The 72089-nt window shown below is 37.2% G+C and overlaps 4 protein-coding genes across 4 annotated transcripts; 1 reads left to right on the forward strand and 3 right to left on the reverse strand.

Annotated features, from left to right (window-relative positions):
• Window positions 1-7959: 7959 nt before the first annotated feature.
• Window positions 7960-9602, reverse strand: LOC136229739 (cytochrome P450 CYP82J17-like). The gene is made up of 2 exons (XM_066018638.1): window positions 8685-9602; window positions 7960-8589 (listed from the first exon to the last, which is right to left on the reverse strand). Exons 1-2 carry the CDS (start codon window positions 9600-9602, stop codon window positions 7960-7962), a joined length of 1548 nt encoding a protein of 515 aa, XP_065874710.1.
• A 17589-nt stretch (window positions 9603-27191) lies between these two features.
• On the forward strand, window positions 27192-28232 carry LOC136229740 (mitogen-activated protein kinase kinase kinase 20-like). The gene has a single exon (XM_066018639.1). The coding sequence runs from the start codon at window positions 27192-27194 to the stop codon at window positions 28230-28232; it is 1041 nt and encodes a 346-aa protein (XP_065874711.1).
• A 20644-nt stretch (window positions 28233-48876) lies between these two features.
• Window positions 48877-51433, reverse strand: LOC136229741 (uncharacterized). The gene is made up of 5 exons (XM_066018640.1): window positions 51430-51433; window positions 51058-51224; window positions 50883-50933; window positions 49345-49377; window positions 48877-49213 (listed from the first exon to the last, which is right to left on the reverse strand). Exons 1-5 carry the CDS (start codon window positions 51431-51433, stop codon window positions 49124-49126), a joined length of 345 nt encoding a protein of 114 aa, XP_065874712.1. The 3' UTR covers window positions 48877-49123.
• Window positions 51434-52037: 604 nt separating this feature from the next.
• Window positions 52038-53850, reverse strand: LOC136230588 (cytochrome P450 CYP82J17-like). The gene is made up of 2 exons (XM_066019712.1): window positions 52928-53850; window positions 52038-52844 (listed from the first exon to the last, which is right to left on the reverse strand). The coding sequence occupies exons 1-2, from the start codon at window positions 53843-53845 to the stop codon at window positions 52215-52217; spliced, it is 1548 nt and encodes a 515-aa protein (XP_065875784.1). The 5' UTR covers window positions 53846-53850; the 3' UTR covers window positions 52038-52214.
• Between the last annotated feature and the right edge of the window lie 18239 nt (window positions 53851-72089).

The raw sequence follows: 72089 nt of genomic DNA on the forward strand, positions 1-72089 counted from the left end.
GGTACTCCTCTTAGATTGGAAGAGCTTTCAGGAATCTCCAATTGTCGGCGAGATCCCTACCCAGAATGCGGAAGAAGGGGCACCGCAGGACATCTCTCAGCCTGAGCAAGAGGTACCGCCCTCTGAAGCAGTTATTGATTCGAGGGTTGAGGATTCGCTTGAAGTAGACCCGCCCACTGGAGGAGATGAGGGAGTCGCTGGAGGCAAGGAAAGCAATAGGGGTGAAGGAGAGGAAGCCGTAGCATAGTTTAATTTATATTTGGACTTTTTGTATGTAACAAACTGCCCGTATATATTAATTTTCTTTCACTTGCCGCTTTGCCTTGCCTATACGTGCGATTATTGTCACTTTATTTTCATGTATGATCCTTGCCTTTTGCCGACTTCATACTTGTAATTCTTCATAGTAATTTTTGCTTTCGCTAGGGTGGCCAAACCCTTTTTGCAATTTTTGAGTACTCGTTTATTCACTTAATTTTATGCCTTACTCTATTATTTTTCTTTCGAAAATAATATAATCATAAGGTTAATCATAAGGTTTTGCGAGTGATGCGTAATCATGCATCCGCCTTTCTTTAATAGGCAACACATTTATGTGTTTTTTGAGTTTAACCCTAAGGGTTTTGCGAGTGATGCGTAATCATGCATCCGCCTTTCTTTAATAGGCAACACATTTATGTGTTTTTTTTGAGTTTAACCCTAAGGGTTTTGCGAGTGATGCGTAATCATGCATCCGCCTTTCTTTAATAGGCAACACATTTATGTGTTTTTAAGAACAATCCGCATTCGGACGTAACATATAAATGTAATAATTGAATACCTTTATTGATAAAGAGAAAAGGTTTATTACATAGGTACACCAACTGTGTGGGATCAAAGCCTCATTAAAACCTTTTATCAGAAAACCCAATGGGAAAAACTCATAAAAGGAAAAAGAGTACTCGTCATTTCCTCGAACTACTCGGCCTTTTTATATAGGCGTAGATTCTCTAGATTCCAGGTGCGCGGGAGCTTCTTTCCGCTCATTTCTTCTATTTCAAAAGTGGCTGGTCCCAGCTTCTTGGATACTTTGTATGGTCCGATCCAGTTGACGCCCAGCTTGCCTTTGCCATCTCTGGATTGTATTTTATCCGCTTTTTTCAAGACCAAGTCGTTCTCGTTGATTATTACTTTTCGCATTCTTCTGTCATGATATTTCTTGATTCTATTGCGGTATACTGCCATTCGCATGTAAGCTTTTTCTCTTCGTTCCTCCACAGAATCCAAAGCATCTCTAATGTTGATAGGATTTTGTGTGTCGCAATAATAAATTATCCGATCTGTGGGCGACTTGATTTCAACAGGTAGGACTGCTTCGGCTCCATAAACTAGCGAGAAAGGTGTTTCGCCTGTTGCTGCCTTTACAGAGGTTCTGTATGCCCACAACATATGGGGTATCTCATCCGCCCAACCTGTTTTTTTGTCTCCTAGCCGCTTCTTGATGCCTTGAATCATGGCCCTGTTGGTAACCTCCGTCATACCATTCGATTGGGGATGGTTTACGGAAGAAAAATGATTTTTGATCCCCATGCTTTCGCAGTATGCTTTGAACTTGGCACAGTTGAACTGGGTGCCATTGTCGGTTATAAGCTTTTGTGGGATTCCAAATCGCATGATAATGTTTTCTCGTAAGAACTCGATCATTCGCTCAGGTGTTTGTGCGGTTATTGCCTCCGCTTCTACCCATTTGCTGAAGTGGTCAACTGCGACTATCAAGTACTTCCTTTTCTTTGTCGTTTCTGGGAATGGACCCACTATATTGATTCCCCATGTTGCGAATGGCCACGCCGTCATTATAGCGATTTGTTCGGCTCCGGGAACATGCTTTTCATTCGCATGTATTTGACAATTGTGACATTCCGCAACCATCTTCTGGGAATCTTCCACCACCTTGGGCCAGTAGTATCCCATCAGCTTGACCTTTCTTGCCAACGCCGCCGAAGCTTCGTGCGCTCCACAAATTCCTTCATGTAATTCTCGCAGCACGTAGTCTCCTTCGTTGCGACTAATGCATTTTAACCATGGACATGAGTACGATTTCCGATACAAAGTTCCATCCCGAATTGAGTATCGAGCTGACTGCCCAATTAGCTTTCTGGCTAAGCTCTTATCAACCGGTAAATCTCCCTGCTCCAGATATTGGCGAATAGGCATCCGCCAATCTTCCTCGTCTTCCAGTTCTTCGATGACCATAATCTGATCGACCTCGAATGCTGGTGCCGATTTTATTTCCAAATTGCATGCCTTTTGACTTCATGGTTCTCTACTTGCCGCTGCTTTTGCCAATTCGTCAGCCTTTGCATTTTGGCCTCGCGGAACATGCACCATCTCCCAAACGACTCCCTTGTGCGTTAACTCTTGTGTCAATCTGCCGACTACCTGATGGTATTTTACTAGCTCCTCCTGTTTCACCAGATAATTTTTTGTGATCTGGTTTATCATGAGTTTGGAATCGCTGTAGATTACCACTCTTTCTGGGGTGAGTTCATTGAGCAACTTCAATCCGCATATCATTGCTTCATATTCTGCGGCATTATTGGTAGTTTTGAAAGTTAATTTTGCTGCATAGCACAGGCGAATAACCTCCGGGCCCTTGATGACGACTCCCAGCCCAGCTCCATCTGTAGATAATGCCCCATCTGTGTACATGCTCCACTATTCTTTTTGTGCTTTCGGACATTCATCGTCATCCCAGGTGAATTCGTTCACGAAATCGGCGAGTACTTGGCTCTTTAGCGCTGGTCTCCCTTCATAGCGAATATCGAATTCTCCCAGGCGAATTGACCATTCCATCAACCGGCCGGATGCGTCAGGTTTCTGTAATACCTTTTGCATTGGGATGCCAGTTCTCACAATGATAGTATGCGCCTGAAAGTACGGTTTCAATCTAGCCGCCGTGGTTATCACTGCGAGGGCCATTTTGTCCAACTTCGAATACCGGAGTTCTGCATCCTTCAGGACTTTGCTCACGTAGTACACTGGATATTGTTGCCCTTCTTCTTCTCGCACCATCACAGTGCATATCGCCATATTGGTGACGGATACGTAGAGAAATAAATCTTCTCCATCCTCCGGCCTATTCATTAAGGGCGGATAACACAGTAATCGCTTTATCCCCTCGAATGCTTCTTGACAATCCGGCGTCCATTCAAAGGACTTGGATTTTTTGATGGCATTGTAGAAAGGTAGACATCTCCTAGCTGAGCATGATATGAATCGCCCTAACGCCACCAACCGCCCATTTAGTCTCTGTACTTCTCTTATGCTCCTCGGCGTTTTCATCTCCATTACTGCTTTAACCTTCTCGGGATTCGCCTCAACTCCCTTGCCGCTAACAATGAAACCCAGGAACTTTCCCGCTCTTGCTCCGAATGTGCATTTCTCTGGGTTCAATTTGAGGCCATATTTGATTAGCACTTCCAGGATTTCTTTGATATCCCACGGGTGGTCTTGCATTTTCTTGCTTTTGATGATCATGTCATCAACGTAGATCGAGAAGTTCTCGCCGGATTTGTCTGAAAATATCTTGTTCATCATCCTCTGGTATGTTGCTCCCGCGTTTTTCAATCCGAAGGGCATCACCTTGAAGCAATAAGTCGCCTGGTGAGTTATGAACGATGTTTTGATTTCATCTGCCTTCTCCATGGGTATCTGATGGTAACTGGATTTCACGTCGGTGAATGATAAAGCTTCATATCCTGCAGTTCCATCTACCAATATATCAATGTTAGGAAGCGGATACATATCCTTCGGACATGCCTTGTTCAGATCTTTGAAGTCGACGCACATTCTGTACGTTCCATTTGGCTTTTTGACTAGCACCACATTGGCTAACCACTCCGGATAGGTGACTTCTCGAATTGCATCTGACTTTAGCAAATCCGCCACCGCTTTTTCAATCGCCTTTTGCCGCTCAGGAGCATGTCCTCTCTTTTTCTGTCGCACTGGGGTTGCACCTTTGTCTACATTCAAACGATGGGTTGCTACGTCTGGACTTATTCCTTTCAGTATTTCATTTGGGGCGGCAAATGCCGACTCACATTGGACCAGCACCTCGGCAATGGCTTTCTTCGTTTCTTCGGGGAGGCTCGTCGCTATTCGCACATTTTTGTCGCTTGAGATGGTGAATAGTTCCGTTTCTCCCAATGCTTCCGCTGGCAACTTCTCCTCTGCCCTATCTTCCTTGTCCGGCTTTGGTTCAAGTGACAATGTATAGGCCTGTTGAGATACAAGTTGATCACCTTCAACTATGACTCGCCCTTGGTGTGTTGGTAAATGTAGTGTTAAATGCTTCATTGAGATGAGCGACTCCGTTTCTGACAGGAATGGGCGTCCCAGAATTATGTTGTAGGCCAATGGGAGATCAACAATTGCGAATTCTAAATCTCCTCGCCATTTTAGCTTTTTATCGCCCATTTCTGCCTCCAACACCACCTGTCCACTTGTTTGAGAGGATAGACCCCCAAAACCTGTTACATCCATGAATGTATGTTCCACTCGCTCGTCATTAATTCCCAACTTGTTGAATGCAGTCCGAGTAATAACATTACAAGAACTGCCAGTATCAATAAGGACCCGCTTGACGTCCCATCCTTCTACAGCCATTGTAATCACCAAAGCATCCGTATGCGGCTCCGTGATTCGCGTGAATGAGCAATTGAGGGCATCCCCCCTATGAGTGTTGCTTTTTCGCTGTTCACGGCGAGCTCTTTTTGTTGGAGGCTCATAGATCCCGCCGGCTATCACGTTTATCACTCCTTTTTTCTGCTTCTTTTCGGGCCTTGCCTCTTCTTCATGTGGTAACGTTGCTTTCTTGTCACTAGTCTCCTTTCGTACAAATTGATTCAGCTTGCCCCTTTCGATCAGCCTTTCAATCTCCTTCTTCAATTCATAGCAATCGTTCGTGTCGTGGCCGTTCAATCTGTGGAATCTGCAATATTTGTTAGGATGTCGCCCCAAACTGGTTCGACCTTTTACCTCGGGGAACCGCACATCCTTCTTCAGGGGGCTCTTTTCGATCCAAAGTAACACCTCCTGGCGAGTCGTGTTTAATGGTGTCTGAGATCCGCCACTTTGAAAGGGGCGATCGCCTCTTAGAACAAAATTACTTTTGGACTGGGTCTGGCGCCGATTGTCCGAAGTGGATCTAGCGGCATCTCTTTCTCGCTGGGTTTGAGCCCTATGTTCCCTGTTGACATCATCCACTTCCATGAATTCCTTTGCTATTTTCATGAGTTCGGCCACTGTGCGCGGCTTGTTGCGGATGATTTCCTCCCGCATACTCCAATCTGTGGTTCCATCTGCCATGATGTTGCGGATGCTCACGATATCCGGGTTTTGCAATTGCACCAGAATATCGTTGAATGCGACAACAAATTCCCTTAGGGAATTATAGTTCCTCTGTTTGATCTCCTTCAGCTACCTATCCGTCACATCCGCTGCTTTACAGCCCACAAATTTCGCACAGAAATCCCGACTATATTGATGCCAATTGTGAATAGATTCTGCGGGTAAAGATCGAAACCAATCAGATGCGGCTCCGCCCAAAGTTGTCGAGAATAACCTGTAAATGATGCTTTCACTCGCTCCTGCAACATCCATTAGTTCTCTGTAGTTCCTGACATGAGCCTCATGATCAGAATTTGGATCCCCATAGTATTTAGGTATCGCGGGCGCTTTGATTCTGTGATCTGGAATGAATTCCCGCAACGAAGGGGCAAAAGGTGAATCGCTCTGGACCTCTGCTCTCGGCCTAGGCGAGTACCCCATTCGCTCCATCATGCTTCGTAATTGATCTTCTAAGTCAATATCGGGTATTCGCCGGACTTCTTCCATCCGCTGCTGGTGAATTCTGGGTGGCATCCACCCGCCCATCGGTGTTGAGACGTGTGCCTGTTGGGGGACTAACCGCTGTCCCGTTATAGGATCAAAGTTCCATGTGTGCTCTCGCCCAGGAGTCATCAACTCCGAATGTCTGTGAGGAAAAGGTTCCACTTGCTGTAGCGGAAGAGTGCCTTGCACTTCTGGCAACGGTTGGGATGGCTGCCAGGTCGGATGTATCGTCGTAATGAGATCTGGGTGCGAGTAGTTGCTCGGGTGGCTGTGTGGGTTTGTGCGACTACTCTGGCCCACTTGATTTGGCGCCTGAGATGGCTGCGGGAGGGCCGATATGACAGGGATAGTCGGTGATTGTGTTGAGATAACCACAGGTTCTTGAGGAGCAGCCGCCACGGCGGTATTGTGTTCGGCGAGGGCAGTTAGTAAATTAATCATTCGATCTCCAGCCGCCTGGCTCATGTTCGAAGCCAAGACTTGTCCTGCTATCTGCACGAAATCACTATTGGACATTTCCATCTCAGTTTGCACTTGGACTTCCAATAAGGGACTCAATTGTCCCGAAGGACCCGATGAGCTAGGCACCACAGGCTGTGTACTTGCAGGTTGCGAATTCGCAATCCGTGGTCCCCTAGAGTTCATACTGGTTGATCTAGTGGTAACGCCGGTCGTTCGTGATGGTTCTGACATGTTCTTCGCGTACCTTTAACCAAATGTTGGTAAAAAGGTCCACGCTCACCGCACCAATGATAATTTGCCGGATCCGATTTGATATTCTCTGCCAGAGTTACCTACAAAACAGACCCGGAGACAGGATCTCCGGGAAAACTCTCCGACGATCAAGTCAGTTTTTGTAAGAAGGTTGGTAATTTGACAATAGTATTGCGGGGAAAAATGTGAGCGTACCTTTTTCCCTCGTTCTTAAGGCCTTTTATAGGTGTTTTTTAGGTAACCGCCGAGGGCGGTTACTCCTTAGTGGGCCACGTTCTGAGGGCGGTTCCCCCTTTTTAGGCCATGTCCCTTTCGTGGCTTTCATGGCAACGAACGTGGTTCTGAGTGGGAGTCTTGATGCTCCGTTTAGGAATTCGGGGCGGTTACTCGCTTCACCCGTTTCCGCTTATTCGGGTCCCATTCGGGGCGGTTACTCGCTGCGCCCGCTTCCTTTATTCGGGTCTCATCCGATCTTAGACCATAGGTCTAAGTATGGGCTGGGCCTGCGAAATGAGTGTGACCCGGTTTAGCCTCGCGGGTCATCAGATTCTGTATATCGACTGTTTTCACTTTGCATCTGAGTTGTTATCTTCTTTAATTGTTTTGGGTTTTGAACTTGTGTTGTTTGGTTAATCTTACCAATTCTTTGATGAAGATACCCTCTGCTTCTTTACAAAATACCACAAACTCAAAGTTTAAGTTTCTAATTGCTTCAATTTCTATCTTGATTTTGCAATATTTTTGAATTTTTTGCATTATAAGTTGTGTTATTCATAAAAAATTCTGTGTTTTGAGCTTGTGTTTGATTACTCTGTTGTAATTCTTCAGATTCTCATTTTAAATCATTTAATCATCCAATTCTGCTTACCAATTAGTCTGGTTATATACGTATTCAGGTATGAAATACTCAGGGAAAAGAAAATGATTTTTATAGTATATATAGTTCGTTGTTTAATTGGACATTACATATTTTAGTGTGTAGTGTAGTGTCACTTCTTTGAAGCCTAATTGTAAAACTAGGAATTCACTGCGCAGCAAAAAGGTCAATAGGAAATTGTGTGAACTTGTTTCAACTAAGAACTCTGTATCACATATACTGCTTGCTGGTGGAGAGATGGTGCTGCGGTTTGGATTAATACAATTATATAATATGTCAAATGAAATTTTAGTGAAGATTAAATTCTAGGAGGAAGTGTTGATTTCTTAGGATTGAGAAGATATTTAATTGAGTTTTGAGAGTGTTTGATGAAATGTGTCACTAGCAAATTCAAATATTGTTTGATGGTCTGTTAAATGCTCAGACTTATTGATGATAATCTTATTACAAATGGGAATACTAAACACCTGATTTTGTATTAGCTAGTTTATTGAAGTTTATTCTTGATCATAGAGTGGATGAGCAAGGCGTGGGGTGAGAACAACTTGAAGTGGAGTTTTCTTCGGCAGGATTATACCTTGGCCTTCAGTCATATCCACAGCTTCATTTCCTGGAGTCGTAATGTGAAATGCCTGAATCAACCTTGCTAGACTCAACTGTATAATCTGCATTGCCAAGTTGGCCCCTGGACAAGACCGTCTCCCTCCACTAAACGGTAAGTACTCAAAATTCTTCCCTGAAATATCCAAATGTGATTGCTTTGTCAGAAATCTTTCAGGTATAAACTCATCAGGATCTGACCAAATATTGGGGTCTCTGTGCAGTTTCCAAAAATTTGTAAAGAGACGAGTTCCTTTGGGAATAAAGTATTTGGATATGTAGCAATCTTCAGCTGCCTGGCGTGGAACTCCTAAGGGAGCACCAGGGTATAATCGCATTGTTTCCTTAATCACGGCCCTCAGGTACTCCAATTTCTCAATATCATCAACTTTTACGCATCGATTCTTTCCAATTTTCTGGTCTAATTCTTCTTGAGCTCTCTCCATTGCATTTCTGTTATTCAACAAGTTGCATAACACCCATATTGTAGTGATTGCTGTGGTATCTGAGGCTGCAATAACAACTGCCTGCAATATGATAATATGGAGTTTAAAAGATATATATATATATGTATAACTTTTTTTGCTTATTATCAATTTGAAGAAAAAAATGAATTTGTTACCGTAATGGTTGCTTTGATTATAGTCTCTTGTTTAAGCCCTAAGGAATTATCATCCTCGATCACAGATAACATGACATCGATGAAATCTTTTCTATCTTCGTTTTCATTTTTCTTCAACTTATGCTCTTCTATCCAACTCTGTACAATTAAATCCACTTCCAACGTTACTCGCTTCATTGTCTTCACAATTCCTTTGACATCCAACCATCCAATGAACGGAATTAAATCTCCAGGAACAAACACAAAGTCTCTCATAATTTGTTGAAGAGAACGCACCTTTTCATCTTCTACACCACACGTAATGAATCGCTTACCTGCTACCATTCTCGTAACCATATTAAGCACAGTATTTTCAATACGTTCACTCATATTAATCTTTTCAGTAGTACTATTGTTGCATTCCAGATACATATCTCTGACCAAATGGCTTACCTCTGATTCTTGAACATAATTCAATAGCTTGATCCTCTGATTAGAAAGGAGCTCTACAGTAGCTAGCTTTCTCATATTGCGCCAATAGGTACCGTAGGGGGAAAAACCGTATGATGCATAGTTGTAGCCGATGATCTGACCTTGAGTTGATGGGGGTCGATATGCGAGGATCTTATCATTGATTGTGAAACATTCCTTCATTGCGTTGTGATCTGAAATTACAACTGCACGGTGCATTCCGAACCTCAAGGAGAAAATGGTGCCGTATTGATCAGCCATTTCGGCTAAGGTTATTGCAAGTGTTTTCTTGCCACCAAGATGATGGAGATGACCGATGATTGGCAGCCCTCCTGCTGGTTCTGGCACTAACATGATGTTGCTCTTGTTATAAGTTGCTGCTCTCCATATATTAGTTAGTACAAGTAGTAGAACTGTAAGTATAACGGCTGAAAATGAAATGATATTCAGATTTGAAGAAGCATCCATGATTGATGATTGATGATTGTAGTTTGAGAATGAGAAATTCAAGGATATATATAATTGTAGAATGTGCAGTTCCTTCCTGTTAACTTTAATAACGCAAATCTGCACTCTTTAATTTATATTCCAGTCAATTTGAGGGCTCTGACTAAATTAAATTCATGTCAGTTGGATGCCAGTTGGGATTTACAATCCAACCGATCAAACTCTCAATAATTGACATATTTTAAAATTTAATCTTGTAATCCTATAAAAACAATAATTTAATTAAATACATTAATTTGATTACAATAATAAGATTGTGAATTTTGATATTAGTATATTTTTCTAGTAGATATAATAAGAAAATAGCTTTAAGCTCCAAATGCTGGAATGAGTTATTATAACGTAACAAGATGGAGAGATTGTTTTGACATAATTAGTGTAACAATTGTGTTGAGTGAGGATTTATTTCAATGATAACAATAACATGGCTATGAAAGTGAGAGAAGATAAAATTTTCATATATCGAGAATTACTTTGTAATTTAGTCTAAGAATTGAATAAAATTGTTATATCATATAGTATCTTGGAATATACAAAGTGACGAGGAATATGAGTCCATAGTATAAGCCCGCCAATTTCAATCCTTTTTTGCTCGTTTAGAGAGAAAGGCCAACGGAGGAAAGGCTCGCTTAGCCAAGTGTCTAAAGATACTTTAGTTACTATATTATCCAAACTTTGTAAATAAGGAGACATCATTTATGGTAGTGGATTCAAATATTTCTCTCTTAATCTCATTGGTCATTAATATTTACTATATCTTCTCTTTACTGACTTGACCGTTGAAGTATTCTCAGGGATCGATCATGGTGCAGGGGGAGAACGATAGAGGAATTATGACTAATATTTCCATTATTTGGTGAAGTGAGCGTAGAGTAGCACACGATTCCTTCTTTATTTTCGAAATTCAACCCTCCCGTAACTACTTTTCTAGACGTATTAATGGCTGACGGTCAGAGATTCATATAAGATCTATGATTGGGTCTTAACTATCAACTTGAGCTTTTAGTTAAAACGATTTCATGACATGGTATCAGAGCCGCTTGGACCAAACGGTCGAGGGTTTGAATCATGACAACCTCGTTAATTTGTGGAATTAAAAATACATATTGAGATGAGCTTGTGTTGTACACGTTGCGTTGGACAGATGCTAAACTCGTTTAGCACATTAACGATACCTAAGGAAAAGGGGAGCATAACCCCATTCTCCTCGGTAAAATCCTATATATCCTTTTGGATTTTAGTTATCACTTGTTCCTTGATGGGCACTTCTGGGTGTTTAAATTCGAGATATTAGGAAATCAATTCAGCCAGAGAAACTTCATCTAGAGAAAAAGGTTGTTCGTAATTCATAAGCTTATGGATTATGGGTTTCTTAGACTTAGGATTGGAAGCCTTCTTACGCTAGGTTTCTTTTGACCCATGATAAACAAATAGAAAGGAAATTACAGAAAAATGGACTGAAAAAGGAACTTACTGGAAAAAGAAGGAACTTACTGGAAAAAGATGCAAACACTAAGAAAACTAAGAATTCTAGCGGGAAGAAATGAACAGAAACAAATTAAAGAACTTTTTACAGGGAGAAAGAGGAAAAGAAAATAGTGAGAAGTTGGTCCATCTGACACATTAAATATGATAGAACAACTGTCATACCAATCTTCCCACCAATCAATATAAGATAGAGAAACAATTGTAGGCCACTTAGATAAGCGTACAAGACAACGATATAAGTTCCAAGAAAAACACTTCACTGCACATACAGAAATTAGACGTGCGTAGAAAAGCCGAAGCAAAGACACATCATCACAGATCTCAACCATTAGACTGAACCCTAAATAATTCATGAAAAGAATAGGGGAGACTTATGATCCCGAAGGAAAAGAATATTGACTCGTGGAGTGTTGAGAACCTTCGGATCCAAACGACCCATTGAAGAGTGAGAGCATTTGGACCCATCAAAGTTCCAGCAACCATTTTCTATAAGGGAAACCCTCATGCCAGCTAGACGAGGCCGTTGTAGAAGACGTCTCCTAGTAGAAGACCTCTCCTAAAGGAAGACTTCTCCTGATAGAAGAATGATTCCTAATAAAAGAGGGATTCCTAAAAAAAGAGGGATTCAAACCAACATTATAAGTAGGCAGGTATGGCAAACCCTAGAGGTACATTAACATCACTATCATACAAGCATACTATTACCTTCAACCCTTTCAACCCTTGCTTACTTAGGTATCAGAGCGAGTTCGCCGGAATCCGGTCCCTTTTTAACTGTTTGTTCTGTCTTTTAGGTATCCTTCGTGAAGGTTCAGAAGGAGCTTCAGAAATTGTGGAACTTAATATCTATTCATACCAAAATGTATGAAATAAAAAATCCAACCCATATCAGTTAGATAAATCCAAGTTAAAAAATTTAGCTAATTTCACCAGGTTCTGAATTAGTAAAATTATTCTAACTTCAATTAAACCTAACAATTGGGTTCATATAAAACTGAAAACCCAAATTTTAGTTAGAGCTAATAATAGAAACAACACCTAACAACATATATTAAAAAGGAATTCAAATGTACAACATCTTTATTTTAGTTCTTTTGAATAAAAAAAAGGAAAAAACACGGATAAGGTAGCGAGGGGTGTGGAACCTGAGTAACGACAAAAAGAGAATTTCAACTCTCAAAATTAGGAACAAAATAACCACTACATATGGAAAAAAATTGAATGATTACCTTAAGAAACATAATGATTTCTTGTAATTTTTTACACATTTATGTTTCCTGATTTCAGTTGTTTATGTCTCTTCTATTTCCATCATATTTCTTCGATTGGAGATACCAAAGTCTGAATTCTCCCAATACTTAAAGAAAATACTACTAATATGGTTTATCAATAGAAACCACTCTAAAATAGAGCTGAATCTCTTCATGAGGATGTTTATAGAGGCAAAGAGAAAAGGTTTTGTGTAAATTTGAAGATTAAAGATCATGGAGAAAATGAATACACATTAGGGAAGCGGAGGAGGATGAGAAAAAGGAATGAATGAAGACATGTAAAAAAAATAAAAGGTTGTTACGCGTAATTGTAAAATGTGGCTATAGATATATGCATATACTAAAATCAACTAACAAAACTAGCACCGCATCTAGTTTATGAAATGGAAAGGGAAATTGATGAAACAAAATTTTCATTATTATCTCGTTGCAGGAACAAAATGTATTTATGTCTAGAGTTATGTAGAGAACATTAATGAAACATAGTCCCTTCCTAGTTAGCATTTCAAACAATAGCATGCTCACACTCCACCAATCAACAACGATTTTGGTTGTAAGTAATAACAAAATTAATACCAAGCTCACATCCGGAAAATGTGTCAAGAGACCACGATATGCTAGGGACTCCATCAATTATGGAATGGAGGTGATATCAGAATATCCAATTACTCTTTGTTTGCTTGCTTCATGTTACTTGAGAAGGAAGAACACGGTCAGACAGGGGCAAGAGTCCAGCAAACCCTTGTCAATGCTTAAGTCAGTGATGAGAATACTTAACTTGAAAGCAATTTTGTAGTAATGTTCAATGGGCTTAGGCTTGTTCGGTTAAGCCCAAGAAATTATTCAATAACATATCAGGAGCCCCCCCCCCCCCCCCCCAAAGTCTTTTGGAGAGCTCTTGAGGGCTTATTCGGCTACTTCAATTCTATCATTACTTCTGACAGTAATGATGTCATTATGACTTCCCTTTTTAATGTGCCCTTTTCCCCTGAAGCTTTTATTACATCTCAGTAATAAGTGCTTCGACAGGTTTAAGAAAAACTCTTCATTCTCTATTTTCTTCTATAAATTCAAACAATATCCGCAAACACATCTTTTCTTCTTTTTTCTGCAATTTCTGGCATTTTGGCAAAACTGTAAGTTTTTTTGAACTTTTACTTTCTTCAATATTCTGCAATTTTCTTTGATTCTCATGGCTCCTAAAGCTGCTACCAAGAAAGTTTGCCATTCCCAAGCTCCCGGAGATGCTAAAGAAGTTAACAAACCTAGAAGAGTTAATCCCAGAATCCTCGATCAACCTTCCGCCTTAACTAAAAAAAAGACCTCCAAGAGATAAGAGAACAACACGATTGGCTAGAGGCAATGCCTATTTCCTTTCCAAAATCGAACGAAAGAGCCCATAATCCTCCCTCCAAAGTGAAATTGGGGGTTTTACCCAATACCTGGAGTGGGAGATGACTTTTCCTCTTCATGAATGTGTCGTTTCGGTCCTGCAAGAATTTAACATATGCCCCTGCCAAATCACCCCAAATGCCCAATTGGAGCTCCTTAGCTTTAATAAAGTCTGTAGAGATCTTCAAATTCTACTAACTGGATCCTTGTTTCGGTGTTATTGGCGTCCGACTAAGAAAGATGATGAAGATATGGTGTACTAGACCCAATCTAAGAAATGAAGGCCCTTCATCAAAGAAAAGTTTCAAAATCACAAGGATTTTAAGCCAAAATGGTTTCAGGTTGAACCGAATAGAATAGATCCGAATAACCCTTACATCCAAGGCTTTCCCTTCGTCACCAAATGGAACACTGATCCGAAGTCCTCCTAAACATGGAAGCTGGAACGAGCTTTGATGCCAGACGAAGAGGCGGTGAAAGAGAAAATTAAGGCCTATAATTACTAATGGGATTATAAGGACATGGTTCATGTTTTTCAAACCGGAGGACAAACCTGCTTCTTTAGCCGAATCTAGGGCATCGTTTATCCTAGCACTGAGAAATTGGCCGAAGCCGAAGGTGACTTTTAATTTTTATTTGATTTGCTTTTTTCTTTTATTTTGCAGGTAAACTGACAATGTCTATTCATGATACAATCATAGATCGGCTAGGAGAGATGGAAAAGGAGCACGAAGCTGCCCTTCGCAATAAGGAGCCCAATTCTGAACATCGACCTTTAACACTTGATGGTGCTGAAATATTCGAAACACCACTTGATCAGCCACAAATCGTTGCTAGCACATCTTCACTTCCATTTGCACCTAACTCATCTCTTATTCCTACTCCTTGAGAGGAAATGACTCAAGATGTCTTCCTAACTCCTCCAACAGAGTGAATGTTAATCCGTCACCTTCTTTAGGTGCCTTTGGAGATACGCCAGCCATTCCGGAGCACAAAGTCAATGTTCAACCACAACCATTGACTTGACTTCCTCCTCCGAAGCAACCGTTTCCATTCCTACCTTGAACAAAGCCGCTGGAGACTATTCCGAAAAGAAAGACAAACTGAGGACCGAAGCTGCCTCATACTCGAAGAAACCAGCAATTGAAAGAAGCGGCTCTTTTCGTTATCAGATTCAGATGTATCTGATACTGAAAGGTTTCTTCGCTTCGAAAAAGTTTCGAAGAAGGAGCTTGAGCAAACCCGTTGGCTGAAACAACTGGTTGTCCCATTACCTGCCAACTGCCCGTTTTCCACCAAACGCTCTTTAACTTGGGGTATTGAGATAAACCCCTAGAGGCTGCCTCCAAGAAACGTAAGATTACCAAAGAGGAACGAACCAAATATAAGGCTGATCCTCGAAACCAACTTCCTCCTAGAGTCAACCCAAGAACAGTCTACCAAGTACTCGATTCGGTTAGCTTGGAAACTTTGGATATGTTTCACCAATATGATCGCCCCGAGGTATTGATTTCTCACCTATCTTTAATTTAAAAATGCCTTTTGCATGTGTTGATTATATTTTCTTTTTGCAGTTATGGCGCAAATTATTCAGAGAGAACATTTCCCTAAAAATCCTAGGAATTATTGAAGATATCTCTCGGCTTGCTGTGATGCCGAAAGACGTTGAATACTTTGAACAACTGAATTTATATTCAACTTATCGCTAAGTATTGGAACAAAAGTCAGCCGTAAGTTATACATTTCTTACCTTTTTGTTCCTTCAGGTATTTGCATCTTAACGACCCCATCTTTTCTTGATTTTCAGGATCAATCAGCTACTACTCTTTTGGTGGAGCAATATTGTCTCCTAATCGAAAAATACGAGCAGAATGAGCAACTTCAAAGGTAGATTTTGTTAAACACTCAGCATACTAATGCCTTGGACCTTTTGAAGAACAAACTGGTTGAAGCCCAAAAGGAAACTGAAAAAGTTGAAGCTGAGAAACTGACTGCTCAGAAAAATGAAAAACTAGATCTGTAGAAAGCTAGTGAGGATTCAGACTTGAACAAATTAGTTGGCCGTCAAGAAGAGACCATTCGGAAGCATTTGAAAACTTTACAAGTTCTGCAAGCAGACCATGATCGATTGAAAGAAAGAGATCAATCGAACGAAAATGCCATTAATCAATTTTTCAGTTGATCTGAATGCTCTTCACGAAAAGTGCAACAATTTTGAAGTTCTCCTATCAAGTGCCAAGGGTGAGATTGACGAAGAGAAAGAGCAAACCGAACTGGCCAACAAGGGTTTGAAAGTAGCCTAAGAATCTAATGCAACTTTGCGTGCAAAGATAGATTCTCTCAAGGTGGCGAATACTTTAAACATAGCCTCCTCCGCGTAAACAATCTCCAGCCTAAATGAGCAGATGAAAAGAGTTGTGAAAGATGCCAAGGCTTTGGGACTTAGCCGTTCCCTAAAATTTAGGGTTCAGTTTCTTCGTACTCTTTAGGAGAAATATCATGAGGCTGACTTTCAGTTATAGGTGAGAGTCTTCCCTCCAGAAGATCACGAAGATGTTCCTGAAGCTCCCCTTCCAGGGGAATTCCCGAATCCTTACTAACCTCTTCTTTTTCCTTGTAATGAAATTTTTATATATATATAAATTTGCACTTCTTCATTTGTCTTTATCGCTTGAATGGATGCTTATTTTTATAAATTTCAGTATCTTTGCTTAGAATGTATTTTTGCTTAATGATTGTGGCTAGAATCCTTGTAGCATGCATACGATTAACTTTAATGTAATCAATAAGAAATTCCAAACATATATGTTAAAATTGGTAAAATTCATCACTTCTATTGCATTCGACTGCTACAGAAAGCAGGATTTACAATGTTGATAAATTTACAAATGAAAGAATTAACAAAGTAAAAAATCACACTATGCATAGATAAGTTTAATGATAAAACTTTCTTAATGACACCACATTTCATGTTTTAGGAATGGGTCTTACATTCAACTCTTGAAGCTTATAAGTATGGGTGCCCACACATTCCGTAATTTGGAATGGTCCTTCCCAATTTCTGCCCAGCTTGCCTTTATCTTGCCTAGATTGTGAAGCTTCGACATTCCTTAAAACCAAGTCACCTTGGAAAAATTGTCTAGGCCAAACTCGTTTATCATGAGTTGCCTTAATTTTTTTCTTTTAAGCAACTGTTTTAATTGTCACTTGTTCTCTTCGTTCTTCAAGAAAATCTAGCTTCTGCCTCATTCATTCCTCATTTCCACCTACCAAATAGTAGATTGCTCTTGGACTAGGGCTTCCAATCTCAACCGAGATGAAAGCTTCGACTCTATATGTTAGGGAGAAAGGGGATTCTTCGGTAGCCGCTCTTGGAGTTGTTCTATATGCCCATAAGACATATCGTAATTCTTCTGCCCAAAAACCCTTTGCTTTGCCCAACCTTTTCTTCAAGCCTTGAACAATGGTCCAGTTTGTTACTTCGGTCATTCCATTACTTTGGGGATGGGCAATCAAAGTAAATCGAAGCTTAATGTGCAAAGCCTCACAATAAGACCGAAAATCATTGTAGTCAAACTACTTTCTATTGTCCGTGATGATGGTATGAGGAACACCGAATCTACAAAGATCATCTTCTCAAAGAATGTTATAATATGAGCTAAAATGATAGAGGCCATTGATTCGGCTTCAACCCATTTGGTAAATGGTCCACGGTTACAATTAAGAACTTTTTTCTAGCCTCTAGCCGTTGGAAATGCCCCCACGATATCAATACCCCACGTAGCGAAATGCCAAGTTGGTTGAATAACCCTCATAGCCGTAGTTGGGGATTGTATGATTGATGCAAACTGTTGTCATTCTAAGCACTTTCGTACTAGTTCAGCTGCATCCACAATCATTTTAGGCCAGTAGAACCCTTGTAGTTACGCCTTTCTTGCCGAAGCGTCTCTACCTTCATGAGCCCCCACAAATTCCTTCATGAATTTCTGATAGGATCAACTTCCCTTCATTGAAACCAACACACTTTAACCATGGATGGTCAAATGATCTTCTGTATAAAACATTGTCGATTACAAAATATCTCCCTGCCTTTCTCTGAATCTTGACCTGCTCATTTTTGTCCTCATGTAAGACACCTGTAATAAGAAAGGTGAAGATGGAATAACCATTCATTATCGATCGCCATGATTTGTGCTTGATTTATACTTGGGACGGTTATGTGCTCGATTCGGCAAGTGCAATATTTAGATCCATCTGGAGTCGAAACAAGTTTTGCCAAATAACCGGCTTCATCGTTTTCCTCTCTTAGAACCCTTTGGATTTCCAAGCTTCGGCCTTACTCTCCTGCAACAAACTTTAGACCAGAGCTAAGTATTTCCTCATAGTGTCTGTTCGAGTCTCGAAATTCTATGTAAGTTGATAGACCACTAGCCGAGAATCACTTTTCAAAATTGCTTTATCTGGCTTGATTATGTTGAGAATTCGAAGCCCTTGCAATAAAGCTTCATATTCAGCCACATTATTAGAAGCCATGAAGCCTAATGCAGTAGCGTACCGAAGCTTGATCACATGAGGACCTTGTACAGAGACTCCTATCCCAGCACCTTCTTTGTTAGAACTTCCATCCATATAAATCTCCAAACCTCAGAGAGTTTCGGGATAAGACTTTCATCCTCAGGAATTTCGACCAAGAAGTCTGCCAAAGCTTGTGCTTTGAATGTTTTCCTAGGCTCGTACTTGATATCAAATTTAGTCAACTTCAAAGCCCACTCTGCAGTTCTCCCAGAGGTTTCTAGTCTTTGTAAAATCTTTTGAAGAGGCATGTCAGTTCGGACTATGATTGAGTGGCTCTAAAAATAATGTCTGAGCTTTTGAGCAGTTATTACCACCCTATAAGCAAGTTTTTCCAGTATCAGATACCGAATCTCGGTAGCCCTTAAAACTCTGCTCACATAATACACAAGATTGCTCTGTGCCTTCTTCCTGAACCAGCACCATGCCTGTGGAGTCTTCAGAAACACTGATATATAAATACAGCATTTCCCTTGGTAAAGGTCTACTCAGGAATGGTGGGGAAGCGAAAAAGGCTTTCAATTGCTCAAAAGATGACTGACATTCCGCAGTCCATGCAAAGTCCTTCACCCCCTTCAAACTCTTATAGAATGGCATACATCTTTTGGCCGAACAAGAGATAAACCGACCTAAAGCATTTATCTTCCCATTCAACTTCTGGACTTTGTTAATTTTCTTAGGTGGCTCCATATCAACAATGGCTTGGATTTTATTTGGATTCGCTTCGATACCCCTCTGAGATATCATGAATCTAAGGAACTTTCCCGAAGAAACGGCAAAAGTACATTTTTTAGATTGTGCTCTTGTAAGGTAACGAAGACGGTAGCCAAATCTTCCGCATGTTCTACCACTGACCAGCTTTTCAAAATCATGTCATTAATATACACATCCACCTTATCACCAATAACATTACTGAAGATCTTATTTACCAGTCTCTGGTAAGTAGCTCCTACATTCTTCAGATCGGAGAGCATTACTTTGTACCCATATGTTCCTCCGTCTGTCCGAAAGCAAACATTGGCAATGTCATCCAGATTCATCGGGACCTGGTGATATCCAACTGCCGCATCCAGTAATGAATAAATAGCATACCCAGTAGTGGAGTTAATCAAAATATCAATACATGACAAAGGATAAGAGTCCTTTGGTCATGCTTTATTAAGATCAATGAAGTCCACACACATCCTCCATTTACCATTAGTCTTATTCACCAGCACAACATTAGCAATCCACTTTGCGTAGACTACTTCTTCTATATGCTTATATCTAACAGCTTTTTTACTTCGGATATGATAACTTATTGTTTATCCATTCCGTGATTTCTCAGTTTTTGTTTGATAGGAGTGGCATCCTTTTGGATATTCAACAAGTGCATCATAAGATCTGGAGATACTCTAGTTATATCGGCTGGAGACCATGCAAATGCCTGAACATTCATCTTCAGAGTGGAAATGATGTATGCATTCGATTGCTCTGGAATCTCCAAAGCAATCTGAACAGACTTTCCTTCCGCTAACCATACTGTCTCCATAGCTCCTAATGGCTTAGTCATTTCACGCTCTTCTTCCACATGATCCTGTGTTGGCTTCATTTTTAATGAAGCCATATAGGTTTCCTATGCCACCACCTGGTTGCCTTGTGCCACTACCATACCCTTCTTGGTTGGAATCTTCCAAGCCAGATGATGAATAGATAAAGAAGCACTATTAGATTCTGATAAGAGCGGACGCCCTACGATGACATTGTATAGCAATACTGAATCAATTACGAAAAACTCAACTTTGGAATGCCACTTTACTAGCCCATCACCAATAGAGACTTGTAAATATGCACTACCCGGTAAAGGTATATAGTGACCAGAAATCCCCACCAATAGTGATAGAGTGAGAATCAACTGATCGTGATCAAGTTTTAATGCTTCATAAGCTTTTCTAGTAATGATGCTCATAGAACTGCCTGTGTCAATGAATACCCTACGAACCTTGTATTCTTCTACAGTAATCTCAATTACCAAAGCATCGTTGTGTGCTTGTCGATTGAACCTGTCGAATGAAAACTCACCCTTAGAACTGGAGATTATTTCCTTGCCCTTCTCCATCCTTCATCTTTTAGTAAAACGATCCTCCCCATGTCCTCGTGCTATAACATTTATAACTCCCCTAGGAGCATGCTCAATATGTTGCTTATCTTTAGGCTCCTTACTCTTGATGGCATTTTTTAGAAACCTATCCAGTTTGCCTTCTTTAGCCATTTTGTTTAATTTGGCAGCCAACTGCCTGCAATCTTCAGTATCATACCCTTCACTCTTGTGGAATTCACAAAATAGGCTATTATGTCTTCGGCCTGAAGTCTTGAGCTACGGTGGATACTGTATATGTTGCCTATTGATCTCTACCCAGTACAAAACCTCCTTTATAGGTGCATTCAAGGGTACATAGTTGCAATCCACGTGTTCCTTAGACCACTTATGTTCCTCCTTACCCTTGTCATTCTTCCCCTCATTTGGCTGATGCATTGAACTCAACCTTTCTTTCAACAAAGGATTCAGACGATGGCCATCCCACTTGACAAAATCTCTAGCTCTTCTTATTAGAACGGGAAACGTCTAAGGTCTTTGAGTGGTTAACTCTTTAGATAAATCTTTGCTTCAGCAGTTACCTGCCATGGCTTCAACTGCCCCTAGGGGTGGGCACGGTTCGGTTAATCGGTCCATTAGGTAAAAAAATTAACCGAACCGTTATCAACGGTTTTTTAACCATCCAAACTGAAATCGGTCTATATCAATCGGTTAACCATCAACCGGTAAACCATTAATTTCGGTTAGGTTTTTCGGGTTAACGGTTTTTAACCAATTCTCACTAGTTAAACAAAAATCAACGGTTACATTTTTACCCAAACCTAAATTTTTAAACAATATTAAAATACACATGATTTCAAAAATTCAAACGAAATGAATTCATATAAAAGTTTAGAATTCAAACATAAGTACCGAACTAAAAAATAATCCATCAAGTTTACATTAAAACATAAAGAAATGTAAATAATATTTCGTCAAAGTACTTATTATAACATAAAGCAGTATAATATATGTTATATATTTATATTAATATATGTTATAATCTATGTTATAATCTATGTATTTATATTAAGCGGTATAATCTATGTATTCATATTTATATTTGTCTTGCCTTTATCGTCAAATGGCCTATATTTTTTTAAAAAAAAAATTATATTTATTAAACGAGTCGTTTAATCGTTAACCGCAGTTTTTGAACACTCTAACCCGAAACCGAAACTGATACCAATACCTATCTATTTTTTTAACCATTAAGAAAACCACCAGTTCGGTTAACCGCTTTTTCCGGTTCGGATTATCGGTTTTCAGTTCGGTTACCGGTTTGACCGGTTTTTTTGCCCACCCCTAACTGCCCCGTCCATATTCACATTTTTTTTATCTGAATTGCTACTCTCTGAAAACGTTCCACCCATTCCTTCAGTGACTCACTTGGTTCTTGAACTAAATAGTTCAGATCCTACATGGTTTTACTTTCGAGAATGAAAGTGATGAAATTATCACAAAATTCTTGAGACATATGCTTAAAGGACCGAATAGATCTAGGAAAGAGCTGATTATACCAATAAGCAGTCAAATCTCTCAAGGTTGTTGAAAAGAGTCTGCACATGAGTGCATCCGTGGCAGTAGTGGTCTAGAGTGCTCTTTAGAAATTCTTGACGTAAATAGTAGGATCGGTCATACCATTATAATCTTTCAACAAGGGATATTTAAACCCCCTAGGCATTGGTTGACCCATGATGTCAGCACTAAACGGAGTTTCGGTCTCTATTGCTGCCGAACCTTTAGTGTGAAATCCTTTATCCTTCATTGTCTGCCAAAGCTCTCCTTTGATGAGACTCAAAACTTCCTCTTCCAGTGAAAACTCCTTTTCCTTTTGCTTCGATCGCTCTAAGCCACGCCGATCGGGAGATTTGGATACTCCTGAGTTTCTTTTGTATGCCTCATAGCGCCAAATCAAAGATTCGATAAAATCATGACGATCATTCCTTCATCGCTTCGGGGACTTTGAATATCCTCTTCTCGCCACCAGCTTCAGTCTGACAAGAGAAAGTGTGTGACGACGTCCTCGATACTGAGGACCACTATACCTCTTTCTAGACCTGCCCCTTCCAACCTCTGGATGAGATTCTTCAGAAAGATTTCTCTTCTTAGGACATATTTTCATTGTGTGATGTCCAATAGGACAGGCAACAGAACTGCCTCCTTCTTCTTATCTCCCAGCCTTCTTTGCCTCCAACAGCTCTAAACGCATAACCTCCATCTGTGAAGCATGCTCAGCACGAAGAATATTAATTGATTCTTGTATAGATCCCATGTTATAAATCAAATGCTTCATAAGATTATCCATGAAAACAATGTTGCTCCGGATCTAATGATCCCAAACAAGCCTCAATTCGCTGATCCAAAACTGTTGTAACAAAAATAAGCAGAATCAGATGATTGCTGGAATCAAGCAAGCCACGATTGTGAGTAGCTGAAGAACTAGGCAAGTCCTCCATTCTCTGAGTGAACAGAGCTGGAGAATGAACAACCGGCTGAACGATTTGCGGAGTAACCTATTAAAGAACAAGCTCAATTGAGGGTCGAATGATAGAAGAGTGAACATAGACCATCTTGTTACGAGATTCAATCCACGCTCATGGCACCAAGTGATATCAGAATATCCAATTACTCTTTGTTTGCTTGCTTTAGGTTACCTGAGAAGGAAAAATATGGTCAGATAGGGGCCGAAGTTCGGCAAACCCTCTCTGATGCCAAGTCAGTGATGAGAATACTTAACTTGAAAGCAGTTTTGTAGTAATGTGTTGTAAAGAATTATGTACATGAGGTGATGATTTCCACGCTATTTATAGATAATTGTTTACCTCTTGGTTTGTGCCTTTGTACACGTGTCAGTATATTATAGGTTCGACCCCTATAATTCCATAATATTTTGAATTGAGCGTGTGTATTGACATCTGAAAGCTCCTTTCCATCATTTCTTCTGGAAAGGTCCTTCTTGATGGATGGGTTGGCCTAATGTTATAGCTTTCAATGGGCCTAGGCTTGTTCAATTAAGCTCATGACATTATTCAATATCATATCAGGAGGGATACCACAAGGTTATTGATTCCATCCAAGTTAGGATCAAATACCTATAATGCTTGAGAGTTAACTTTAGTCCCAAACTATCTTAGTTAGTTCTAGTTGGTTTGAAGTTGGATTATGAAAATTTTGGTTAGTTTCTAATTATTTTTCTAGATGTTAACTCTTTGAGAATATTATGTTTTGAATGTTGATTTGTTTTACTATTTATGAATATTAATTATGGTTTATTATATGATTGAAATAAATTATATTATGAATAATTAATTATCCAAAAAGCTTTAATCTTATTCATGGATTGAACTAATAATGCTTTTATAATAAAAAAAAAATCAACACGAAACTTTGAATAACATCCTCATAATAAGTTGCGAAACGAGTTATATCCTGTAATTTCCTTCTCTATGCATAAATATCTAGTTAAATAGATCAAAAATTAGAGTGTAAAGGGTAATTTGAGACAATCTAGATATCACTTTGGAATCGAAATCTAATGTGAAAACCATATTAGATAGATTTAGCTTGCGTAGAGAACATGTGTATATTGTTTTTAGAAACTTTTTAATAAATCGTGCAATAAATCATTATAGATCTGACATTAACAATGGCTTCAACTAAATCCATAGTAGTTGAACTCAACAAGAACCTCAAACTTAATGGGGATAACTATGAAGTTTGGAGTATTAGGCTAACATATGTCCTAGAGGAGCAAGAGGTCGTTGAACCATTCGAAACAATTATGGTTGAACCTAAGGAAGGTACTAGTTCTCAACATAGGAGAGATAATGACATTTATCTCACGTGAAAAAAGAAAGACTCCACAACCCGCATAATCTAGCATAGTATGATGAAACATGACCTCATTAAGCAATAGTGTAAGCGTGAGAATACCAAAGACATATGGGACACCTTGAAAAGAAATAATAAAATTATAATAAACTAGATATATTAAACATTCAGATGAATCAGATGATAAAAAAAAATATCTAGACACCTGATGAAATCATTCTCCCTAAGAAAGATTTTGCTGCAATAGACAATTGTCTCCCAATATACATTAGAAGTATGAGTAGAACTCTAACCATATGTGTCGAATCATCACTGAAAAACTGAGAAATAAGACGAATAAATCGAAACAAAAGTTGAAGGCGCTGAACTAAATTTGCCAAAGAGGAATTTTTATGTATTACGAATGAGAAAAAAACCACTCTTATAAGCTTGGAACATTTTTTCCTCAATTAATTCAAGAACTAATTCACTTAGGGGGCGTTTGGTTCACAAGGGGTAAGGGAAAAGGAATAAAGAAATGGAAACTAAAGGAAAGGAAATGAATAAGCATTCATACCCCTATGTGTTTGGATATGTTTAGGAAAGGAAATGCAATTCCACTCCATTCCCTTTGTGGATGTTTGGTTCAAATAGGGAATCAAAACTTTTTTTTTTAACTTCATATATAATCAAAAAAAGAAAAAATTCAACTCTTTTACTATAGTTTCCATAAAACGTGAAATAACTTCATATATAATCCCAAAGAATCCAAAACGTCACTCACTTGCTACCCTTATTGATAATAATATAAAGTTCATAAAAGTTAAAATTTAAACTTAACAAAGTTCATACAAATTTAAAAAAAAAAAACAAAAGGCAATAGTCTTTTAAGCATAATACTTCATCACCGGAAAAAGTTTAAGCATCTTCATTGTCCTTTTCACCAAGAAAATATTTGACAACAATTTTTATACATACATGTGCCTCTATTAATAAAATATAAGAATTAAATCAAAAGATAATGAAATAGAGGAAACTGAAATAAAATTAATCAAAGAAAATACATAAACATTATATTTAAAAAGAAAATAATTATTTTAAAATAATTAAAAATAAATATTAAAACTGAATAATATGATAAAAGAAAAAAATTTGGTCAAAATTATTTTGCAGGGTAAAAAGGTAAAAATAAATAAGTATAAGGATCAAAAGTGAAATTAATCTAGTGATAAAAAAATATAAATAAATAAATATAAGGATTAAACAAAAGTAAAATTTAGTCAAAAATATTTTTTGAGTAAAAAAATTAAAAATATATAACGAAAATGAAATTAATCCAAAGATAAAGAAATGTAAAAATAAAAAAATATAGAGACCAAAATAAAAATAAAAAAATAAAATAGAGAGTAAAGTAGAATTTTATAAGGAGTGTAGAAGTTTAAGTTAGAAAGAGAGGGGAAATGAATGGGTTAGAGGAGTTAGGGGTAAACCCAAAACTAAAAAATGGCAAATGGAATCATTGAATTAGCAAAACAAACACCAACAAAGGGAATGAAGCCCTCCTTTTCCCTTACCCTTTCCTGAAACCCCCAAACCAAACGCCCCGTTAATGATACTTCAAAAAAAAAAAATTTATTTAATGAAAAATGAATCTTACTAAATATAATTGAATTTAGTATTTTTTATTTAATTTAATTGAATTTTAAGTTTCAAAATTTATTGATACATGTGTAAATTAGTATAATTCAATTTAGTCTAATTAAGTTTCCATATTTAAACCAATCTTGTAACTGGTTATAATTCAATTTAGTCTAATTAAATTTCCATATTAAAACCAATTTTGTAACTGATTTATGTGTAACTCATTATAATTCAATTTAGTACGTTTAACAATTTAATTTGATTGAATTTTCAGTTTAAATTTTTTATTGATTTATGTGTAAACTGATTATAATTCAATTTAGTCTAATTTAAGTTTCCATATTAAAACCAATACTTCAAACCATTTGTACGTTTTATAATTTAATTTAATTGAATTTTCAGTTTCAAATTTTTTATTGATTTACGTGTTAATATAAAATTTATATACTATTTTATTTCTTTTTTCAAGTTCTTAGTTTAAGCAATGAGGTGCTTATACAGATTTTGACTCAAATGAATTATTTATGCTTATGGGTAGGAATACAATAATGCTTTCTGCAAAAAGAAATTTCCACTTTGTTTTTTATTATCTTTTTTACATTCATTTTAGGCCTGCATTTTTCGTATTATGTCGACAAATATATAAGAATGTGAATTGGAAAAAGATTGCAAGTTGATAGAGAATTTGAGGTTTCGTACTTGGAGACAAGATTTAGTAATTAGTCCCCCCAAATATTTAACAATGAATTAATCTAGCTATTTAGTAAAAATACCTAAAAGATTTTTTTTTAGAAATCATTAAAAAAATATATAAATACCTTAATATAAATTAAATTGGTCTAAATAAGCCTTGACATTTAATTATCAAAGTTCATATTTTAATTAAAAAATCATTCAGTCAAGCTAAAGAACAAATGTTTATACCATTTTAAAAAACAAAAAGGAGTTATTCAATATTATTATTTTGGTCAAACTTTAAATTGGTAAACTTCGAAACCTTTTATTACTATTTTGACTGTTTTGGTAATAAACGGTCACAGTATATTAAGAAACATAATTGATATTTATGAGAATATGGAAACTGCATTAAGGCAGCAGTTTTTCCTAGTACAATCTAGAAACTAAGCCTAAAATTGCGCTTTATATTTAAGCACAATCTAAAAACTAAGTTCAAGCATAAACCCTATTTCTTCTTTGCTCAACTTCATATTTAAGCATAAAAACTCCTTTTCTTCTTTGCTAAACTTCATATTAAGCATGAAGAGGAAGTTTGATTCCGAGCACTTAAATGGAGGAGAAGAAGAACCAAACTTGTATAATCATGGAGTAGCATGGTTCAGAGGGCGGCTTCTTGGTAAAGGAGGGTTTGGGTCTGTTTATTTGGCAGAATTGAAAAACCCCAACTCACCAAACATGTTTTATCCGGAGTTAATGGCAATCAAATCAGCCGAGATTTCTGCATCAAGTTCACTACAAAAAGAGAAACAAGTACTCAATAATCTTGTTAGTTGTCCTTATATTCTAGAGTGTTATGGTGAAGAAATGACTACCACTAAAAATGGACAAATGGTTTATAATGTTTTACTGGAATATGCTTCTGGAGGAACCCTAGGTTCTCTCATCAAGCAATCTGGCGGTTTGGGATTACCTGAATCAAATGTGAGGAGATACACAAGATGTATACTTAAAGGACTTGATTATATCCATAGTCATGGATATGTTCATTGTGATTTGAAGCCGGATAATATCTTGATGGTATCTGGTGATGAAAATAAGGATTCCTTTGTCCCCAAGATTGGGGATTTTGGGCTGGCTAAGAGGAATAAAAACATAAAATTTGATCCTAATCATGGAGGGACCGCTCTTTATATGGCTCCGGAGACTGTAATGGATCGGATTCAAGAGCCTCCATGTGATATTTGGGGGCTTGGATGTATTGTTTTTGAGATGTTAACTGGGAAAAAGGTTTGGAATCCAGACATGAAAAAGGATGAAATTTTTGAAAAGATCAGTGACCCTAATGAATTGCCTAAGATTACTCCACAGATATCAGATGAAGGGAAGGATTTCATGAAAAGGTGTTTTGCCAGAAACCCCATGTTTAGGTCCACTGCTAGGAAGCTACTGATTCATCCTTTCATATTAGCATCAGAATCATATGATGAAGAAAGAGTTTCCTCATTATCAAATTCTGACGATGAGCGCTACAGTTCAAGCTGTTCAGAAGATTGGAGCTTTACATCAGATGGTGAAGAGGGCTATACTTATGATTCTCCTTCTCAGACAGATGATGGGTAAAGATCAATAATAACTACCTGGAGTTTCCAAAACCATGATCCAAAGTATTATAGTCAATGATATGCAACTTTATATGAGTTACAAGTTATAGTATTCACAGTAATTTCCATATAAATTGCAAATTTCATATATAATTCACAGTAATTTTGATCACAGAATTTCTTTAAGAAAGATGTAGCTATTTATCAAGTCTTAACAATTTGCAATTCCTGAATTTGGTTTCCAATTGGAAGTAGAACATAACATATAAATTGTAATAATGGAGATGATTTCAAGTGAATTGGGTTGCTTAATGAAACAATAAAATGCTATATGCACAATTTCATGTACTATTATTTAATTATTGTTTTCTTTTTCTTTTATCAGTAATTCTTAGCATAAGTGTTGTCCTATAATATCAACTAGGACGACTCCCTCGCGTTGCTTCGGATATTTGAAAGAGATAATTTACACTTAGAACAAAATTAATAAGAAGAATAAAAAAATATAATAACATAATTTAAAGAATTATCTAGGAATATATCATGTTAAAAATTAAGAAACATGATGGCTAAATATAATAGTTACGAAAGTTATCATCAAACCTAACATATAGTTTCATTTGAAGACATTTTTAAAAGTCTTATGCACAATATGAGATGATGCTTTGAAAACCTTTTTAAGCTACAAACATAACTCAATAAAAAGAATATTCAATTCGTAATATGGTGAGAGAGTAGGTAAAATTCAAATTTGAATAACAAATAGAGATAAATTAATCTTTCACCATAGTTAGCCAAGTTAAATTGGAAAGTAATCAATCATTTTCATCCCATCTTTAACTCATTGTACACGTATTTTAATCCAATTGATTCAATCAAAACAAATTTGATAAAGACAAATCAATATCATTTGTGCTTAAATCCCTTGTTGGATCGTTATGCTTATTCATCCTCGACCTTGAATGATGCAAAATTTATAAGGTCTATATTTATTTGAATACTTTAAAAGGTTTAAATTTATTATAAGAAATAATTTTATACATTTTCTGGATGTGATCAATTATTTATATACGTTTGTTAAAGAAAAAAATGACTAAATTGGAAAAATAAAATTGCTAAAAATAGAAGAGAAAAAAAAAGACTCACGTGATTGACCATCTCTCAGTGAGGCCAACTCACGTGGTATTTGTCGCTATGCAATATCAAATGGTAATTTAATTTATGTGCATACTACAAAATTACTTACTCCTAATAATTAAATAATTATTTTAAAAAAATATTAATAATTGGTTGGCTCTTTCGTGAGAAATTGCGGGCGTGCCAGATAATTATAGTATTATCAAACTATGGAATGAAATTGAGTGCGCTTTCTAACTTCTACGTAACAAACGATTGTAAAGAATAAAGAGACCGAAAATTCCTAAAAGATTCGATTATCAAAACGATACCGACCCTACAGAAATGATTGAACAACAAATAAAATAAAAAATGTACTGGGAAATGAATGAACTTTGGATCTGAAAATTAAATCTAAGGGAACAATTGAGAATTGTAAAAGATGCTGAAGTCTAAGGATAATTTGCTAGAGTTTTTGCTTGGGTCTCTTGAGTTGTTGAGTTGGCGAGTTGGGCGTTGTCATCGTGATTTCTTCCTTTTATAGACGTTGGAAGTAACTTCATATTTCTTTTCACTAATCCACGTTCTCCACCACATTGAGTAACCGCTCCACTTTGACTTCCACGATGAAATTGATTATGACGCTTTCTACCTTTCCTGCATTCTAATTGGCTCACAAAATACACGTTAAAATATTAAATGGCATTCTGATTTCTCTTTTAATTTACCTTATGTTTCCTCTAAGGTTCACCTTAGGAAATTGGTTTCCCCTAAGATTCACTCTTAAATAATCTATTTAGACGTAAGTTAGGCCAATTAATATATTAACAATATATAAGTGCCAAAAAATTAAATTATGGTGCAAACAATAATTAATTAATACGTGTCTCTCATTAATATTTGGGCGTCCACCCATTGCAGCAGTCTCCATTCATTTCTATTTGGTAAATTACACTCATGGCCACTGAACCTCAATTCTTAACAGTATGACCACTGAACTTTATATTTTTTTAACACCAGTGGCCACTCAACACCTCAAAAATCGTTGACGGCCTCAAAATAAAAAATTCGAGGAGTTAATGACATTCTAAGAAAACTTTAGTTCTTGAATTTTTTTGTTTTGGGGTCATTTAGGTGTTGTTTGGTTAGAAAAGAGAGAGTAAATTTTTAGAGAGAGAAAGCTCAAAAAGTGTGGTTTCATAGTAAATGTCGTTCTGAACAACTTTAATTCTTGAATATTTTCATCTTGAGAACTTAGTTAAAATTGAGTGGTCACCGATGTTAAAAAGTCTAAAGTTCAGTGGTCATACCGTTAAGAATTGAAGTTCAATGACCATAATGTTAAAATGGGTAAAGTTCAGTGGCCATAGATGTAATTTACCCTATTTCTATACATTTATCCCTTCCAAAGAAGCTACGTCGTTTTTGAAGTAGATAGATGGTCAATTTGTCAAAATTATAAGGATATAATTGGTATCTAAAATTTCTAAATTGATTGCATTTTACTGTTGATATCCCACTTCTATTTTTTTTTGAAAGAATAAAGAATTATATTAACTTGAATCAAAGAATAAGACATCGATGAGGAAAGGTGGTGGACATGCCCACTCACCCCAATCAGACCTAGAACTAACAGCTTTTGCTAAAGAATGAGCTGCCAGATTTGCTGATCGTTTTATGAAAGAGATCGAAACAGAGTTCAGATCTAGAAGAATAGAACAACAATCTTGTATAACATCAGATAAGTAAGAAAAATTGAAATCTTTGGATTGAATTGCTTTTACCACGTTGAGACAGTCGGATTGAACTTCTACCTGGGATAGATTAAGAGCTTTTAGCCAACTAAGTGCTTCCCGTATTGCCATTGCTTCAGCCAAACTCGGATCTGTTAAATCAGCTAAACCTGCTTTCCTAGCATGAGTGCACTCTCCAAGGTGATTTCGTATTAACATTCCAGCGGAACAAAAAGATGAATCAGCTTTAATTCCCGCGTCGACATTACATACCAGGAAGCCTGGGTTCGGTTTTTGCCATTTGACTGGTCTGATAGGGTCGGTGGAGCTGCTGTTTGGTGCCCGGGTCTGAGCTTCCTTCCAAGCCATCTCTCCTGTCTTAGCTGTCAATAAAATCGAACCGGGTAAGCTGTATTTTTTATTCCACACTACCTGATTCCGGTATTTCCAGATATTCCACAATAAAACTGCTGTTGATTTCGCCACCTGTAGGGATGAGTTTAACAGACTTCCAAACCAGCAAAAAACATCAGCAATGTATTCCATACGATTATCAGAAAAGAACAGGCCCCATAGTTATTTCGCAAAGACACAAGAGATGAAGATATGAGTTTCGTCTTCCCCGACTAGATTACATATGGGACAGCGATTTGGTAGTGAACTATGATGCTTTTCCAGATATGACATGGTCGGTAAACAACGCGAAAATAATCTCCACAAGAAATTCTTAACTTTCGGTGCCACATGCAAATTCCAAATTAGTTTCCAATTGATAGTGTTCGACGATGATGAGATTTCAACTTCCTTTGTTACGGCTGCCCAATATCCGCTCCTTACGGTATAGAAATTTGACGAAGTAAATTGCCAAAACCATAAGTCATCCTTACCATGATTCCGTTCAGGTATAGAAAAAATCAGCTTTCGATCACGATCGTTGAGAAGTGAAGTAATTCTGTCAACATCCCAGTTTCCATCCGGATTTTTTAATTGTAGAACCGTCTCAGTGTTGCTGTTTGTAGGCTTTGGGGAGGAGACGAAAGGATTCAGCGCATCCGGGAGCCATGGATCCTCCCAAATCCGAATTGAGTCGCCTCTTCCGACCTTCCGCCTTAATCCGTCACGAAGGAGAGAGCTACCTGCAATGATATTCCTCCAAAGATATGAAGGATTGTGTCCCAGACCTGCATCAAGAAAATCACCGTTAGGAAAATAACGAGCTTTGAGGATTTTTGCCACCAGTGATTCAGGGTCCTGTATAATTCGCCAACTTTGTTTAGCTAGGAGAGCCAAATTAAAGAGGTGAATATTTCTGAATCCCATGCCACCTTCAGATTTAGGAACGCACAAATCTTCCCACCGTTTCCAATGAATCCCTGACGGATTAGTCCCTGATGATTTCCACCAGAACCTGTTAAGCAATTTATTAACTTCATCACAGAAATCCATAGGCATAAGAAATAAACCCATCAAATATGTAGGGATAGATTGCAGAACTGCTTTGATAAGTATTTCCTTGCCAGCTCGTGACAGAAATTTCTCTTTCCAGTTATTTATCCAGTTCCAAATTCTGTCTTTGAGGAAACCAAAAACTCTAGATTTACTTCTTCCAATGTCAATAGGGGCTCCAAGATAATTATCCAGAGTCGATACTTCACCGACTCCCACCTCACTAACTACATCACTTCTTGCTTGAATCAGAGTATTAGTGCTAAAGAACAAAGATGATTTTTGAAAATTAATGCATTGCCCTGAAGCTTTCTCATAACTTGACAAACAATCTCGAATGCAACTAGCCTCAGTCTTATTGGCTCGGAAAAATAGAAGACTGTCGTCAGCGAAGAATAAATGTGAGATTGTAGGCGCACCTCTTACGATTTTAAATCCATGCAATTTCCCTTCCCGTTCCCTAGCAGTTAATAATGTCGTGAGGCCTTCAGCACAGATCAGAAAAAGGAAAGGGGACAGCGGATCACCCTGCCGTAAGCCTCTTTGTGGAATAATTGGCCCAAGCTCCCTGTTGTCTTGAATGATCTTATACGACACTGTTGTGACACATAACATGATCCAGTTGACCCAATTTGCTGGAAAGCCCAGCCTTTGAAGCATATTTTTCAGAAATTTCCATTCAATACGATCATAAGCCTTGCTCATGTCTAATATGAGTGCCGAACAGCCCACTTTGCCTTGTCTGAGATTTTTCATCTTGTGCACAAACTCATACGCCACCACTATATTGTCGTTAATTAGTCGTCCAGGGATGAATGCACTTTGGCTAGGTGAAATTATGTCAGGGAGAACTCGTTTGAATCGGTTTGCCAACATCTTGGACAAAATCTTGAATAACACATTGCATAAGGCTATAGGTCTAAGATCAGACACAACTTCCACATTTTTCTTTTTGGGAATTAGTACGATAAGAGTATCATTGAGCTGCGGAGGTAATTGAGTTTCCCTTAGAATTGACAGGCACATTTTGCTAACATCTGACCCCATAATTTCCCAATAATGCTGAAAAAACGCAGGGTTGAGTCCGTCGGGTCCCGGGCTTTTTTCAGGTTGCCTAGAAAAACACGCCTTTTTGACATCGTCGGCGGTGAATGGTTCAGATAGAAGAGTAGAATGGATTTCTGTAATTTTAGAACTGACCTGTGCAAGGATCTCAGAATCTTCAACTCCTGTGCTGGTAAATATATTCTCAAAATACCCAGTGAGCTGCTCTTCCAAACCATTTCCCCATGTTACCCTATTCCATGTACCATCCAATAATGATGAAAAAATATTCCTCTGTTTCCTTTCAGTGGCATAAGAATGAAAATATCTCAAATTTGAGTCCCCTTCTTTTAACCAGAACAGCTTTGCACGCTGCCTCCAGAAATCCTCCTGTTGCTTCAGAATTTTTGTATAAGCAGAAGAAGCTTTAAAAAATTGCTCAATACCATACTCATCTTTGCTACTGCTGTACCTCTCCATCATGATTCGCATAGCACTGAGTGACTTCCTGAAATTACTTTCCAAGTTAGAGCTCCATCCTTGTAAAGCCGATGAGCATCTTTCAATTTTTTCAGAAATTGGACAACTATCAGCCATACGCCATGAATTGGCAACTACCGAAGCACACTGATCTTCCCTAACCCACGCATTCTCGAATCGAAACCGTCGTACCTGTGGTTTACGGATCCATGCTTGAATTTCGAGCAGTAGAGCTGAGTGATCGGAAGCCACTGTTAGTAAATTATGAAGTTTGGATGTTGCAAAAGTTGATTTCCATACCCTGTTAACCAGAGCTCTGTCAAGTCGTTCCTCTATCCAGTGACCAGTCCCGCGTCCTACTTCCCAGGTGTTTGGATGTCCAGACATGTCGACCTTAAATAAATCACTATCCTCTACAGTTGACTTAAAACCATTCGATAACCAATCCGGTTGTCTTCTACCTCCGACTTTTTCATTAACAGTGAGGATATCATTAAAGTCCCCTATACAGCACCATGCCAACCCATCTTGTTCCTTAAGGGATCGCAGCAAGTCCCAAGATGCTCGGCGTCTACTTCTTTCCGGATAACCATAGAAACCAGTGACCCTGTAAGAACTGAAATTAGAAAACGAAATTTTAGAGTCAATGAAATTTGGTGAAGATGATATGATTTCCACTTTGATTGATTCCTTCCAGCACATAATAAGGCCACCTCCATGCCCGCTTCCATCAACAATATGAGTCCCTGAGAATCCCAGTTGCTTACAAATCTTCTGAACTCTCTCTTCCTTGATCATTGTCTCCATCAAGAATAGAACCATGGGCTTGTGAATCCTGATTATGTCCAGGAGAACATTAACTGTGCGTGAGTTGCCCAACCCACGACAGTTCCAGCTTAGGATGCTCATTGGTTCAGGCGGGCCTGAATCCCAGGTCCCACCCCTTCTTCGTTTTTTGAGTAACCATTGATTTCCATATCCATCTCCCTTTCCTCCCTTCTCAGTCTTTTCGGATCATGAATAAAACCCGATGCTTCTTCAGAATTTCCTTGTGCCTTATCGAGAGCTTGCTCTTGGATTTGCACCCCCTCAGCCACAACCTTACTTCCTCCTACTTTTGATACTGGTGATTCCCGCAACCATTCCCTCCCAACCTGACTGCCCCCACGCCGTGGAAGTGCCCTTAGAAAACTGCCAAATTGTCTCTCAGCTGGAGGATTAGGATCATCGTATAAAGAGACACAGAATTTGTCCGAGTGTCCTATAACCCCACCGTAGAAACATAAACTAGGAAGACGTTCGTATCTGAAGTTAATCCATAACCAATCCCCACCACTTCTTTTCATCTTTTGTCCCCTTTTGATTGGCTTCCGAATGTCCATAGTCACTTTTATGCGTAAGAAACTGCGTCTTAGGCCCGAGAAGTTCTGGGGGTCTGCTTCAATGAACTCCCCTATGTAATTCCCTAAACTACGGCATACCGTTTCCGTTTGGAAACCTACGGGAAGATCTGCTATCTGAACCCAAATTAAGAGACTAAAAAGTTCCATTTGAAGTGCCTGCTCTGTTACCTCCAATCTCTTAATGATTAGAACGTTTTGATTAAACGTCCAGGGACCATCATTCAACACCCTTGCAATATCCATCTCGTGATAGAATTGGAACAAGTACCTGCCTTCTCTGTCAGTTTCAGTAATTGTGACACCCTTTACCGGTCGCCAGATGGCTGCTAACGTACACTTCATACTGTCAAAGTGGACGGGCTTTGCTGATAAAAATTGACCGATTATGAAAAGAGAGGGCTGCAAGTTATCCACTGGAGCTTCTTCCGCTGATAGAATAATCCCCTCCTCATCTTCATCAGTTAGCCTTAATCTTGCATAAGCTTCAAGAACCCCTTTTCCTTTATCCATCTGCAAAAAAAATCGAAGAAACCCGAAAAAAACCTGAATTGCAGCGAAGCCAACGAAATCGCCGATAATAGGAAACCAGTTTAAATTGACTTTAGGAGAGAGACCAGTATCCGATGCTGGAAAAAAAACCCCTAATTTTTTAGGTATACTCTTGATGAGGAGAAGGAGCCGTCAAGAAGAAGAGCATCGGCGGCGGTGACACAAAGAAAAACCGTATAAGAGAAACCACGAACTGATACTGAAAAAAACCCCAATTTTAAAGGTTTGTTGATGATGGGAAGATGGAACCGTAATAGCACCGGCGGCGGAACAGGGAAACCTAATGAATAGGAAAGAAAAACTTCTCACAAGAGAAGACGTAAAACTTCTCAACAGAGAAGACCAATAATATCATATATAAATACTCTTATAATCAACATAGTTCAATCTCCCACTTCTATTTTAATTCTATAGAATAATAGTATACTTTTGAATATTTTTTCATTTACGTTTTGAAAATAAGGTTATTAAATATTTGAGCCTGGGTTAAGTAGGATTCTGATTCTGCCGTTGTTGCAAGGACGGGGGAAAATCTAATATCACTGGACAATCCCTAACAAATGGTATTTATCTCTCAAATAAAGCAAATTATTAAAAACACTCGATTTTACATGTCAAATGGAAGATCTCTCATACATATTTTGACACGTATAGCAACGACCCACATATATAATAAGAGGCCTCACTATTTTAACTATTAATTGAACTCACAATATACGCTTTCAAATATAAATTGGAAATCCTCCGAGTAACATGGAAATCCGAATGCTTAATATAAGAACTCCTCAAATAGTCGTAATGTCCTATTAGGTTGTACTAGTATACTTTCTTTAGAAAGAATTATTTTCTATCCAGCCAAAAAGCATCATCATACTGCTTTTTTATTTAATTAGCTCTCGAAATTAGTTCCTTGTGGATATTTAATTAGTTAAAAATGGGTTACTCAATTTGTTTTTTTTTTTTTTTTTTTTTTTTGTTATTATAGGTTTAATTTGACAAAAAAAAAAAAAGATTTTAATGTATCTAAATAAATAAAAGATAAAAGGTTTAATGAATCCAAAAGTGAATGATGGGCAGTTGATATTGTTTTTTTGTTTTTTTTTTTCATATAAAGTCTAAACATTTTCTAGTTGCGTAAATGAGTAGCACCATAAAAAATAATATGCATTATACCTATTTGGCTCCCTAAACTAGATTTTTAAAGTCAATTAGGATATTAAACTATCAAAATCATTAATTAGGTCCCTAAACTAATCAAAACTCATCAATTGAGTCCATATTATAAATAAAAATCATCAATTGAGGTCATAAAAATTCATTCGGTTAAACAGTTTTAGACCAGCTTCCACAAACTCATATTGAACCAACACAGAGATTATTACCGTCTATATGAAACAGTCACAGTTTCTGATTTAGGGATAAAATAGGTACTCAATTGATGATTTTTGCCTAGTTCAAGGCCTGATTGATGATGTTGATAGTTTAGAATCTTAATTGACTTTAATGCTTTAGTTTAGGGACCCAAATGAATATAATACCTACGTAACAATATTAAGACTACTTGTCAGAAAAATAATATACTAGTTTGACATAATAGATAATACATCTTATATTATATTGATTATAGTAAAATAAATGAATTGTATTTTTATTTTACTAATTACCACTCCCAAAATTGTCCAAGCTCCTTTGTTTCTTCTCGTCTCTTTCCTCTTTTTTTCTCACAACCTCATCATCTATTAAATACACAATTTTTTTTATTATGTGAATCTACTTTGAAGAGGAAAAGGGAAGCTTATCTTCATTCTTCCTCCTTCCACCGGGTTAGATTTTCTGTATTTTTTATTGTTTTGTGTTTTTTCTGTCTGTGTTCATATACTTCATCTGATCTCCTTATTCATTTGAATTGTATATATTCTCTATTATTTTTTCGTTTATACATTTTTCAAATTTAGCACGAGCGGAAACGGTTTATCTTGTTCGTAGATCAATGGATCTACGTGGTTGCAATAAAAAAAGGATTCATATCCGAATGTTCAGATCGGCTTAAATGATGATGATTGGATTGCAGATGCTTTTCTACGGATTTGGATTTATGAGAAGTATATATTTTCTTGTTATTTTATATTTTTAATACCTTTTATGGTTATTTTTGCTCTTTATAGTCGTTTTTATGCCTTTATGGATCTTGTAAGGTTTTATTTCTTATGTTGTTGTACTTGCTTGGTCATGTACTAAAAATTTAAGTGTTTCAATAAATAAAAAACCACTTCCAAAATAAAAAGTTTGAATCAATTATATTATTTTTTTAATTCTCATTGACTTATTAAATAAGTAAACATTACCAGCAATGCTATCGTTATAAAACTAATTATATATCGGATTAAGGTATAAAAATATTTTTAATGTTTTGGATCAGGAGCAATTTACCTTAACGTTTTTAGTCAAGAGCAATTTTATCCCTAATGTTAATAATTTAGGTTAATTTCAGACACTATTATAAAACATATATATTGACTATTGTGTGTTTTCTCCCTGGTGAGAGTTTTATGTTGTGTGTTCTCTCCCTGGTGAGATTTTTACGTTGCTTTGAACTTTTCGTTCCGTCGACCTACTGCCGGCATTGAACCCTAATCGCCACTGTACCCTGGTGATCATTATTCTGTTTCCTTTCCTACTGTCCTTATTACTCTTATCCCTACGAGTATTCAAACTTGCAAAACACAATATGGAAGAGAATCTAGCAAGGCTTGAGATAAATGAAGATGAGTTTGATGGCGTGGAACTGGGGAATGCAACACCCAACGATATGCCTGAGGATACAGGTTTGCATTTTGTTGGTCGTTTCGTGACAGATAAAACAGTAAACTTCACCGCCATGAAACTTAAAATGGCAAACTGGCGGTCGGGACGGGGAGTGGCTATTGAAGAGCTCTCTGAAAATCTGTTCTCTTTTGAACTATTCCATGAAGCTGACAAGGACCGGATAGTGGCAGGAGGGCCATGGTCTTTGGATAATCAATCCTTAATCATGGAAGTGTGGAAGCGTGGATCCAGAGTTGACACGATACAACTGCATTTTATGGAAATCTGGGTGCAAGTCTATGACCTGCCAGTTGGAGTTATGTCAGAACATGTCGGAAAACAAATAGCTAACTTTATTAGATCTTTCATTGCCTATGACCCGCACAATGATTCGATCTTCGGTAGACAGTTTATGCGAATCCGGGTTCGGATTGATACCAGAAAACCTCTCAAACGAGTCAAAAAGATTCTTCGTGCGAAGGACACGTGTTCTTTTATTTCCTTTAAATATGAGCGGTTGGGACTTTTTGTTACATATGCGGACTGTTAGGCCACTCGGAACGCTTTTGTGAGAAGATTTTTACACAAAGAGGGAGAGATTTGAAGAGGGAATGGGGCGAATGGCTAAAATCTCCGTTGCGCATGGGAGGGGACCAGAGTGGGTCTAAATGGCTGAGACCTGTAGGTGGCGATAAAATGGGGGACATCGGAGGGAGTAGTAGCAGTTTTGATCCAGAAATTTCCCATTTGGCTTTCCTTAAAGCAGCAGGTCATTTACACAAGATGAATCGGACAGAAGAGAGGTCTTCCTCAAACAGCCTTGCTAGTAGAAAACAGAAGGGTTGTGAGATTGGTAATGTTTTGAATGTCAACCTAGTTCCTATCCCAAAAAGCTCGAATGTGCCATTAATGAACCAAGTAGAGGATGATGTGATGTTGATAAATGACGAAGAGGAAGGAATGGAATTTGGTGAGGATAGAAAGCGAACACGAGAGGAGAAGGGAGCTGATCTAAATCAGCCACTGCAGTTTGTAACTGAGGCTAACAAAGGACCAATCACTGGACACTTATTAGAAGAAGCTATTTCTAAAATTGATGTGGCTTCCTCTTCACTACCTAAATCGGCGAGACCTGGCATCCAGGCCCGCCGATCGCAATGAGTTGCCTTAGTTGGAATTGCTGGGGACTGGGGAACACCCACGCAATTCGAAGTCTTGTTGAGCTTGTTAGAGCTCATTCCCCATCTGTAGTGTTTTTAATTGAAACTCTTTGTGACAAGCAACGTATTGACTTAGTGAAGACTCGTTTAAAGTTTGCTGGCTGTTTCGCTGTAAAAAGCGTTGGGCACAGCGGGGGATTGGCGGTTTTGTGGCAGAGTACTCAAGAGGTATCAGTTGAAAGCTTCTCAGATCACCATTCGAGTTAAATGTTTCAGATACAAGTCGGGGTGATTGGCGACTCATCTATTTTTATGGTTTTGCAAGCCGTTCGGATCACTCTCAGTCATAGGACCTGCTTACGCATTTATCATCTTCTTCTATTCTCCTAACTATAGTGATCGAGGATTTCAACTGCCTTCTTGATCAATCTGAGAAACAAGGTGGAGCCTTGTACCCCTTACATCTGATACACCAATTTCCATGGGCCATTTCAAACTGCAATTTGCATGAAATTCACCAGTAGGGTGACGCTTTCACTTAGGAGAAGGGCCGTGGCTCTCCTAATTGGGTCCGGGAAAAATTGGACCGCGCTTTCTATACTGAATCCTGGCTCTCACGGTTCGAAGACCATAAATTGCTGAATCTGATCTCATCCTATTCAGACCATGCCCCATTGCTCTTAAATTTCAATCATTGGCCTGTACACAGACAACAAAGGGGCTTCAAATTCGACATGGCCTGGCTGTCGAAGAGCGATTTTACTGATACTGTGCGTCGAAACTGGAGTGCAGGTCATGGTAGTAACCTGGTGTCGCGGCTGTCCTCCTGTTCAGCGTCAATGGACCAGTGGGGTCGAGAATTCCAGAGCTGTTTCACTCGCAAAATTGCGCAATGCAAATCAGTGTTAGACAGGCTTCGCTCAAGTTCGGATGGAAGGGATATTGTGCATTTTCTGGAAGCAAAACAGCAGCTCGACTCTCTTCTTTTGCAGGATGAGATATCTCTCAAATAAAGAGCCAAAGTTTTCTGGCTTAAAAGTGGAGACAGCAACTCCAAATTCTTTCACACGTGCTTAAGGGCTCGGAGAAATTAGAACTGTATTCAACACATATGAGGGGACGATGGCGCCTTTGTTGAGGGACAATCAAACTTGGGTAGTCTCATCAAACACCATTTCATTAATGTTTTTGCAGCAAGCACCATTGTTAATGACATGTCAACATTTAATGTTTTAGACGCAAAAGTGACTGTTGATATGAATGCCATTCTGATTGCGGATTTTGAGTATATCGAATTTAAAACTGCTATATTCCAAATGAAAGGGGACAAGGCACCGGGCCCTGATGGATTAAATCCGGGCTTTTTCCAACACTTTTATGATTTAATTGGAAATGATGTTTTCCTTGCATGCTCAGGCTAGTTGAATAGATGTGAATTTCCAGCTAATTTGAATGATACGATTATTGTGTTAATTCCTAAATGTGATAATCTTGAATGGTTGAAGGATCTCCGCCCTATTGCTCTTTGTAATGTTCTGTATAAGATCATTGCAAAAGTATGACTGTTGATATGAATGCCATTCTGATTGCGGATTTTGAGTATACCGAATTTAAAACTGCTATATTCCAAATGAAATGGGACAAGGCACCGGGCCCTGATGGATTAAATCCGGGCTTTTTCCAACACTTTTATGATTTAATTGGAAATGATGTTTTCCTTGCATGCTCAGGCTAGTTGAATAGATGTGAATTTCCAGCTAATTTGAATGATACGATTATTGCGTTAATTCCTAAATGTGATAATCTTGAATGGTTGAAGGATCTCCGCCCTATTGCTCTTTGTAATGTTCTGTATAAGATCATTGCAAAAGTATTGGCCAATCGCCTTAAATCAATTCTAGCTGACATCATCTCTAAGAGCCAATCAGCTTTTGTTCCTGGCAGGTCTATTATTGACAATGTATTGGTAGCTTTTGAAACCTTACATTTTCTGAAGCGTCAAAACAGGAGTCTGTCTAGAAATGTTGCTCTAAAAATCGATATCAGTAAAGCTTATGACCGAGTTGACTGGGGCTTTATAAAAGCTGTTATGATATGATTGGCCTTCCATGATAAATGGGTTGCTTGGATAATGTTATGTGTGTCTACTGTTTCTTATTCTGTGGCTGTTAATTCAAAACTGGTTGGCCCAATTACACTAGGACGTGGCTTGAGACAAGGAGACCCTCTATCTCCTTACCTGTTTATTCTGTGTGCAGAAGTGTTCTCTAAACTTTTATCTCATGCTGAGGGTAATGGGTTATTGCATGGCTACCGCATACATTATCGGGGCCCCTCTGTCTCTCACTTACTGTTTGCAGATGACTCTTTCCTGTTCTTTAATGCATCTTTGGAGGAGAGCCGAGTGATACTGGACACCTTGCACCAGTATGAAACAGCCTCGGGCCAAGCTATAAATCTTCAAAAGTCAGGTATCTTCTTTAGTCCAAATGTCTATGCTGATCTTCAATTGGGTATAAAAGCTCTTCTAAATGTTCATTCAACTCTGGACACTGGTAAATATCTGGGACTTCCCTGATTAATTGGAAAAACAAAGTCTGCAATCTTTAGCTTCTTGAAAGACCGGCTGAGGAAGAGATTTAACAGTTGGGGAGTAAAATTCTTATCTTGTACAGGGAAAGATGTTCTTTTAAAGGTCGTTGCTCAATCCCTCCTGACATACTGTATGAGTGCATTTCTGTTACCGCGGTCTCTATGTGACGAACTGCAATGAATGATGAATTCTTTCTGGTGGGGTATGAAGGGAAACAGACAAAAGGGTGTTCACTGGGCAACTTGGTCCAGACTTTGTGATTCTCGAGGTAGTGGAGGCCTAGGTTATAGAGATCTTCACTCATTTAACTTATCTTTACTGGGTAAGCAAGGGTGGAACTTCATCCACAAACCAAACACTTTAGTTAGCCGGATGTTCAAAGCAAAATATTTTTCACAAAATTGCTTTGTCACCTTTAAACTAGGCAATAATCCTAGTTATGTTTGGAGGGGTATTTGGTCTTCGCTTGAGGCTCTTTCCCTTGGTCTGATATGGCGTATTGGTAATGGATTTTTTGTATTAGTTTGGAGGCAACCGTGGTTATGCAGGGATGAAGGATTTATCCCTTATAGGAACACTGAGACTAGTTTAAACGAGTTGAAGGTGGCAGACCTCTTTTTGCCAGGAGAAAAAAGGTGGCAGCTATTATCAAAAACATGATCCTTCCGCGACGAGATACCGAAGATTGTTTAATCTTGCACTTTACAAAAAATGGCATCTACTCGTCTAAGTCGGGTTACCGAGCTTTGGAAACTCGACAGCGGGTTCGAGTTGTGGATGACGGTTGGACAAAGCTTTGGCAACTTCACATTCCGCCCAAAATTCGTTTTTTCCTATGGCGGGGTGTCATGAATTTCCTCCCCAGTCATCTACAGTTGCACTCAAGACGAATTGATGTCCCTCTGACCTGCACAATATCCGGAGGCGACATTGAACACTTATGCCACTTACTAATCTCTTGTCCATATGCTGTAGTTTGCTGGCAATCTGCAGGTTTAATTCTACCCAGGGATGATACTACTGAATTGGGAGCTTATTTCCTGAACCTTTGCCGCTCCAAGGAAGCAAGCTAGCTTGGCAAAGTGGCTACGGTCTTATGGGTCATATGGGGACAGCGAAACGATAAACTCCAGAACGATAGGCTACAAACGCCTAGGGCAGCAGTACAGCAAGGGATGCAATTTGTGCGAAATTGGAAGGAACAACAGCAGCAGATCGCTATCTCTCTGCAGCAGCCAGTTTCCCGATCTGTCACCTGGCGGAAACCTGCTGCAGACCGTTTCGCCTGTAATGTGGATGCGTCGATATTTACTGAGGAGGGTTGTCATGGCTGGGGTGCTGTAGTTCGGGACAACCATGGTGAATTCATAAGCTGCTACTCGGGCTTTCAAATAGGAAGACCGTCGGTTCAGTTTGCGGAAGGAACTGCCCTTATCAATGGCTTACGATGGCTGCTCAACCTCTAAATGATGAACGTAGATCTCAGACTCCCTAACCGTTGTGAACAGCATCAACGGGAACCGCAATGACATTACCGAGTTTGGTGTTCTTATCCAAGAATGCAAAGACATCCTCTCTACTCGACCCGATATTCGGGTGTTTTTTTATCATCGATTAGCGAATAATGCAGCTCATACTCTAGCTAGGAGTGCTTATTCCAATGCTAATCCTTTTATTTTCTTTTATGCACCGAACTCTATCGAGTCTGTAATCTTGCACGACCGATCCTTTGAGTAATATGGTTTTTTCATTTCAAAAAAAATAAAACATATATATTTTTGTTCTTTGTTTTGCACCAATTGCATATCAATTCGTTCTAAAAAAAGGATTTCATGTTTTTTGTAATTTAATAATAGAATTGGAGATTAATATTTATAAATTCGGTGAAAGTTTTGAATTTTTTTGTTGAATTCGACAAAAGACAGTATATTTTTTTATTTTTTTCACATCTCAACATATGTTTGTGATTTGTTACTGATAAAATAACGTACATGTGAAGTGTAGATGACAAGATTAATGACCGAAAAAACAGCTTGATGAATTATTTCTCAAATTGACCAAATTTATCAATTTTATAGGTAAAATTTCTCTTAACTTCCAACATTAAAGTTAAAATTACACTATTTTAGAGGTTAAGAGTACCCAAAATATTAGGGGTATTTTTGGCCCTTAACCTAAGAAAACACATTGCATGGTCTTTGACATCATTTTGATATTTGTATAAAAAAAGGATATCTTAATTTTCTGAAAAACAAACTGCCAGGGTAGGTAGGGTGCCTGTACGTCCTAGTCTTCAGCCCGACACTGCAAATACCCAAAAGTCGAACGTCGTCTCCAGGGCCGGTCCTGACATTTTAGGGGCCCCAGACGAAATAAGAGATAATTGGCCTTTAATAAAGAAAAATTATACTAAAAAATCTGAAAAGAGAAATTTGGGTCCATTTTAGACCTAAAATGTCATTATTTGGTTAATTTTTAGACCTAATGGGTATTATAACTAAATTTATAACAAAAAAAAAATAGTATATATTTAATAAAATTAAAATTTTTAGGCCCTTTTTGGTTTTGGGCCCTGGACGGCCGCACCCCGGGCCTATGCCCAGGGCCGGCCCTGGTCGTCTCCATCATAGTCCACCATTTTAGCGTTAACATTGTCGTTGTACTCCATGAAATCAAACCGATGCTCTTTTTATCTCTTATCAAGTTTCGGATTTGTTTCCTTGTTCCATGAAATCAAATCTCAACTTAACAATTGATTTTATCAAGGTAATTACAAATTCTAATTTCTTAATCGGCGTTTATGACTCTCTGTATTGCCTGCTCGCACTTTGCGTCATATTTGTGATCTTCTTTTCTTTAATTGTTTTGGGTTTTGAACTTGTGTTTGGTTAATTTTAAAAATTCTTTGGTGAACAAAGCATCTGCTTCTTTGCAAAATAAGACAAACTCCAAGTTTTAGTATATAACTAGATGGATACCCTCACTACGTTTCGGAACGAAAAATATATTAAAATTCTATTTTACTATATTATTTACTCAAATACAATATTATAATACTATATCATTAAATGTAATCATAATTAATAGCACAATACAAATAACATTATAATTATAATTATACACAATAAGCGTCTAAAAAATATCTAAGCTACTAAAGGAAGAACATATTAATCTCTCTCATTCTTTATAGAAGTCTTGGATTAACAATTTGGTAGACTGTAATAATCTTGTCTGTGTCCTTATCCTTGTTAGGAATCCTCAAATCTGTTCAAAAACCAAACTTGTATCCATCATATCAAGCAATTGAAACATGATCGTTGAAGTACATCATATAAAATCATTTTTATTCATTTTGTTAGACATTTCCAAGGAAAAATATATATATTACTGCGACTATTCAAAGAAATAGCAACCTATACTTCAACTTAACATAAATTTGGTTATAACTTAATAGCTCATATCCATGTAACATATATATATATATATATATATATATATATACAAACACGTAACTCTTTAACCATGTCATTATCATCTAAATTATTTATTATTTTGTAACTATAATCGACTTTTATGCACCTTATATGTATAATAACTTGATCATTTTGTCTAAGAAAAACATGAAAAAATGTTAATCTCAAAGCAAAAATTTGACATATGAAAATCCATTGGAAACCTTACATTTTTTTATAGAAAAATAATAATATTTAAATGCATTTAAACAAATATATTTTGACTTGGAGGGTAAACTAATTACGATATAATAATTCCATCAAGTTAAGTGCAGGGAAAAGAAAAGTTTTAAGGCTTAAGCATAATAGATATGGAAAAAAGTTCTACAGAACTACCAATCAATAGGATTGATAACAATGCTTGTCTTAGTTGTCTATTAAGTTTGTAGCTAATCTGTTGGTATTTACAAATTAGTAAAATTGCTTATCCATCAATATAATGACCATAATAAGAAACTTATCCCAACAAAAACCAAACTATAAACAAACTAAGAAAAATTAATTTCACCATAAGAATCAAATTATCCCAACAAAAACCAAACTATAAACAAACTAAGAAAAATTAATTTCAAAATAAGAATCAAATTATCCCAACAAAAACCAAACACTGATCTTTCAAAAAAAAAAACAAACACTGATCTTGTTCAAACATCAAGAAACAGAACAATAGAATAAGCAAATTAACAAATCCTTAACTTGTAAAAAGGGAACAAAGTAACAAACAAAAACAGAACAATATAATAAGCAAATTAACAAATCCTTAACATAAATGTAAAAAGGGAATAAAGGGAACTGTAGAAACTGAAAATACAGAGAACTAATTGTGATGACCAACTGAGTAATCACTCTAAAATGTAACTAAAGGAATAAAAAAGGCATGTCTCTTAGTGCATTTTATAACATGCTTAGCCCACTTGTAACTGTTCTGTAAATCAAGAGAGATCTTAGTTTAGTCCATTAGTAACATCTTGAATCCATATTACTTTTTTTGGTTGCTTCATTGTACAATAATATTATTTGTGTACAAAAAATTATTAGTTCCTATAATAACGTTAACTTTACTTGATATAGCTAAAACAAAAGGAAGCTGAAAATGGCCAAACCAACCTCTCCCATGTAACCAAATTCACTTATGTTTCTAATGATCATTTCCATATTTTCAAAGGCATCTGCAAATGTGACTTCACTACTTCTTCCCAGTATGAACTGCTTGAACGATCCAATCCTCCTTGTATTCTTTAACTCACCAGCAAAACCTTGAAATGAAATTATAACAAATATCAATACAAATTTTCCAATCCCAAGAATTTGAAACAAAACAAAACATTTTTTTTTTTTGATAAAAGTGATAGGGGTAACCTCACAAACAAAAGAAAATTTTAAAAACAAAAGAGTGGTGAACTATTTGCACCTTTGGCTTAAATTTCAAGGGGAGTGGTGAATTGAAACTTGGTCAGAAACAAAGGGTGATTATTGAATTGAAACCTGTTATTCCTTCTTTACCAAATACAACAAAGATCATGACATGAATAATTCCAAGTAAGGTTGCAATATCTGAGACCCTAAGGTGTCGTTTGGTTCGCCGAATAGAATGGAATGGAATAGAATGGTTATTCCAAAGGAATAGAATAGCAAAGAATGGAATAGATAATTTTTTTATTAAAAAGACAATATTATCCTCAAATGTAATTTCTTATTTATTTTAAAATTTCAATTTTTTACTATAAATTATTCAAATATTTAATATATATTATTTTAAAAAATATATAAAAAATAGAAAAATGGAAAACACGAAAGACGAAAAAAACACGAAAAATACATTAAAAACGAAAAAACAATAAGAACATGAAAACGGAAAAATTGTAAAAACACGAAAAAAGAGAGGTAAAAAAACAAAAACAAAAGAAAAAAATGAGAAAAAAGTGGAAAAGGGTGAAAACGCGAAAACATATAAACGTGTTAACACAAAAAAAAACACACGCAAAATATGAAAAAACACAAAAAAATGTGCAAACCGTAAAAAACACAAAAACATGAAAAAAGTGGAAAACACGAAAATGTGAAAAAAAAATGAAAAACGTGAAAAAATCGAAAAACACGAAAACATGAAAAAGTGGTAAAAACACGAAAAATGCGTTTGTAACGTTTTTTTATGTTTTTCCGTGTTTCCCAAGTTTTCTTGTTTTTTCCGTTTGTTCACGTTTTGTCATGTTATTGTGTTTTATTTTGCATTTTTTCAATTTTTCACGTTTTAGTTTTTCGGTTTTTTCCCTTTTTGTTTTTTTTTTGCGTTTTTGTATTTTTCGTATTTTGTTACTTTTTCGTGTTATTCACGTTTTTCCATGTTTTTCGTATTTTTTCATATTTTTTTTGTTTTTAACGTTTTCGTGTTTTGTTTGCGTTTTTCGCATTTTCATGTTTTTCACATATTGTTACGTTTTTGTGTTTTAGCATTTTTCGTATTTTTTCGCATTTTCGTGTTTTTATTTTTCACGTTTTTTAATATTTCGTGTTTTGTCACTTTTTCGCGCTATTCCTATTTTGTGTTTTTCGTGTGTTTGCTTTTTTTTTGCGTCTTCGTGTTTTTCGCATTTGTTCACGTTTTCATGTTTTTCGCGTATTTTATTTTTTGCATATTCTCGTGTTTGTAACATTTTCACATTTTTCATGTTTCATATTTTTCGTATTTTTACATTTTTTAACGTTTTGATCATTTTTCCATTTTTCACGTTTTATATGATATAAATTATGGATTGACCAAAATTTATAAGATTTGAGAAAGTGATTAGAAATAAGATTGAGGATTTAATGGAGGATAATTTTGTAAATTACAAAAATATAATATTAGGAATAGGCCATTCCTAACCTAAATTGAAGAATAGCTATTCCATGAAATCAATGAATAGGGATTCCATGAAATAGCTATTCCTTAAAAAAAATCAACCAAAGGTGGGAATAGCTATTCTTTAGGAATATGCTATTCTATTCCCCCTCTATTCCGCGAACCAAGCGAGCCCTAAAGGTATTATATAGAAGCACCAAAGCACCACCAACTTGCAATGGCATCAGCTATATAGCGTGTAGCTGTAGCAGCATGGCAGAGATGCTGATATGCATCAACAGCCATGTAATTGACGATTTATCCAACTCCAGTGGCACCTGCATTGTTGAAACACACAAAAAAAAATATTATGAAGAAAATATTTATTTTTTCATAAAAGAATATTTTCTTTTACTCAACTTTCTCGGCAATTAAACAAAGAGTGATTGCTAAAATAGAGACAGTTTACCTCAACCTCGAGCAGAGAATTCACATTTTCAACCTTCAATCAAAGTTGAGAAAAAGAAAAATTTAGACTACAATATCCATATAACTAAACATGCAAGTAAAATTTAGCAAAAAACACAATCATAAATTGTATTAACAAATAAAAATTAGCATGCCATACAAATTAGACCTGGCAATTATCGTGTTCGAGTCGTGTTCGTGTCGTGTCATTTCGGGTTCGTGTCATAAAAGAGTAAACCCAAACCCAACCCAAAAACTTTCGTGTCAAAGTCGTGTTAACCTGTTCGGGTTAGTGTCGATTTCGTGTCGTGTTTTCGGGTTACATGTAATTTTGTTATGCATATATATTAATAATAACTCTTAAAAATATAAAAAGATATGGTACTGTTTTTAAACGTTTTATATCATTTTTAGATTAGTATGTTAACAATAATTATCGAAAAGTTCGATAATATCATGTTAGAGGGTCATGTAATATGTTTATAACAATTTAGGAAATTCAAACCAATATTTGCAATTAATAATTATAATTTTATTATCTTTATTAATAAAGTGACATAAAAACACGAGAGAATATAACAATAATTTTCAATATCCGTGTCAGTTTCGTGTTTTCGGGTTGACACGAAAATGACACGAAAATGAACGTGTCATTTCGTGTCGTGTCAACTTTCGTGTCGTGTCATAAAACCCTAAACACTAACACTAAAAAAGCATGTCGTGTTCGTGTCGTGTCATCGGGTCGTGTGTTGCTTTGCCGGGTCTAATACAAATTATTCAAAAGTGAATAAATAATAGAAAAAAAGGCAAAACATTGAGAAAGTAAAAAAACAGAAAACCATATGATAAATTGTCATATCAATTTATCTCTTGTATTTTCCTTTGTTCTTATTCACTCAATTTTCTCTACCGCTTCCATTTAGCTCATTTACCATAAATGGACTCTTTCATTCCTCAAGAGTTAAAGTTGAAATAACTTGGAATTTAATTTCCTTTTTGGTCCACTAAATAGAGTAGACAAAGACAAATTTATGCCATTAAAATTATAAGTATGCATATTATTTAGATTTCTTATTAAAAAAGGCATGAAAAACAACAAATGAAAATATTATACTGCACAATCATATAATCATAAATTTATACTGCAGAATCATGTTATATAGTTGTTAATATTTTAAATATTAATATATGGAAAACAACCCGGCATAGAAAATAATTAAAAAAATGTAAAATTAGGAGAGCATAAAATATAGAATTCCAAAGCTAGAGACATTTAAAATTCCGCAAATCAGTAGAGGGAAAACAAACTGAATAGCTACAGAACTTGGGAAACCTTAAGACAATGAATGTGATTAAAGATCCAAAAACTGATAGAGTTTTGTTGCAGGAATGAAAAAGGTTCGTGGTTTGCAGGTTGGATATTCCATATAATATTTCAAGCCTCAAATTTTAGATCTGATGTTCATCTGACTGTTAAAATTAGTTTAAGGGCACTGTTAGAAATTCAACAAATGATGAAGAGATTGGAAACACATGTACCTTATAAGATCTGGTATAAACACTGGAAAAGAAATGACTGTGAACATCTCCCTTGGTGAACACAGAACCAAAATTAGGAACAGCTCCCAAATTGATGAATAAATTCAAATGAAGAAAAACGGAACAATAAAATTGAAATTGGAAAAATAAAGAGAAGAAGATAATAGAGCTTTACCTTGTTAGAAGAGAATGAGCTTGGTTTTGAGAAGATGAGAAGAAAAGTGTTTTTGGTGTTGTTGCTGTTGTTTTCTTGCACATCTTCTCTCCTTTGGACTTTCAATTGGGATTCATTCTGCTCCTTTGGTAGACAGAGAAGGGAAGAAAGGAAGAAGGCACGAATTCCTAAATAGGAAAGCTAGTAGGTAGAGAAGAGAAGAAGAGAGAAGGCACGAATTCCTAGATAGAAAAGGTAAGTAATACGACATCGTTTTGCTGCCAGGTTGCTGGAAATTTTCTGTGAATGACAGGGGTAATACGGTCAACTCAGGATGTAAGGGTAACATTGGAAAAAAATTGGAAAAAAATTTCTAATTTTACTGTTCCCTACCCATCACTTTTATATGTATATATAATTGTTTCAATTTCTATTTTGATTTTGCAACTTTCCTGAAAGGTTTTGAGCTTGTGTTTGAATACTCTGTTTTAATTCTTCATATTCTCATTTCAAATCATTTAATTATCCGTTACCAAATAGTCTAATATTCATGAAAAAGAAAGTGAATTTTCATGTATAGTCTGATTTCTTTGAAGCCTTATTGTAAAACTAGGACTTCACTGTGCAACACAAAAAAGGTCTATTGGAAATTGTTTGCATTTCTTTCAACAAAGAACTCTTTATCACGTACACTGGTTGCTGGTACAGAGATGGTGCTGTGGTTTGGATGATCAGAATATATTACAATTGAGTTTTGAGACAGAGTGTAAGCTACAATTTAGTCATACGGCTCGTTAGTGTTTGATGAAATGTGTCATTAACAAATTCAAATATTGTCTGATGGTCGAATTCATCTTGTTAAATACTCAAATTTATTGATGATAAAGTTATAACGGATAATGGGAATACTGTTAAACTGCTATTGGGTTTATCTTGGTAAGAGAAACAAATGATTTTGGGTTTGGTAGTTTATTGAAGTTTATTCTTGATCATATAGTTTGCTGGGTTTTGAGAGTGTTTGATGAAATGTGTCACTCACTAACAAGTTCAAATATTGTTTGATGGTCGAATTCACTTTGTTAAATAATGTTATTACAAATGGGAATACTATCAAACTGCTATTGGGTTTATCTTGGTAAGACAAACTCCTGATTTTAGGTTTGCTAGTTTGTTGAAGTTTAATCTTGATCATAAAGTGGATGAGCAAGGCGTGGCGTGAGAACAACTTGAAGTGGAGCTTTCTTTGGCAGGATTATACCTTCGCCTTCTGTCATATCCACAGCTTCATTTCCTGGAGTTGTAATGTCAAATGCCTGAATCAACCTTGCTAGACTCAAGTGTATAATCTGCATTGCCAAGTTGGTCCCTGGACAAGACCGTCTCCCTCCACTAAACGGTAAGTACTCGAAATTCTGCCCTGAAACATCCAAATACGATTGCTTTGTCAAAAATCTTTCAGGTATGAATTCATCAGGATTGGACCAAATATTGGGGTCTCTGTGCAATTTCCAAAAATTTGTAAAGAGACGAGTTCCTTTGGGAATAAAGTATTCGGATATGTAGCAATCTTCAGCTGCCTGGCGAGGAACTCCTAAAGGAGCAGCAGGGTATAATCGCAGTGTTTCCTTAACCACAGCCCTCAGGTACTCCAGTTTCTCAATATCATCAACTTGTACGCATCTATTCTTTCCAATTTTCTGGTCTAGTTCTTCTTGAGCTCTCTCCATTGCATTTCTGTTGTTCAACAAGTTGCATAATGCCCATATTGTAGTGATTGCTGTGGTGTCTGAGGCTGCAATAACAATTGCCTGCAATAATGATAATATGGAGTTTAAAGATATTTTTTGCTTAATCAAGTCAAGTTTTTCTTACAAAAAATGATATTTGTTACCGTAATTGTTGCTTTGATTATGGTTTCTTTTTTAAGCCCCAAGGAATCATCATCCTCGATCACAGATAACATAACATCGATGAAGTCTTTTCTATCTTCATTTTCATTTTTCTTCAACTTATGCTCTTCTATCCAACTCTCTACAATTGAATCCACTTCCTCTGTCACTCTCTTCATTGTCTTCACTACTCCTTTGACATCCAACCATCCAATAAACGGAATTAAATCCCCAGGAACAAACACAAAGTCTCTCATAATTTGTTTAAGAGGATGCACCTTTTCATCTTCTCCGCCACAATCGATGAATCTCTTACTTGCTACCATTCTCGTAACCATATTAAGAACCATGTTTTCAATACGTTCACTCATATTAATCTTTTCACTAGTACGGTTGTTGCATTCCAGATATATATCTTTGACCAAATGGTTCACCTCTGATACTTGAACATTATTCAACAACTTGATCCTCTGACTAGAAAGGAGCTCTATAGTAGCTAGCTTTCTCATATTGCGCCAATAGGAACCGTATGGGGAAAAGCCAAATGCTGCATAGTTGTAGCCGATTATCTGAGCTTGACTTGATGGCGGTCGATATGCGAGGATCTTGTCATTGATTGTGAAACATTCCTTCATCGCCTTGTGATCGGAAATTATAACTGTAGGGTGCAATCCAAGCCTCAAGGAGAAGACGGCGCCGTATTTGTCAGCCATTTCGGATATGGTTATTGCAAGTGGTTTCTTGCCACCAAGATGATGTAGATGGCCGATGATTGGCAGCCCTCCTGCTGCTGCTGGCACGAACTTGACGTTGCTCTTGTTATAAGGTGCTGCTCTCCATATCTTAGTTAGTACAAGTAGTAGAACTGTAAGTATAACGGCTGAAAATGAAATGGTATTCAAAATTGAAGAAGCATCCATGGTTGCTGATTGTAGTCTGAGTGTGAGTGTGAGAAATTCAACGAAATATATAAATGTAGAATGTACAGTTCCTGTTCTTGAATATGTATTAATAAGGTAATCTGCACTCTTGAATTTATATTGCAGTCAATGTGATGGCGCTGACTGAAACCAAATTTATGGTGATTGGATGATCAAACTCTCAATAATTGACAGTTTTATATTTTAAATTTAAATTTGAAATACTAGGAAGCCAATAATTTAGTATGAATAAATTGAATACTGTAATTTAATTACAATAATATGATTGTGATATTATATTAGCATATCTTAGAATGTAGTCTAGAAGATCTTTTATGGTGCAAGAGAGGGAGTTAATGATATTATCCATTATTAATTAGAATTCATTCTGTTACTTTCAGTTTAGGATTCTTAGTTTTCTTTTTCATTATTTAATTTCAGAAAAGGGCATAATTCATGTTTGTAATGCTTTTGATTATGCCAACTCTTTCTTCTTCAATCAAGAATGGAGGCTAAGACCCTACTTAGAATGAATAAATTATGCTGTCTGCCTGCTTTTGATTAGGGCATAATCTTCCTTTTCCTTGCGTTGCGTCAATGTGGATATTTTTTTCCGCCTGAATCACAATATGATCGCAACACCATATGATGTTGATTTGTTGGTTTTTGCAGGGATTGAATTATAGGCGACAACGCCGTGGAGCTTAGCACATAATCTCATTCTTCAACGACTTGTGACTACGCACAGTCAGTATACCTGTTCAAAAGTCCGTCCCAGCCCTAGGTCCGACCCGGTTCAAGCTCACTTAGATCCGAATATAGAGTGGGTTGGGCCTGAGATTTATCTCAAAACCCAGACCTAGTCCGGCCCGAATTTTAATAATAATCATAGTTTAATAAATTTTATAATTTAATAAACTTTATATTCAAATTAAAAAACTTTATATTCCAAAATTATATAACTTTACCATTTGTAGTTTATATATATATATATATATATATAAAAGCAGCAGTACCATTTATGTATTGTATAATGTATTGTTAATATGAGATTTAAAAATATTAAACAAAGAATATCATGAATACTAGAGTTTTTTTGTTTCACTTTTCCAGAGTACTACATATATCTTGGGTACATCGTGTACACATCTAGCCTCTAAAACACATCTTCATCTTAAAAAATAACTAATCTTATGTTGGTTTATTAGCAGAATAGGAAAAAAAATCAATTTTATCCATTTTATTTTTTTTATAGATTTTGAAACATTGTGGGCGGGCTGGGCTAGGTTTGGGATTTGTGTTTTTGGCTCGAGCCCAGCCCGGTCCGAGCCCGTACTTTGAAAGTTGCGTGCTAAGTTGGGTCTGGACAAATGATATTATTACTCAGCCCGACTAAACCCGGTCCGAGTCCAGTCCAGTCCATGAACAGGTCTATTAAACATCCATATGGGGTAATCGCCTCTTCTTGCTCTTGTGGGAGAGCATTCACCTCCCTTGTCGGGTGTTTCTTTAGCTCTCAAAATTGCTTAAAGTGATATGTTGATCACCTGAATTTATTTAAAATAATATACATTTGTATCTGTTTTTAACAAACAATTGATGCAAATGACTTGTTTGTTACTATGGTTTCGCTTCATAAGAAGTGACGCAACAGACTTTTTTCTGCAGTGTTGCTAGTTAATTGATAGAGTTATCTTATCTTTTTAGTATGACTTTCGGAATTATTTCGTATTGTTTTGAATCGTTTTATGTCATTTTTGTAGTTTTAATTTTTCTTTCATCTACTTTTACTTTTTATTGACTTTTATAGCACTTATATTTCTGTGTCATGTCATTTTTCCATAAAATCAATTTACAAAAAAACAAATCAATTTGACATAGTATTTAATGGTATTTTTGGCAAATTAATTTAATGGATCTTGATGATGATTTAATGTGAATTCTTATAGGGTTCCATGAAGTTTTGCAGGATTTTCAGCTAAATGATTTGACTGACCGAACATTGCGAAGACCTGACGTTGCTAGGAGCTAGCTCGGCGAGCTGGTCACCAGGCTCATCACCAGCCGGTCACTAAAGTCCAGCTCGAACTCCTCCTATTTGACTGCTTCTCCTACATTTTGAATTTGTGATCTCCCCATAAGTATTTTAGCTACTGTAATTATTTGAATTTGGCAGAGTAGCATTTGATTTTTACCTATTTAGAGGCCTTGGATATTCATTCCAAGCCATCCATAGTTGTTTTGTAAATTTTTATCCCCTATAAGTTACATCTGAAATTCATTCATTTTGTCATTGTTCATCTGCAAAAGCTTTGTCACCTAGCCACAAAATCCTCAATTTACCACCTTCAGCCTGGAATGACGACCGCTCGAGTCAATATGTTTCATAAAGGCGATCTTTTTCCTTTTTACTCTTTTTAACGTTAGAATATCTCTCCGGATTTCGAATTGGTTATAAGATCGTGATATTTTCTATCATCTTTAATATAAGTTTCGATTTAGTTTCATTTCTCTGTTTATAAGTTCTTTAATTATTGTCTTTGCGAATTTGGATTGAATGATTCATAATTCCGAATATAGTCTACTAGTTCACATGGTGAGTCTAATCCAGTTATCCATGCCAGAGATTGTAGGTATTGCAGACCTAAATTTTTGAACAAGGGGCATTTGTCCCCCTTCATCCCATGAAAAAAAAAAATTAAGTCCAAAAAGAATGGTTAAGTTGCAAAAATACCTCTAATGTTTTGGATCAAGAGCAATTTTACCCCTAACGTCTAAAATGGTACAATTTTATCCCTAATGTTGGAAGCCAAGAGCAGTTTTACCCCTAACGTTGATAAATTGGATCAATTTGAGAAATAATTCATCAAACTGTCTTCTCGGTCATGAATCTTGTCATGTACACTTCACACTATGCGTTATTTTATCAATAACAAATCACAAACATATATTGGAATGTGAAAAAAATAAGAAAAAAATATTAAAAATATACTGTCTTTTGTACGAATTAGACAAAAAAAATTCAAAAATTCACAGAATTTATAAATATTAATCTCCAATTTTATTATTAAATTACAAAAACATTATATCATTTTTTAAAATTGCTCTTGACTACAAACATTAGGGGCAAAATTGCTCCTGACCCAAAACGTTAGGGATAATTTGATGCGTAACAACCCGAGAATCCCGGAAATGGATGATTACGAGTCGGAAACATTAAAATTTATGTTTTTATCAAAAAAAATCATGAAAATAATGCATGATAATTGAACGATTTTGCATTTTTCGTCACCAAAAATTGAACAATTTTACATTTTTTGTTTAAATTTTTTTTACGTAGAGTTTTGCCCCCCTCCCTCAAATCCTGGATCCGCCACTGGTTACGGCCTAGGTAAGGAATCACGTGCTAAGCACTGTAATAGGATAAGCTGGTTCAGTCACCTTATGTTTATGCAATATTAATATGATTCATAATTATATCTAAAAACTGTTTGAATACTCGTTTTATCGTATCATTACCATTTCATTCTTAGGAATTTATAAGGGCTCTGGATCAAATTAGGAGTAAATAATTATAAACACAACTCAAATCAACTTATCATCGCCTAAATAACGATCAAGAACTGAGTAGTCTGATACTTGTGGATTCGATACCTGGACTTTTTCAGATTATTACTTGATAGCGATGTGATACACTTATCCCTTATTGAGCCTTTGAGCCTCAATTCGGGGCACATCATTAATCTTACACTAATCTACTTGTGATATATAATTAGAGTATTCTGATAACTATTTGGAATCATTGTAACAATCTCCTATGGAACAGTAATCGGGTCTCTACTGCGGTCGGGTTTAGTCAGATATGCCGAGAGTTAGCAGAATGGAAGACATGTAGGCCAACATCAGCCCAACATAGCGAAACAGATAGGCCATCAAGACTGAAATGGAAGCATCCAAGCACAGGATCCCTTAAATGCAATGTGGACGGTGCATTATTCTTGGAGTCGGACGAAAGCGGATCCGGAGCTATCGTTCGCAATGATAGGGGACTGTTTCGTCAGTACAACAATAGCAGGTTTGCAGGTGGCCTCAAACCAAAAGCTGTGGAAGTTCTTGCGCTTCGAACACCCCTTGTTTGGCTAAGTTCTAGGGGGCAAAGGGTCGAGTTCGAAACGGATCCTAAATTAGTAGCATACGACATTAACTCCGCGCAGACTGATATCTCTAACTTTGAAACCCTTATTCAGGATTGCAAAGAAATCCTAAAAGATTATTTCGACCATATTCAGTCTTTTATATTCCTCGCTTAGCGAACGAGGCTATCCATTTAGTTACTTGGCGGGCTTAGTCCAATGCTAACGATTTACTATGGACTATTTTATACCTATATGGCTTGAAGATTTAATTTTCAAAGAGTTATAGTTTTGAGTTCTTGATTCAAAAAACAATTTTACATTCAATCAAAACCTAACCTCTATATATATATATAATATCTAATCCCACCATGTCCTTAACAAAAAAAATTATTTCCTTCCATTATTAATACTCCCTCCGTTTTTTATTATATGACGTTTTGGACTTTTGAATTTGTTCATTTTTATATGTCGTTTTGTATTACCAATGCACTTTTTACAATACTTTCTCTAATTTGCCCCTATTTATTGTAAGAGAGAGATATAGTTATTAATGCAAATTATCTTAATTAAGTCATAAAAATTAATAAGAGAGAGAAATTTTGCATAGAAAGTAGAGATCCATGAGAAAAGTACTAAGGGTACATTAGTCATTTTAATAGTCTCATTAATATTGCATTGGTATTGATGAAAAACCTTAAACGACATATAAAAAAGAATAGAGGGAGTAATTGATTTTATAATAGAATTATAAAATTATTCTTTTTAGTGAATTTGAGGTAGTATTTTTTTACTTAAGTTTGAAATATCGTAAAACAATTCTTTACTGTATTGTTTTTTATTGCATTTTCATTTTAGCCTGTGTTTTTATATTTAGATCTCTTTATCCGTTTGAATTGTATCTATTCTCTATTATTCTGCTATTTATACCTTTTTCGGATTTAGCAAGAGCGGAAACAATTTATTTTATACCTGGATCAATATATCTCCGTGGTTGCAACAAAAGAAATGATTCATATCTGAATGTTCGGAAGGGCCTAAATGATGAAGATTCGATTGCAGTTGCTTTTCTGCGGATTATAATTTCAATGAGGTATATGTGTTATTGTTTTTCTGTATGTTTTATACCTTTTATTGCTCTTTATAGTCGTTGTCGTCCCATTGTGAATTTTGTAAGGTTTTTTACCTTTTCCGTTTCTTATTGTACTTGTTATTTTCGTATCGAATGAAGATGTAGACATTTTCATAAAAAAAAAACAAATAGTTAAAAAGAATATCAACATCAAGTGAAGTAGACTCTAGAGCCCCTGTCCCCATCTTCGGAAGATTGGGGTTGAGCGTATAGATGTCTAGTGGAAGTCGATCGACCTAGAGCCTCATATTTAGGGGAGTCTGAAATTTGATAGACCGAATGAAATGGATCTGGTTAATAAATAAAAATAATGTATATCACTTCATTAAGAAATTATTGATTTAAAAAATAAAATTGTATAATTGTCAATTTTTTCTTTTGCAAGGTCCGTTAAACTGAGATCATAGTCTAATAAAATGAAATCCAAAATCGACACACGTTATCATTTTTTTTATCAACCATCGCATTGCAATAACAATAACACTAAAGGAGGTTTCCAACTTTATTTAACAACTTCTATCTTAACAATAATCAGAATAAGGGTGTCTTCTATGTTTACTTTGTTTTTTCGACCATAAGTAAGACTTACTTTATTAAAAACAAAGTAAACAAAGCTTCTACCTCAGAATAAGTTATAAATTTAGTCTTATTGTTATTCGAGAAGAACGAATTTAGCCTTCATATACAAAACAACATAATTTTAAACCAAACATTTACTAAACTGTACAACTTTGTTAGTATAAGGTGAATTTTTTCTTTATTAACATAAGATGTAAAAGATAACATAAAAATAATATATAATTTTTAACTGCTTTGTTCTCTCTCTAAGAACTCTAAATTCAATCAATCAATTACATATACTAAAGCAGTAACTCGCTTGGCTGATTTGTCATCTCCTTAAGCATGCGTATGTTCATGTGTAATTTTCATATTTTCCTATTCTTTTAATAATATTTTAATTTTTTATTTTAAATTTCAGCAAAAGCAATATCTTCTTTTGAATTCAAATTTGGATGTTTAAACTTCTTCTCCCCAAACCCCTCCCACCTTTCCCATAACTATTTATTTCTCCCTCATTGAAATCCTGAACTACTCTGCGCTCTTACATGTAGATGGTCTGCTTTTTATCTTTACAATTGGTTGTTTTATTGTTTATTTTTTCTCTTTTCCCTTTACTATGGGTTTTCATTTATAGAGCTCATGTTCATTCTGTTTGTAATTTAGCAGGCATGCAGTTGAGTTTGAAAAAAGATCAATTCAACTTTCACTTGAATAAGGTAATATAAAATCTGTGCATTCCATGCTTTTATTTTTCCTTAGAAAATGAAAAGCTATTGTCAAAAATAAAGTGTGGACTTGGTTTTAAGAATGAATGAATTGTTAGCTGCATTTGAGATACTATAGAATGTGTTCAATTATGTAAAACTAATAGTATTGCTAGAATTTAGTTTTTATTTTTACTTGGCATTGGGTAATGGAAAACAAAAGAATTAAACATAGTCAAAGGATATTTTTATATAGATATTGCATTGATAGCATGTAATGTATTGTGTTTGCTTTCAATATGTATATTTATCTTTTTTTTTTTACCTGTGACCATTTTGCATTAAAGTCAGAGAGGGAGCCACTAATGTTGCAAGGGCTGATAGTTATTATGTTCAACTATTTATGTGGTTGATTTTCGGTTTTTAGTTTCTCAGCATTCCGTTTGTTCTAAAAAATAAATCGTAGTCTTGTTTTTGCTATAACTAACAACAATGTTCTTTCTCTTCCTTTTCTGCATTTGCTATGATTTTATTTATATATGTATTAGTGAGAAATGTGTTTTTAGTAAATTTGACCAAAGAGCAATATTGAACCATATAGAAGTAGGATATGTTGTGGGAGGAATATATTACAGTGAACGGAGACACTGTTAAAGGGCATTTATTCAATACAACTGATTTCAACTATTTCTCTTTCCACTATATGTCAAAGCATATACCAAATGCATATGAGAAAAAAGATATATTATGGATTTTGGCTTTCCATGATCAATTTCCTTCTGATTAGTATCTGACCTCTACCCATTGTGAAGGAATTTTAGTGGTTCAGTTTTGTTGTATAATTTTATAAAAAAAATGCATTGCAGGAATATCAAGAATTAGAAGCAGCATTTTCTCATGCTCTTATGCAATTTAATTTTGAGTTGGTTACATGAAGTTCACAATTATTATAAAAAAATTTAATTTTCTCATGCTCTTAGCCTAGTGGTTGAGAGCTTACCTATGCCTTGGGAGGTCATGGGTTCGAATCACATCCGAGTCTGGTTGAGATTTTTCTTTCTTCTTTAATGTAAGCGCATTGCGCAAATTTTTTTTTTAAAAAAAAAAGTTCACAATTATTATAAAAAAATACAGTTATCTCACAACTGTGTAATTAATTCTAAATTTGTCAAAGATTGCTTAATTCATATTATATATATCATGAATAGATATATCCTTTAGATATGGTGAATTTCATGGATTTTCATCCTCTTCTCTAATTGCAGACGCTATAGATAAGGAGAGGAAAAGAACCTGTAAACGGCAATGCAAACAAATGATTCTTTTGTTGAACCAGTCACCTAATATCCTTGAATGTTGGTTCTTGAAATTTGAAAACTTAAATTTAAAAAAAAAATTGTTAGAGTTTAGAACAGATTCTATCACTTATTTTTGTGATTGTTTGATTCTTAGAAAATTTCTCCTTAACCTTGGTGCTAGGAAAGAAAGGCAGTGAAGGAAAGGGGAATTAAAGAGAAGAAGCATGAGGGTGAGTTTGATACTATAAGAATTATAGAAGCATGGGAGATGAAAAAGTAAGAAGCAGGTCAATGTTAGAAATTATTAATTTTAAAATATTGCCTTAACTGTTTTAGTTTGATAAAAGTAAGATAACAATTAATTTATTGATAAAGCACATAAAAACGGCTTCATTAAGTTTAAATATAATAATTTTCTCTTTAATTTTTGGCTTTTTTTATGCTTAACACTAATAAAATCAATTATGATATTACAATAATTTTCATTCAGAAATCCAAACTTATGTGTTGTCATTTTATTTTAATATTTAATTGTATTTAGTTTAATTTTTAAAAAATAAAATGTAGAATTCCAATGACTTCAAAAGTATTGATTATGTAAATTGAAATGTGTTTGTTATTATTTATAAAAAAAAAACCTAAATAATAGAATCTCTTAATCAGCGTTAGATTAATAGAATCTCATATTACAACTTTACGGGATAAAACAGATTAACAGTACATAATTTAACATCTTTCAGTTCTTTCAATTTTAAAATTCATAGAACTAAGAGTTTAAATTCTAACTTGATGGGGCATTTTATTATTTTAAATATCAAAATTCTTCGATTTTAATTTGATGAGGCATTATAGTATTCTAAATATCAGAATATCTTCATATTTTTTGAAATATTTTTTGTGTTCATAGAAACTCTCTAAATTATATGTACAGTTGATCATTCTAATCTTTAATATTTATAACTCCATTACAATATTAAAAAACTATCACTACTTAATTAAAGTAATAAAAATTAAGAAAATTATATAACCCATGCATAAAGTATAAATTAATAAATGTATTTAATACTATGCAATAAAATGTATATCAAATAGCTGTATCAAAAATTGAAAAATGTAAAAATCTAGAAAGAGAAGATGAACTACAATTTATTATAAAATTGTATGTACTATCTTTTATAGATGTCAGGAAAGAAAGGGGCATTATAATTTTAAAATTATCTTACAAATTTTATTAGATGTATATTAATTTCTCGAAATAATTTAAAAAATAGTAAAAATATGCAATATGTGCATCGCACGGGCCTTCCACTAGTACCAAAGAAATCCCTAACCAAAGGTGCAAGATAGCGTTGAAAAAAATATATATAATCACACGTGTAAAATTGTCCTTTCTCCTGTTAGAGATAATATTCTAATTATCTCTGTAAATAGATTCCTATCTAGTTAGAGTTTCAATCTGTCTATATTCCTAGCTAGGTAGAGTTTCAATACGACTATACTTATGTATTGTATTCTCATACAAACTATTATTGGCTCACTATAAATACAAGGCCTCTGAGCCATAATCATTAAGGTGATTCAAAACATTATTGTGCCTATTACTTATCTCTCTATCTCCATATTCCTACCTTTATCAAATTATTCATTCAACATGGTATCAGTAGTATCAACTTCTGCATCTTCTGAATCTTCTGATCATCCTCAATCCCCAACCTATTCCCAATACAAAGCTTCCGTCGCCGCCAACACCGCCGTAAATGCCGATGCCGCCGCCGCTGCTGCCGCCGCCGCCGCCGGCGTCGCGACCGTCTCCATCGCACCAACCGCGGCTTCTGATCCCGCGGCTGCTCAGAACGCGAACGACGCCCTCGGAGGGTCGTTTGCATCGTCGGGTTGGAGGTTCACCTCACCGTTTGTTACTGGAGAATCTGAATTTCTAGCCACCACCACCGCCGCTCCTGCCGCAACATTTCCGCCACAAGAGAAGACGGTGGGCGACTTTTTTCCGACGGATGTCCGTGATGCGCTACACGCGTATCTGGCAACCAGCGCCCGTGCGCCCACCGCGGGACCCTCGACGTCTGCGGCTGCGGGTCCGTCGGCGCAGGTTGCGCAAAAATCAACCACAACAGGCGCGGCGACCTTGCTATCTCCGGAAGTTCAGGCTGCGCTCCATGCGTTTCAGGCGGCCAGCGCCCGTGCGCCCACTACGGCACCTCCGACGACTATGGCTGGGGGGGCGTCTGCGCAAGTTGTGCAAAATCAAAATGTAACAGCCGCGGCGACCTCGCTGGCCCCGGAAGTGGAAGCTGCGCTTCTCGCGTTCCAAGCGGCTAGCACCCGCCCGACGTTTGCACACCCAACGGCAACAGCGGCTCCTGTTCAACCCGCGACCCGTCTTCCTTCCGCGGCTCCTATGCAAACCGCAAAGCCACCACCACCGACAACGTCTGACGCACACGCTGCGGTGCTAGCCGCCATTACGGCATATCAGGCGGCCGTTCCGCCTACACGGACTCAACAATCCTCGACTCCTCCAACTCTATTTTCTCCATCAGTTCTTGCTGCCCTAGCAGCATATCAGGCGGCTGAAGCTAGTAACACACATCAGGTTATTTCTGAATCTCAGACTTCACCATTTTGTTACAATACTCAATTATCCCATGATCCCTCACCATCTTTCTTCTCAAATTCTTTTCACAACACTGTTGATGCACCGTCAACCAATGTTAGACATAATTTTATTTCTTCATCCATCCCTCATAATACAAACAATCCTGTCCATCCAGAACCTATACCCACTCATGTTGAACAACCAAGACAACCACCCACAAACATCAATATTAACATCAAATTAACCCCGAACAACTACAAAGCATGGAGAATGTCCATGGAATCTACCCTTCAAACCTATCATCTTCTTCCTCACATTCTTAGTTCAACACCACCCTCACCCAAATTTATTCCTAGAACAGGTTTTGTGACATCAGCTGCGGATTTAATCATAAATCCATCTTTTATTCAATGGGATGATGTAGAAAATGTGGTTAGGACTTTGCTCCTAAATTCAATCACCGAAGAGGTGTTTTCTGAGATTGCATATCTCAAATATTCAAATGCTATTTGGCTAGCCTTAGAGGATGCCTATGAGCTTATTACAGGCAGCAAGCAGTTTCAGATGGGGGTCGAACTGCATGAACTTGAGCAAGGAGGAATGTCTGTTACGGCATATATGCAAAAAGTAAAATCCATCCTTGATGATCTGGCTGCCTCAGGGAATCCTTATCCTCGACATCTACTACCGTCAGTTCTTTACAAAGGTTTAGCAGAAGAGTATCGCTCCACTGTTCAGAATCTTGTAACTCAGTGCGGTACAAACATCAACTATCAAGAAATTCTGCACAGCTTGAAGATAGTTGAGGGCATGATTCAATCGACCAGAAAGACAACTCTGCTTCAGCCCGAGGGTGTATCAGCACATCGGGAGGCCAATGTATCCACCATGGAAACAAATCAAGCAAAGAAGCAGAATCCAAAGAAGAGAAGAAGTGGCAAGTGCTACAATTGTGGTGATCCAAGCCACTGGGCTGACAAGTGCAAAAGACCAAAGAACAATTCAAGAGCACAATACAATCCTGGACCACAAGCGCACATGGCATGGCAACAACCACCAAATCCATTCATGGGTCCTAATCGGTCGTGGTATCTAGACACAGGAGCAACCAATCACATGACGGCAAATCCGACTCAACTTCATCAAATGCAGTCGTATCCAGGATATGATACAGTTCAGTTTGGCAATGGTCAAGCTTTGCAAATTTCTCACTTTGAAAATTCAAATATCAATAATTTGAAAATTAATGATGCCCTACTTGTTCCCAAGCTTACCAAATCTTTATTATCTGTTCAAAAATTTACCCATGACAACTCATGTTTCTTTGAATTTTGGCCTAACCATTTTCTTGTGAAGGACCAAACAACTGGGAAAATCCTATTACGAGGCCCGAGTAAAGATGGGCTTTATGTGCTTACACCCACCCTGAAGGAGGCGCTAGTTGGAGAGAAGGTGTCTTTTGAAAGGTGGCATGCACGGCTTGGACATTGTCAGAATCAGACAGTCAGCTCAGTTCTCAAAGGAAACAATCTATCCTCTGCAAAACCAGTTAGCAATTGTTCTTTTTGTCCATTAGGCAAGCTTGCTAGGAGCTCTTTGCCATCTATTAGTCGCTCTAGCACATTTACTTTTGAAAACTTACATCTGGATGTTTGGGGGCCAGCTCCAGTTGTTTCTTGTCTTGGCCACCGTTATTTTTTAATAATCATTGATGAATTCACTAGATTTGGATGGGTTTTTTGTTTAAAAAATAAGAGTGATGTTTTTTCAACCTTTTGTGATTTTTATGCCATGATCTCTAATCAGTATAGTGCAAGGGTTAAGAACATTTACTCTGATCTTGGGGGGGAGTTTCAAAAACTACAACCTTTTTTCAAACGACATGGCATTATACACAAGATTGCATGCCCTCACACTCATGCACAAAACGGTATAGCTGAGAGGAAAATTAGACATGTCGTTGATACTTGCCTTACTTTGCTAGCCAATGCATCTTTACCTTTAAAATTTTGGAACTATGTCATGATACACATCATTAGGCTAATTAACTACTTACCCACCAAAATCCTAAACAACAAGTCACCCTATTTCTTGTTCTACAAGAAACAGCCTGCCTATAAGGCCTTACGCATTTTTGGCAGTGGTATCTATCCCCTTCTTCGTCCATACAATCAGCACAAATTTGATTTTCGCTCCAAGCTATGTGTCTACCTTGGTCCATCAGAAAATCATTCTGGGGATATCTGTCTTGAATATGCCACCGGACGCATATACATCTGCAAGTTTGTGCAGCACAATGAAGAAGTTTTTCCTGCATCAGCAATCACTGCATCATCACCTTCATCTAGCAACTCAGGGGTAAGCACATCGTGTCAACTACCATCTCTACTCGGCCCGTATCTAGGTAATTTCTCTAATCCCAACCCTATAGTATCTTCTTCTAACTTGGTTCCATACTCCCAACCCATCACACCTGTCCACTCTGGACCTCATCCTGGAACCCCAACTACTCCTCCTGACTCTGAAGCCACAAACAGTGCTCCTTTAGCTCCACCTCAATATCTGTCACCAGTGGTCACTGCTGCATCAACACCTGTTCCTCAGAATGATCCTAACACACCAGTTGATGCTGTGGAAATCACCACACTAGAAATACAGAATGTAGTACCTCATGAGGAGAACATCATGCCACAAACAGATTCTCCTCCTCCTGAAACTGCACCACCAGCTCCTATTCCAACTGAAAGTCCCAGGCCTCGCAATGCACCGCTGATTGGTCCACGACAACATTATATGCAACTTCGACAGTCATCTCTTCAGTCAAGAGGAAGGTTTGAGGGACTTTTAGCTACACATCCAAATGGAACAGTGGATCCTACATGCTTCAGTAAAGCCAACAAACAATCAGAATGGCGTACTGCAATGTCTGAAGAGATTCAAGCTCTTCTGGACAATGGCACATGGCAACTTGTACCAAGACCACATGATCAGCATGTCATCACCTCCAGGTGGCTCTTTCGTACAAAGAAGAAGTCTGATGGAACCATTGATCGTCACAAAGCCCGCTTGGTAGCACGGGGATTCACTCAAAAAGCTGGGATTGACTACAAAGAAACATTCAGTCTAGTAATCAAAGCTACAACCATCAGGTCTGTATTTGCCATCGCAGCAACAAACAACTGGTTCATCAATCAGCTAGATGTTTCCAATGCATTCCTTCATGGAAACTTATCAGAAACCATATATATGGAACAACCGCAGGGTTTTCGGGACAGTGACCGACCAGATCATGTCTGCCTTCTCAAAAAGAGTCTCTATGGATTGAAGCAAGCACCGCGAGAATGGTTCACTCGCCTTCGAACATTCCTCCTCTCCCTTGGGTATAAAATGTCACAGGCTGACAACTCTTTGTTCATCAGACGCACCGATACTGAAAAGACTTACATTCTGTGCTATGTTGATGATATACTCATAACAGGGAACCACCCTGCACACATCACCAACACTATTGCAGCCATTGAACATGAGTTTCCCATTCGCAATCTTGGCAAGGCAGAATACTTTCTTGGAATTGAGATCCGATATGAGAAGGATGGCATTCACATGTGTCAAGCCAAGTATGTGGCTGACATCCTTGATAGAGTGAAGATGATTGACTCCAAGCCCACACTAACGCACATGGCCACCACACCAACACTTTCAAAGGAGCTAGGCACCAGCTTAACCTCTGGAGATGAATATCGAAGCATTGTGGGGGCACTTCAATACTTAACATTCACTCGTCCTGACATTGCATTTGCAGTTAACAAATTATGTCAGTTTCTACACTGTCCAACTGATGAGCACTGGAAAGGAGTCAAGAGGGTTTTACGCTATATTCAGGGTACATCAGATTTTGGCATAGTCATGTCCGTCAAACCAATACAGCACATCCATTGTTACTCAGATAGTGATTGGGGAGGGTGTCTTGATGATCGACGATCCACGGGTGCCTTCTGTGTTTATCTTGGATCCAGTATTGTATCGTGGCAGACCCGCAAGCAACCCACAATAGCCAGATCCTCAACGGAGAGTGAATACAAAGCAGTAGCAAATGCCACTGCAGAACTACTATGGCTTAAATCTCTTCTCTCGGATCTCGGATTTCCATTACCCACCCCGGTTCAGTTATGGTGTGATAATGTTGGAGCAATTTATCTCACCTCAAATCCAGTGTTTCATGCTCGCACGAAACACATTGAGCTAGACTATCATTTTGTTCGTGAACAAGTTCACAGAGGATTTCTCAGTGTCAGATTTATTCCAACCGATGATCAGGTTGCAGACATACTCACCAAGCCGCTAGCTCCGGCTCGCTTCACGATGCTACGCTCTCGCCTCTTTGTTCGTGCCCGCCATCGGCTTGAGGGGGGTGTTAGAGATAATATTCTAATTATCTCTGTAAATAGATTCCTATCTAGTTAGAGTTTCAATCTGTCTATATTCCTAGCTAGGTAGAGTTTCAATACGACTATACTTATGTATTGTATTCCCATACAAACTATTATTGGCTCACTATAAATACAAGGGTAAATTTCAAATAAAACTCTCGTGGTTTCACTAATTTTTAGATAAAGGACTGTGGTTTACTTTTTGTCAAAACGAGGATTGAGGTTTCACACTTGGATTAATGCTATTAAAACCATCTTTAACGATCTGAAAATGAAAATTTTCAAGAATTAAAGTTGTTCAATGTCATATTTTTTATGGAACTACATTTTCGATTTTCGAAAATCATCTTTTTTAGAACTTTCTCTCTCTAAACATTAACTTTCTCTCTTTATCAAACATCATCTAAACAATCTCAAAATAAAAAAGTTGAAGAATTAAAGTTGTTTAGAATATTAGTAGTTCTTAAAATATGTTATTTTTGAAGTCGTCAATGGTGATTTTAATAGTATCAATCGAAAAAGTCCTTATTTTGCTAAAGTTGAAAACCTCAATCCTCGTTTTGACAAAAAGTAAACCACAGTCCTTTATCTGAAAATTAGTGAAACCACAGGGGTTTTATTTGAAGTTTACCCTAAATACAAGGCCTCTGAGCCAGAATCATTAAGGTGATTCAAAACATTATTGTGCCTATTACTTATCTCTCTATCTCCATATTCCTACCTTTATCAAATTATTCATTCAACATCTCCAACATAATAATAGTTGTATTCTCCGTTATTCGGAAGAATAGTCATTATGATAACTTGCTGGATCCGATTAGATGATCTCCACCGTAGTTACCTGCAAAACAGAACCGGAGACAGGATCTCCGGGAAAACTCTCCGACGATCAAGTCAGTTTTTGTAGGAGGGTTGGTAAATTGATAATAGTATTGCTGGAAAAATATGAACGTACCTCCCCCTCTGGCCTTATGTCTTTTTATAAGTGTTCTGAAGTAACCGCCGAGGGCGGTCACTCCTTCTAGGCCACGTCCCCTACGTGGCAACAAAGGTGTTTGAGTGGGAGTTTTAATGCTCCATTTAGGATCTTGGACCATGGGTCTAAGTGTAGATTGGGCCCGTGTTTATGATTCGGCCCGTTTTGGCTTCGCGGATCATCACATGCCTCCCCTTTAGTTTGGCAAGAGCCCTTTAGGGTCTTTTCACATGTTATAGGGGACTCTTCGTCTTTGTCTGGATATTCGAAAGTTGTTCTTTCAAAATTCGAAAGTTGTTCTTTCCTTCTCCTGTCATTTCTTCTCCGGCGTCAACCCCTTAGTGTTCGTTCTTCTCTGTATTCTTTCCCACATGTAAGTTTTCCTTTCCGTTACTTGTAATTCATTCGGCTCTTTACTTCTGTTCATTTTTCTTCATCAATATGTCGAACCTTGACCTCGATTTCGCACCGTTCGATGAAAATTACGTCCGCGAGGTGTCTCATGAGGTCGATGAGATGGTTGATGAAGCTTCAACCAGCTCTCCTGGGTTTGATTCCCATCCCGCCGACTTCCTCCACCTAGCGAATACAACCGATGAGGGTCTAGGTTTTGACCCTAACAAGTTGATTCCGCCACCTGTCCCAACCCCCCGTTTATTACCGAAGAGGGACCGGTCAGGAAGCCTAGTTTGTCGCGAGACAATTGATGATTTGCGGGAGCAGTATCCTTGGCTTCAAGGTCTCGAGACCATCATTCCCGGGGAGGATAGAGGACCGGGCGACTACCCAAAGGGGTATTTCACCATTTTCGTCGCCCAGATTATCTGCGGTTTTACGTATCCGCTGGTGGATGAGATTGCTTCCGTCCTGGGCGGTTACGGAATCGCACCCGGTCAATTGCATCCCAATGGATGGGCCGACTTAACTCTGGATAAATTTCTGGCGGATTGTTTGGAGGTTCCCTTCTCGCTCAAAATTTTCTCCAAGCTTCATCATTTCAAGAGTTCGGCGGGGTATTTCACTTTCATCCGTCAGAGCGGTTACTATGGTTTCGACGAGAAGCTGAACAAGATCCACGAGTGGGACCGATCTTACTTCTTTATCAAATTTAATGAAGGGAATCCAAACTTCCTTCGCTGCTGGGGCCGGCCCAATGTAAAGAGTTTGAACTTCGGTTACCCCAGTGAGGAAGAATCCGCTGTTATAAAGTTCTTGAAGAGTACGCCTCCTTTTGTATGGACGTATGATCAGGCCTTCCACATGCTAAGAAGTCGAGTGGCGATTGCCTACCGCGAGGGAGATCGCGTTGTCTATATCCCTTATCGCGTTTTTGTTCAAGGTACTTTTCTTTTTTTTTCATTTCCAAGTTGATGATTTCTTTTAACCCTTTGCAGGGGTGATCCTTTATCTCAACTCGCTGCAGATCGGGAGGCGAAAGCTCTAGCAAGAAGGAAGAAGCGGATGGAGGGAACAACTTCTGTTACCGGGGCGAATTCTCCTGTGGGTGCGGCTCCTTCTGTTGAGGCGGCTTCCCTTCCAATCGCTTCCGTTTCACAAGGTCCCACTTCTGTTTCTGAGGACCTTCCTTTAACTAGGAAGCGAAAGAATAATGCAGATACGGAGTCTTCTCGTCCTAGGAAGAAAAACACATCTGTATCTCCTACTGTTGGCGGTACACCCATATCTGCTTCATCAAAAGGAAAGAGCAGTACACCAATTCACGAGGTATCTTGATTTATTGTAATGTTTATTGTTCTTTATAAGCTATCTGCTGTTCTTCTGATCTCTTTCCTTATGCGTTCGCAGCCTATTCCCGATATTAGCGGGTGGTGGACTAGGACCTTTGGCATGGCCGTGAGTTTCTCCTGTAAGGACATTGTTTCTTCCATATGCAATGTCCTTGGGCGACTCCCCTCTGCTTCCCGTGTGCGAGAACAAGTACCGTTTCCTACTGCTATGGAGGGGATCGAGAAGCGCGCCATAGAAGTATATTGTTGTTTTGGGGGTAGAAGCTTGTCATTCCCTTTCAAGGATTTTGTGTCCATAGTAATCGCATGTTTTTATTCGCCCTTTTTATTCACGAGCCGTCTTATATGCAGATTATCAATTTCACGGAGGGCGCTCTCCGAAGGGATGCTGAACGAGCCAAAGAGTTGGAGAACCTTGGTACTGAATTGGCGACTCAGAAGTCGCTTTATGATGATGTCAAAGGGAAGGTAAAGGCTCTTGAAGGCGCTTGTCAGAAGGCTATGAGCGAGAAGGAGGAAGCTCTCAAATCCCTCCAGGCTAAGTCCGACGAGCTGCAAAAGGTCCTTGATGATCTAAATTCATCCAAGGAGGCTCTGGAGATGCAAAAGAAGAGGGCTGAGGAGATTCTAGCTGAAGATGGTGCTCGC

Source organism: Euphorbia lathyris, chromosome 5 (genome assembly GCF_963576675.1).
Source record: "Euphorbia lathyris chromosome 5, ddEupLath1.1, whole genome shotgun sequence".
In the NCBI taxonomy this organism is placed as follows: domain Eukaryota; kingdom Viridiplantae; phylum Streptophyta; class Magnoliopsida; order Malpighiales; family Euphorbiaceae; genus Euphorbia; species Euphorbia lathyris.

What these genes read in the sequence shown, in the direction of transcription:
- LOC136229739 (XM_066018638.1), bottom strand. Translation starts at nt 9,602, where the DNA reads ATGGATGCTTCTTCAAATCTGAATATCATTTCATTTTCAGCCGTTATA. An exon ending in TAATCAAAGCAACCATTACG is followed by an intron (nt 8,590 to 8,684) that starts GTAACAAATTCA and finishes ATCATATTGCAG; the next exon opens with GCAGTTGTTATTGCAGCCTC.
- LOC136229740 (XM_066018639.1), top strand. Translation starts at nt 27,192, where the DNA reads ATGAAGAGGAAGTTTGATTCCGAGCACTTAAATGGAGGAGAAGAAGAA.
- LOC136229741 (XM_066018640.1), bottom strand. An exon ending in GCTCATTCTCTTCTAACAAG is followed by an intron (nt 50,934 to 51,057) that starts GTAAAGCTCTAT and finishes GTGTTCACCAAG; the next exon opens with GGAGATGTTCACAGTCATTT. An exon ending in TTTATACCAGATCTTATAAG is followed by an intron (nt 49,378 to 50,882) that starts GTACATGTGTTT and finishes CTTTGATTGAAG; the next exon opens with GTTGAAAATGTGAATTCTCT.
- LOC136230588 (XM_066019712.1), bottom strand. Translation starts at nt 53,845, where the DNA reads ATGGATGCTTCTTCAATTTTGAATACCATTTCATTTTCAGCCGTTATA. An exon ending in TAATCAAAGCAACAATTACG is followed by an intron (nt 52,845 to 52,927) that starts GTAACAAATATC and finishes TCATTATTGCAG; the next exon opens with GCAATTGTTATTGCAGCCTC.